The sequence below is a fragment of the Delphinus delphis genome, chromosome 7 (assembly GCF_949987515.2).
Source record: "Delphinus delphis chromosome 7, mDelDel1.2, whole genome shotgun sequence".
Taxonomy (NCBI): domain Eukaryota; kingdom Metazoa; phylum Chordata; class Mammalia; order Artiodactyla; family Delphinidae; genus Delphinus; species Delphinus delphis.
The window spans coordinates 11,199,658-11,271,746 of record NC_082689.1 but is presented as its reverse complement, the minus strand read 5'-3'; the positions used below and the strand labels follow the sequence as shown (position 1 = coordinate 11,271,746).

General features: G+C 41.6%; 1 protein-coding gene and 1 long non-coding RNA gene across 3 annotated transcripts; one reads left to right on the top strand and one right to left on the bottom strand.

Annotated features, from left to right (window-relative positions):
* Positions 1 to 22,775: 22,775 nt before the first annotated feature.
* On the bottom strand, positions 22,776 to 43,532 carry SLC19A3 (solute carrier family 19 member 3). 2 transcript variants are annotated; one of them, XM_060015497.1, is made up of 6 exons: positions 43,411 to 43,532; positions 31,367 to 31,518; positions 28,071 to 28,884; positions 26,322 to 26,514; positions 24,882 to 25,023; positions 22,776 to 23,859 (listed from the first exon to the last, which is right to left on the bottom strand). In XM_060015497.1, the coding sequence occupies exons 2-6, from the start codon at positions 31,514 to 31,516 to the stop codon at positions 23,701 to 23,703; spliced, it is 1,458 nt and encodes a 485-aa protein (XP_059871480.1). In that variant the 5' UTR covers positions 31,517 to 31,518; positions 43,411 to 43,532; the 3' UTR covers positions 22,776 to 23,700. The 2 variants fall into 2 exon arrangements, with proteins under 2 accessions (XP_059871480.1, XP_059871482.1); XM_060015499.1 differs by lacking the exon at positions 43,411 to 43,532 and adding an exon at positions 31,643 to 31,752.
* LOC132427965 (uncharacterized) lies at positions 39,430 to 42,783 on the top strand. Its single transcript, XR_009520043.1, has 3 exons — positions 39,430 to 39,597; positions 39,923 to 40,039; positions 41,982 to 42,783. It is a non-coding gene; the product is annotated as an uncharacterized lncRNA (long non-coding RNA).
* Positions 43,533 to 72,089: the final 28,557 nt, after the last annotated feature.

Here is a 72,089-nt window from a genome sequence, read left to right as displayed (position 1 = left end):
CAAGTAAGTTCGGAAACATTGGGTTAAATAAAGTTATACAGATTCCTTTACTGGAATGTTCCTCAGAGCCTTTATTTGTCAGCTGGAAACCACTGCGAGGGGGTTGTAGAATGCAGGGTGACTGTGGGTATTTTGGACAGGAATCAATGATCTGGTCCTAATCCTTCATCTTTTCCAGAAGGAACAGAGACCAGTAGATAAAATGACTGCTGGGCAGGGACTTTCCACAGGATCAAACACCTACAGGACTGCGTGCAGTGACAGTGCCCAGCCCAGTCACATGCAACTCCCTGTGGGCCCTTGGGTCTTCATTTCCACTTGTTGGAATATCTTTCCTCCAAGTACCTGCAGGCCATGCCCCATCCCTTGGTACAGACTGTGTTCAAATGCCCCTTATCAGAGACAACTTCTCAGACCACCCTGTTCAATATGGCCGTTCTGATGTCATCCTCTGTTTTCTTGCCTTGCTTTGTCACCACCTGTTATATATTAATATGCTTAATCGTTTTTATCTGTTTATTCCTTCTAAAATAGAAGTGCTATAACGGAAGGGATTTTTTAAATTGAAGTATAGTTGATTTATAATGTGTTATAATGTGTTAATTTCAGGTGTACAGCTAATGACTCAGTTTATATACATATATGTATATTCTTTTTCAGATTCTTTCCCATTATAGGTTATTATAAGATGTCGAATATAGTTCCCTGTGCTTTACAGTAAATCCTTGTTGTTTAACAGAAGGGACTTTATCCATCTTGGTGTCTGCTATATTCCTAAGTAGATGCTTATTAACCTTTTTTGGATAAATTAACTAATGCTATCCAAGTATATAAGATTGATTATTGTATCAGTCAGGGTTCTCCAGAGAAACAGAACCGATAGGAGTTCAATATTATGTGTTAAAATGGTAAAAACTGGAGTGCTTTATGAAATAGTTCTAACAGGATCCAGATAATCTGAACACTCTTTAAATTTATAAGAAAATTTCCACTTGCATTTCTGGGGTTAAAAGTCCAATAATATCTAACACTTTTTAGTTTAATGGTATTTTATTTTTATACCCTCTGGTTATGTTAGAGAATATTCTTACAGGCTTCAGGAAGTTTGAATTTAAATATTTTTAAGATAATGGGTATTTACATTTATGCAACGGCATTTTTGAGAAGGAAGTCTACACCGGGTTTGACTGGGATTAAAAATAATGTTATAACCAGTGTTACGTCAATGAAAATAAAATAAAAATAAAAATAGCAGGATGGGGCTTCCCTGGTGGCGCAGTGGTTGGGAGTCCGCCTGCCGATGCAGGGGACATGGGTTCGTGCCCCGGTCCGAGAAGATCCCACATGCCGCGGAGCAGCTGGGCCCGTGAGCCATGGCCGCTGAGCCTGCGCGTCCGGAGCCTGTGCTCCGCAACGGGAGAGGCCACAACAGTGAGAGGCCCGCGTACAGCAAAAAAAAAAAAAAAAAAAAAAAAAAAAAAAAAAAATATATATATATATATATATATATATATATATATATGGCAGGATGAACATAAGGAAAGTATACAGTTGGAAATAATTAAAAGCAGAAGTTAACAAACAGAAAATAAAAAGATGACAAAGGATTAAGAACTCATTGTGACTTAATGGGTGGCCTTAAAAGACAATGTGTTCAAGAAAATCTGCACCATATTTTTCAATAAGCGTACAACTTTCTTAAAAGAAAAGATAACTGCCTTGGAGAACACTGGTCATTTAAAAACCTTCCCCTCTCGGAATGTCACAGGAGTGCCTCGAATGGGCAGACTGACCTGCAGCCCTACAGGGAAGTGAACCCAGGCAAATGTCTTTCCAGGCTTCTCCGATGCAGGAGGGAGGGGCCCCCGGAAGGTGGCGGTGGTAGTGATGATGCCGAGTTGCCAACAAACAAGGAAGCACAGGATCTTTCCAAGTTGTTTTTGAGGTGAACTGCCTTACAGGGATAAGGTCTACCTTGCCCGCCATGCTGAGTCTCAGAGGGCTTTATCTTTTCTCCTTGAATCACAAGACCCCTCCCACACTTCTCCTGCTGCCCATGAGGTAATAGAGTAATAGAATTGAGGAGTGGAGGGGTGCGTGTGTGTGTGTGTGTGTGTGTGTGGTCTCCGAAATAAAAGAAAAATTGAAAATAGATGTGGTGTGTCAAAGAACTCACCTGTTAAATACCTGGCTTCTGGTATTAGCTGGAGCAATCCTGTCTACATGAGAGGTGAAATTACCTTTATAAATGCATTTACACTAACTTGCTAGTGACAGTCGATTAGTCCTCTGGTAATTTTGCTTTGAAAGGAGGTTAGCGATAATGTTCACTGTGAAAAATGATACTCACCTGAAAAAAGAATGAGAGTGGTTCCAGCTCTCAGCAGAAGAGCTTTGGGAGGGATGGGCCTTCCAGGTCAGCCTGTATTGTTCACCACCCACTCTACCCTTTTACAAGCTGGGTCCACATGAAGATGCCTTATTTGGGGACCTATTAGATGAACTGACCTCTTCTCTGAGGTAAAATAAATACTGATCCAATTTATATCAACAAAGCTCTTACTTAGAGTAGGTGGCAATGACAGTCAGAAACAGGATTATGTCACTAGAGAACAATAATGACTTGCCAATGATTAAGTGGAGGTGACTGCTTTCCATCTACCTCTACTTCACAGAAAGTAGGGAGTTGCTCTTCTATGCAGGATGCTTCTGGGGTTTTCCAGGTCTTTCTTGTGTAAGTAACTGATGAGTCATTGATGAGCCTTACTGGGATCATCTCTTTTCTGTGCTTCTGGAAGCCCAGTCTCTTCTTTTGTCCATTATATTTCTATCTATTCTGATCATGAGTTGTTTGCCCAAGTCCAAGGTTGAACTTTGAGCTGAACTTCTTGTCTTTTCTTCTCCATGTCTCTCATGGACCTATGACTATTTCTGCTGTCCTGGAGATGCTGAAAGTCTGTCTTTTCTCATCTTTTTGTCGATTCTAGCATTCTTGCCCTCCGAATTTGGCTTGAGAAAATCAGAAAGAAACCTAATAGAAAAAATGTAATCTCCCACTTTGATGGGGATGGGAGAAGAGAGCCTCCTTGAAGAGAGGAGAGGATGAATAGGAAAAGGTGCCAGGATCAGGCAGAAATAGAGGAAGATGATCTTAAGGAAGAAGGGAGATGGAAGTTATTTTGCCCAATTGATAAGGAGACCAATAATGTTGCCAGGGTTGTTCAGGTTCTTGAATTCAGATACCAGCTTCACCTTTTTCTAGCTGTGCTTTTGGGCTTTTAACGTGTGGTAACTAATGTTCTCCTTGCTACTCATTGCTGCTGCAGTTATTCCCAACCTCCTTAAGAAAATATCAACAAGCTCATTTTCTGGTAAGTCATTTAACTTGACCACTTTCTCCTAGTTGCTGGTATCCGTGGACCTCCTGACCACTTTTCCTTAGTCATCAACCTCTTTGGCATCAACTCTTCATCCCAAGTCCTGCTATTATCTTGCAGTTCTTCAACAGCCACATGAAAATGTATCTTGTCTTTCCAGTTCCTTGATCTTCTTATTTCCAAAGACCTCTTTCTTCATTCTACTTTAGCTGTCCATTCTTATGGCCACACCCTATTCCCCATGAATTAGAGAATTCGGTCATCTGGCTCTGACTACACTCATCTCTTCTGGCTTATTACTCGATCAACTAGTTCCATTGCACCATTCTTCATCCAGATACCTCTATTCTCCTTCCAATCTCCCAGGCTTCTCCTTTCTTTCTTTTCCTTATTATTTCTATAATAATCATACCAATGCCCTAAATTCCCTTGCCTGTAAATGTTTGGATCACACCTGTGTGGAACAACCCCAATTCTGGGGTTTTTACAGAGCCCATTTCTTAGTTGGTGATTTTACATTCGTTATTGTGTCTATTGGATTAATAGCTGAGTTCTCCCTTAGGCTGTAAGCTCCATGACATCAGGGATTAAGTGTGTTATTTTATTTGCAAGTTTATTCGCAGTGCCTAGGAAATGGTCTGGTAGAGTATGGGCTTAATAAATATTTTTTAAATGAATGGAAAATCTACTGAGCCCCAATTGCCTCATTTTTTAAAGTAGGGATCATAATATAGGCTTCAGAGTAAGGCTGGTGAAGATTAACTGAGATCTGTGCATGTAAGGAACCCAACACAGTATCTGGCATAAATTTACTGCTCAATATAGTTTTCGTTCAATCTTTTTCCTTCTTCCCCCTTTTTCTTCCTCCCATTTTATAACTAGCAACTGTTTACCTGCCTGCATGAGTGTGTGGGTGTTCTGTGGTCCAGACCCTGGTCTTGGCGGATGAAAACAATGAGTAGTGGCCTAGGGAGGGGTGGAGGGCTCATTGTTGACCTCTGGGGAGGTTCAGAGGCTCCCTTAGCCTATATTTCTCCAGACCCTTGACCACGTCCACTGTGCCTAGAGCAGGTGTTTCTGCCAGAGGGAAGTGACAGGAAGACCGTTTGCTCAGAACAGCCAACAGACCTTTGATCTTGGGAGGATGGGCAGAGAGGCCAGAGTCCAGGACTGCAGAGAAGAGCTGAGGTTTTCGGCAGTCATCAGAGGATTCCTTGGTAAGAAGCAATTTTATTGGCTTTGACCTTCAACCCCAGCTCTGAGTTCGGCTGGGAGGCTTCTGAGCCTGAATCCTGCCTCTCAAACGCTCAGATGTGGGCACTCCTCCAATTCTACCTTTATTCCAATGTTTGGGTGACTGTCCCAGTTGATTCATTTATGTGCCGGCCTTATCCTTTGATTCTCTCACACACGGGCCATTTACCAGGACTGTAATGAATAGCTTTTAGCATTGTATTCACTTGGGGAACTTGGTAAAAATATAAAGGTCCTGGTCTTATCTCTATAGCTTCTGATTGAATAGATAAAGTTTGAAGTCCAAGAATCTGCACGTTTACAAAGCAGTAGTTTTACTGATGGAGTGGTCACAGTTTGTAGCAGCAGACCAAGGGACATTGCATTTCATCCTCTCCATTGGCCCAGGTCTCCCAAAGACAACCTCCTGAGGTATGTACGAGGATGGCCATTCACAAAGGTAGGAGGTGAGTTTATTATAACGATTGTACTTTGCATTTTCCCCATATCTCATGGAGATCCTGGAGTGCCCTTCCAAGAAGAGGCACTAGAATCTCCTATGTGCAATTTTCAGCTTCTACTCTGTGATTCTTCTGTTTCTGATGTGCTCCACCCCTAAGCTGTGGACCACTCTGGCGCCCCTGCCCAGATCGCTTTCCCAGAAAGGGATCACCTGAGTGTCAGGTCTGCATGCTGTCCTGGTTTAGTGCTGCACAAAGTGGTATGGCAGGGCTACACTGGCTAAAGGAGACATGCACATAAATATCTGACACTCTTCAGCCCACAAAAGACTTCTACCACCTACACACCTCCTGGAAGTCCCTCAAGTAAATTACGACTTGTCTTCTTCTAAAACCTCTTTAATTTTAATAACCGCCTATACATATGGCTTCTAGCAACCTAATTCAGTCTGCTTGTCCCTGTCCGTCCACATTTCTTGAGATTCTGAGCGTTCAGCTTGTCTTCCAAGTACGCAATTGTCCATCAAAACCAAATCAATTCTGGGAATTCCCTGGCGGTCCAGTGGTTAGGACTTGGTGCTTTCGCTGCTGTGGGCCCGGGTTCAATCGCTAGTTGAGGAACTAAGATCCTGCAAGCCGTGAGGTGTGGCAAAAAAAACAAAACCCAAAACCCCAAAAAAACCCAAATCAATTCTTCCTAACGAATACTATCAACAAGCTCATAAAAGTAACACTGCTGGTAATTGCCGTTTTTTATTTTTTACTTAATTCCTACTTGGACAGCTATTTATACCACTTGCTTTCCATGCCTTGTCTCTAATCCTTTGAAAAATTTGCAAAGTAGCTATTATCTCCATTCGGTGGATGAGAAAACAGAAATTCAGAGACAGATAATGTGGCTTGCCCAGGGTCATAGAATTTTAGAATCCAGTTCTGTAAGTATGTAAAGCCTGAACTCTTTTTTTTTCCTACTGGGTTAGGACATGATGATCTCAGTTTCTTTCTTATTCCTTTCAGGCTGATACACAAGCTTGTTTACTTCCTCTGTCCTGGCTGTCTACTCCTAGAGATTGAACCTGGGATGAGTTCCCAATTTAAGATTGTCATCTAAAATGATGAGTATCATAAATGTTCATGGATCACCCCAACTGATAAGAAGTGGAGCATGTGTTCTTGAGATTATTTCAGTGGACATTTATAGAAGAGCTTTGACTAGTTTAAGCACCCCATCCCCCAAAGCTGTTCTTTATACCAAAGTGATACTTGACTATACTGCTGGTGACATCTACCAGTTGTCAGGCTTTTAGTGATAAGACACTTAATTACCATCTGGAAAGGTTCCTAAATTGAAAGTTCAGATGAAAGGGAAGGAGCATTTACACTGAGAGCCGCCTGTGTCTGTGAGGCCTGGGGATGCAGGCCTCTTCCCTTCCCCCAGGACCCCTGTTCCAGTCTGCTGCTGGTGCTACTAACAGAGTTTTGGAGGTTGCTTCGAAAATGTTTTGCCTTTATTATTGCACCTAATGGTATATAATTTTGAGTATATGTTGCAGACCCTCTCCAACCTATGGCAAATTACAAGATCAATGACATTTAAATCATTATTTGACTCATGTAAAGACCTTCTCCCTAACAAACCCAATGAGGAGTAGAAATAAGAATTCATACAAATTGCTATTTTGCTATTGCCCTCTCTGTTCTGATGTAACAGTTTTTCTTCCCTCTGGAATGAATAATTTTTCCGTACTATATTTTATCGTATTAAGATCAAGCAAGAGTGGTTTGATATTTGGTGAAACCAATGTCTGAAGCAAAAACTAGAAAGATGTTTTTCATCAGCTGCCTCTTCCAGCAGATTAAGTCAAGCTTGTCTGGGCTTACCTTTGTGGTCTTGGAAAAGAAGGCTTTCCACAAAGGGAGAGTGTTAGCCAAAACAAAACCAAAAAACAGAATTAACAAGGTGAATGTGGAGTTCTGTACTCTGCTCCATTGGAACACAAAGGCCAGCCGCAATCAGTCACGATCTCAAAGTTCCCATCTATAGGGCAGATGGGATAACACTTGCCACAAATCTTTATTGAGCAATACGTCAGAGTTCCATTACTACAGGTTAATGAAATGTCTGCAGTTGCATTGGAGAGAATTGATTTTTCCTTGTATTAAAAATAAATTACTACTATTATATCAACAACTTCTTGAAGAAGTTAAGTTTTCGGATTTTCTCAGCACCTAATTTTGTTAGTGACCAGAAGAACAGTCCCATTCTTACTATTTCACTAGCTTCATACGTTAATCTTATGCCATAGGGCTTTTCTAAAGTCACAGTTTTCTTCCTGGAACATTTAATTGGGTTGAACTTCTAGAAGTCTGCACACTTGTCTTTTTCCTCTATGACATTTTATTAATTCCTATCTCCAAAGTTGGTTGTGTTTTTTCCTCTACCATTTTCTTTGATAAAGTCTTCCTTCCAGGATCGCAAAAGCATTTTGGTCTTTTAGGATTAAAATTTAGACATCTACCTCCTTTTACTGCAATTATTGGTGTGCTGCCTCATTTTTCCTGTTACAACACTTACAACCTGTTCTTTTTGCCGGCCTCCCCCTGCTGTGGGCTCTCCCGTTGCGGAGCAACAGGCTCGGGACACGCAGGCTCAGCGGCCATGGCTCACGGGCCTAGCCGTTCCGCGGCATGTGGGATCTTCTCAAACCGGGGCACGAACCTGTGTCCCCTGCATCGGCAGGCGGACTCCCAACCACTGTGCCACCAGGGAAGCCCACAACCTGTTTTTGAATCACCTCCTTTAAGATATTTGCATTGGCTCCAGGCCAGCATTCCTCTGTCTGAACATGGGTATAGCTCATGGCTATACAGGGCTAGATGTTTGCCTGTCAGCACTATGGATTTTATATAATGGCCCTGAAGCCCACAAACATTCTTAGGTTTGGTCAGCTGTCTTTATACAGCCATCCCTCGGTATCTGTAGGGAATTGATTCCAGGACTCCCTTGGATGCCAAAATCCACAGATGCTAAAGTCTGTGGATATATATATATATATATATATATATATATATATATATATATATATCTCCACATATATATATATAAAATGGCATAACTTTTGCATAGAACCTACAAACATCCTCCTGTATGCTTTAAATCATCTCTAGAGTACTTATATATCTAATAACAATGTAAATGCTATATAAATAGTGACCAAGGAGTGGCAAATTCAGGTTTTGCTTTTTGGAACTTTTTGGAATTTTCTTTTTTGGCCTCACCACATGGCATGTGGGATCTTTTTTTTTTCTTTTTGGAATTTTTTTCGAATATTTTTGCTCTGAGGTTGGTTGAATCTGCAGATGTGAAACCCTCAGATATGAAGGATCGACTGTAATCATTTTGAAAGATCTGAAAGAGAAATGACATTCATGAAGAAAACAAAAAGGAACAACAGTGTTGCCAAGATTCCAATTTGTGCAAAGTAGAAGGGAACAGGATGTGGGATGTACATTCCGCCAAATACACTTAAGAATTTGCTTTGGGGAATTTTAGCCTCCCCTTGCCCTTCAAGATTCATCCCTTATCTTTCTGGGTCATCCTGGGAGAGAGACTCAAACGCAGTACCTCTAATAATAGTGTCTGTGGAGTGGACACAGCCAAATGCCCCAATATTTTTTCATTCCTCCCCTCCTTTTTAATTCCAAAGGTCTAGAGGAGGTAAGCTGGGGATAAGAAATTTGTAAATGATTGATTTTCATTGCCCCAAATGCCCACCTTATTTTGGCAACAATGTTTTATACCCTTCTTCATAACCCACTATTTCCTTATACTGTCCCCAGAATAAACTCTGACAATAAAGTTATAGATTGGGGGCTGGGGTAGAGACTACAAAAATTGAATACCTAAAAATGGAAATTTAAGGATTTAGTTGAATTTCATATACATTCAAATAAAATAAATTTCTAATTTACTCCTAGTGTTAAAGCAAGGAAAATCCCCCATCCATTTAGATAAGGCCATCATATGATGTCCTAATCTGGGCCAAGATCTAATCTGGTCCAGTTGAAGCAGAAGAGAATGCTAAGGGAAGAGAAGAGACCTGTTTGATTTCTATTTCTCTGCTGAAAATAGGAAAATGGAAGGTGGTTCTGATTAAGGCAGGACCTAGAACAATGACTGGTTCATATCAAGCACTCCATTTATTACTGGTACATAAAAGGTCTTACTTTCGATGGGTTCTTCTCCAGAGCAATTCAGTATTTTCAACCTCAAGCAGACCGTCTCCTTTCAAGACCTCTAATTTTCCCATTAGTGCAGTGACAATAGTTTCCAAAACCCAAACTACTGCTCTGCTACGTAATTACTCAGCACAGTGAGATATCTGAAACTTTGACTGTCCTAGAAAAATGCTAACAATGCGGTCTCTGAGTCAAAACTTGGGTAGCTCGAGAAAACGTGTATGCCTGAACATCTCATATTTAGAGAAATAATCATTAACAGTAATATTAGCCAAGACTTACCCAGGGCTTACTGTGTCCTGGGCCCTCTTGGGTACATGACATGTATGTCTTAACCCATTTAATCCTCACAGCAATCTTATGATGTAAGATCATTCTTGTCCCCATTTTGTAGGTGAGAAAACTGAGTTACAAAAATGTTGAGTATCTTTCCCCAAGTCATTCAGTGCACAGGGATGGGAAGCTGGGCAGGTTGACTGCACAAATAAAACAAATCCCCTTGAAGCTCCATCAGAATACCATATCAAATCACCCGATTCTCTCTTCTGTCGTCAAGGAAGACAGGAGGTTGGCAAACGGATGGAGTTACTTTTTCTCAATTCTGCCTGTTTTGATTCCTTTCTGGATGAGTTCTTATTTCTGCTTCCCCTGCTCCCAGTATCTGTGATCGCCCAGCTTCTGAGACCCCGTAGCCACCCCCCCTTCACTGCTAAACTGTAAGGGCATAGTCTGGGCACCGATGCACACACCCAGCTGAAGTCAACTTCTTTTGTAAAGTCACACAAAAACTTGATTCTTGGGTCCAGTTCTTTCTGGAAATATGGGTAGCTGGGGAAAAAAGCATAAACCAAGATTTCCCCCAGACTGATATGATCAAAGAAACCTAATTCAGAATTTCTTTGGAATTTTGTGTTCAGCGGCCTAAAGTCTCCTAGAACCTCAGATTTAGAAAAGATTTCCAGGGTAGCTTCCCGCCCAGAGTCACTGCCACCAGAATACTCCCCCCACCTCCCTGTCCCCCCGTGGTGTTTTTCCAGCCTCTGCAAAGCAAAGGGACACGGAATGGTGGGGTTAGAATGTTGTTGCTTTTATCTGGCTTTTTTACTTTTCAGTTGAATATGAGGTATTTTGACATATAGGGAAGAATTTGTGCATCGTGGAGAACTAGACATTATCTAGACTCTAGGGCAGGAGTCCCCAACCCCCGGGCCGTAGACTGGTACCGGTCCATGGCCTGTTTGGAACCCGGCTGCACAGCAGGAGGTGAGCGGCGGACGAGCGAGAGAGGGAAGTTTCATCTGCCGCTCCCCATCGCTCCCCATCGCTCCCCATCGCTCACGTTACTGCCCGAACCATCCCCCCACCTCCATGCTCCGTGGAAAAATTGTCTTCCACAAAACCGGTCCCTGGTGCCAGAAAGGTTGGGGACCGCTGCTCTAGAGCACATGCCTTCCAGTTACCTGATTCTAGCCTTTCACTGCCACGTGGGCTATTTCACAGAGCTGTATATTGTAGATAACTAAAAGCAACAGGAAATAATTCTCATCTGTGAACGTGCAAATGAATTCTGTCCAGTACAGGGACCATCCTTCTTCCTTGTGGTAAAAACACTTGAAAGGGAGTTTCTTTTGGATACAATTCTTGGTTGACTTTTATCTTCTACTGTCTCCTTTCATTGTGTTGAGATATCTGCCTTTGATTTAGTAATCATTTCTTTGTAGGTAATTTTCCCTTTTTTCTTTTTTTAACTGGCTATGTTTAGATTTTATTTTTGTGTGTTCTTCAGTTTCACTATGTGAAAGTGTGGATTTCTTTGATTTTCTCCAACTTGGTATTTGTTGAGATACTTGAATTTGAGGATTGGTATCTTACATCACTTTGGAAAATGACCAGCCACTACCTTTGAATATTAAGTCTTCTCCAACTTCAGTTAGATATTTATTAAACTAATGTTTCTCAACAAAAGTACTATTGTAAATTTGGATAGGAGATTCTTTATTGTGTGAGACTGTTCCTTGCATTATAGGACATTTTACATTCTTGGTTCCCAGACACTAAATGTTATTATTGTGATGCAAGTGCCTCAGACATACCCAAATACCCCTAAAACAAAGTATCTCTGCTTGGGGACCACTGTGATAAATCTTCACTCTTTCATCTAAGTCTTTTCACCTTCATAGTTTTAATCTTTATGCCTCTCTGTGCTGAATTGTAAGTAATTTATTAAGCTGTGTTTTCTGTCTCTGGTTTTCTCTTCAGCTGTGTCTAATGATCTGTTTAACCTTTCTGTTGGGTTTTAAAAGTCAGTTATTTTTCATTTCTAGACATTCTAGAAATTTGCTTTTTTTGTAAATGTATTTTGTAATCGTTGATAACCTTGTGTTCCTTTGTCATATTTATATTAGCTTCTTTTATTTCTTTATACATATATTAACCTTTTTATATTTCTATATGTCATTGAACCCAAGACATCATTGATTATAAGAAATACCACTCATTCATTTATCACTAAGAAAGATAAAAGACTCTGTATGACAGACAAGTAACCTTACAGTACCTCTCTGTAAATAAATATATTTTCTTTTTCATTCAATATCTTGAGGGCATGGACAGACTCTTACCCATTTTTGGAAACTGATCAAACATCTAGCACTTTTTCTTCAGATTCCCCTGTAATCTGAATTAAGGCTTACATTTTTTTAAGGCTTACATTTTAAGACTGTAGTGGGAGAAACCAGAGAGATTATGACTCTCATAGAATTCAAAATTCAAAGGGAAACTTGGTTCAGATACAAAATAAGATTTCAATTGCACAAGTTATTTTTATAATTTCTTTAATTCTATTTTGTCCATCCATGATCATCTTTGTGTTTGCAAGTCAACACATCAGATATGGATGACAGGATGAATGACATTGCCATATTATTGTCAGAAGGATATGTACTTTCAATTGTGTGTCTAGAGGTGGTACTTTCAATTGTGTGTCTAGAGGTGGTACTTTCAATTTTGTGTCTAGAGGTGGTAATGATTTGCTCTGAGTAATACACATTTCCTCGCCTAAGTCAACCTACCAACCCATGGTGTACATTTATAGGACGATAGGGAGATTTAGATACAGTCTGTGGTTATGATGATGGAATAAAGATAAGTGGCCTACATATGAGTAAAACCTGTTCTCTGGCCTCAGTCAAGACCCAGTGGTCCTTTCTTGATGACACAGCCCCAAGTGGGCTCTCTCTGGTGCCGCTGAAAGCCTGGAAGATGGGCTGTATCTCCCATTTGACCATAATCCTGGATGTCTGCCCTCAAGTCCTTACTTCCAGGATCATTTTACTCCTGCCCAACCTCAGAACCCCTGGCAACCTCAGCAGCTGGCACAACCAGCTCTCCTCCTCGTACTTCCTCAGTGCCAGGGGACACTTAGCATTACTCTCTCAAGGTGAACAGAGTACTCCAGGGAGAAGGTAAGATACATGTCCACTCATTCCTTCTACCGCCATTTTTCTTTCTTTTCTTCTCCCTGCAGTGTCCCTGTGGTCTGCTGCCACCATCGCCACACCTGTAGCTGCAACTCGTATGGCTGCGGGTTTGGGAAGGGCTGTTGCCGGCAGAAGAGCTGCTGCCGGAAGCAATGCTGCTTCTAAGTGGCCTGGCCCGGCCTTGCTTCTGGGGTAAGAGATGCTGGAAGCTGTTCTCTGCAGTTAAGGAGACTTCCCTTCCTCTTCCCCCTTGCTGTCACCTGGATCTCCTGGGACTTACTCTTTTGGACAATATCTCTGGTTTTTGAACTCTGTGCTCCTCTCTTTCAAAATGATGGTCTTAAACCTTTTTATTTGAAAAACATTCCAAACAAACAAGAAATGGTTTGAAAAAAATTCCAAACAAACAAGAAATGACCATTAGAGAGCTGTAAACCCAGCCAAAGGGATCACAGTTCTGAGTGTTCTATCTGATGGGTGTTTTGCAGCCTTCCAACTTGGTACTTCTACCTCTCTGTGTGCACACTATGTCTATTACTCTTACCTGCTCTAGTCCTATTACTATTGTTTCCAGTCATCACATAGCTCCTGCCTAAATTTCCTAATAAAACATGAAAACCGACCCTCAGGAATTCTGCTTTTATTCTGCTATGGCAGCAACAGATTTCCATCTTCTTGAAAAATTTGAATGACCCACATGCAGAGACAGCAATGCATGCACAGGGCTTCTGGGGTCCAGGCCTCGCAGCCACACGCCGTTTTCCCATCTCATGAGATGGATGGTTCCGTAAGATAATTCAACTCCTGCTACCTTGTGTACCTCTTCCCTAAAGGCCCTGTGACCCTGCTTATCTGTCAAAAGTGCATCACATTCCTCCAGTGACAACTTTCTCAACCAGATCTACAGATTTCACCTATGTCAAGGCCTAAATATAGGCAAAGGGCAAGTCCAAACAAGCTAGAACTATCACCTTATTTATTTCTTCTCAGAAATGGCTATTGTCTTGCCATTTCTATCCCCTTATTTCTGTTATTTGTCTATGAGTTCTGTTTCTGTTGTTGTTTCTGAGTCATTCTATGTACAAAACAAAACATTTAAAATATTTCTCCATAAGGTGTTCTTACCAGTCACAAAACCCTACACCTTACAAAGCAAACCTATGTTTTAGTTCAAAGGAGTAATAATCTTTCTCTTTAATGAGATACCAAATAAAAATTTTTATTTAAAAAATATTTGATGTTTTTCTTCTGTGTTTGTTCCTTTTAATTATAAATGCACATTTATTTTTCCATGCATATTGCCAAAAATGTAAAAACATCAGAATGGTTACATATAAAAAACTAAAAAATTCTAGCTCCTTATTCTCCAACGTTAATTTATTCCCCAAGACTTTAAACGCGTTTTTGAAAATTAATATTTTAATTTGGGGGTGGGTAATTTATATGGTGTGAACATCAAAAACCATGATGAGATGACATCTCCCTCTGTTTCCCATTACCCCACAGCAGGGAATTATTATTATTAGGTGTTTGGTTTTTTCTTTTGGTACTTCCAGAAAACTTGTATATGTATATAAGCCAATATAGATATTTTCTCCTTACTTTTACACAAATGATGAGCTATTGCATTCATTATTATTTTGGCATTTGACTTTTCTCCACTTAATAATAATAATAAATTTTTATTATTTACTTAATAATAATAATATATTTTAGAGCCCTTTATCACTATGAAAAGATATTCCTCATTTTTTTATCTAGTTAATATTATTACAAGTGAATATACTGGTGTCCCATAATACATCTTCCCTGTCCCCATTTAATGAAATTTGAATAGTTTCCAATCCTTTGTGTTTAGAAACTTTACTGTAATGAAAAACCTTTTAAACAAATCAGTTCTCAGGCATGCAAGTATATGAGAAGTATATATTTCTATCAGAGAAATCTGTAGGTGGAAAGGCATACACATTTCTAATCTTAAGAATGCTGAATTTTCCCTTGTAGCAATGAAATGAATGTACACTCCCACCAAGAATCTTCGAGACTGACTGTTGACTCATTCCGAGAGAACAAATTCTGTCATCACACATTTAGATTACTTTCTACTCTGACAGGTGAAAAACAGTGTTTCGTTGTTTTTTTTTTTTTTTATACTTTACAGTTGGGTGTTTTTTTTTTTTTTTTGGCCATACACGGGCCTCTCACTTTTGTGGCCTCTCCCATTGTGGAGCACAGGCTCCGGACGCGCAGGCTCAGTGGCCATGGCTCACGGGCCTAGGCGCTCCGCGGCATGTGGGATCTTCCCAGACCGGGGGACGAACCCATGTCCCCTGCATCAGCAGGCAGACTCTCAACCACTGTGCCACCAGGGAAGCCCTACAGTTTTTTTTTTAAATAGATCTTTATTGGAGTATAATTGCTTCACAATACCATGTTAGTTCCTTTTGCACAACAAAGCAAATCAGCCATATGCATACACATGACCTCATATCCCCTCTCTCTTGAGCCTCCCTCCCAGCCTCCTATCCCACCCCTCTAGGTCATCGCAAAGCACTGAGCTGATCTCCCTGTGCTACGCTGCTGCTTCCCACCAGCCAACTATTTTACATTCCGTAGTGTATATATGTCAATGCTACTCTCACGTCGCCCCAGCTTTGCCCACCCACCCCATGTCATCAAGTCCATTCTCTATGTTTCCCACTTTATTCCTGCCCTGCAACTAGGTTCATTAGTACCATTATTTTTTTTTTTTTTTTTAGATTCCATATATATGCATTAGCATAAGGTATTTGTTTTTCTCTTTCTGACTTCACTCTATGACAGACTTTAGGTCCATCCACCTCACTACAAATAACTCAGTTTTGTTTCTTTTTATGGCTGAGTAATATTCCATTGTATATATGTATCACATCTTCTTTATCCATTCATCTGTCGATGGACATTTAGGTTGCTTCCATGTCCTGGCTATTGTAAATAGTGCTGCAATGAACATTGTGGTACATGTCTCTTTATGATTTATGGTTTTCTCAGGGTAGTGGGATTGCTGTGTCATATGGTAGTTCTATTTTTAGTTTTTTAAGGAACCTCCATACTGTTCTCCATAGTGGCTGTGTCAATTTACATTCCCACCAACAGTGCAGGAGGGTTCCCTTTTCACCACACCCTTTCCAGCATTTATTGTTTCTAGCTTTTTTGATAATGGCCATTCTGACCGGCATGAGGTGATACCTCATTGTAGTTTTGATTTGCATTTCTCTAATAATTAGTGATGTTGAGCATCTTTTCATGATCCTCTTGGTCATCTCTATGTCTTCCTTGGTGAAATGTCTATTTAGGTCTTCTGCCCATTTATTAACTGGATTGTTTGTTTTTTTGATATTGAGCTCCATGAGCTGTTTGTATATTTTGGAGATTGATCCTTTGTCTGTTTTTTCATTTGCAAATATTTTCTCCCATTCTGAGGGTTGTCTTTTGGTCTTGTTTATGGTTTCCTTTGCTGTGCAAAAGCTTTTAAGTTTAATTAAGTCCCATTTGTTTATTTTTGTTTTTATTTCTGTTACTCTAGAAGGTGGGTCAAAAAAGATCTTGCTGTGGTTTATGTCAAATAGTGTTTCTCCTATTTTTTCCTCTAAAAGTTTTGTAGTGTCTGGTCTTACATTTAAGTCTTAATCCACTTGGAGTTTATTTTTGTGTATGGTGTTAGGGAGTGTTCTAAATTCATACTTCTACAAGTAGCTGTCCAGTTTTCCCAGCACCACTTATTGAAGAAGCTGTCTTTTCTCCATTGTATGTTCTTGCCTCCTTTGTTATAAATTAGGTGCCAATATGTGCGTGGGTTTATCTCTGGGCTTTCTATCCTGTACCATTGGTCTATATTTCTGTTTTTGTGCCAGTACCATACTGTCTTGATTATGGTAACTTTGTGGTATAGTTCAAAGTCAGGGAGCATGATTCCTCCAACTCCGTTTTTCTTTCTCAAGATTGCTTTGGCTATTCGGGATCTTTTGTGTTTCCATACGAATTGTAAGATTTTTTATTTCTAATTCTGTGAAGAATGCCATTGGTAGTTTGATAGGGATTGCATTGAATCTGTAGATTGCTTTGGATACTATAGTCATTTTCACAATGTTGATTCTTCCAATCCAGGAGCATGGTATATTTCTCCATCTGTTTATGTCATCTTTGATTTCTTTCATCAGTGTTTTATAGTTTTCTGAGTACAAGTCTTTCACATCCTTAGGCAGCTTTATTCCTAGGTATCTATTCTTTTTGTTGCAGTGGTAAATGGGAGTGTTTCCTTAATTTCTCTTTCTGATTTTTTGTTGTTGGTGTATAGGAATGCCAGAGGTTTCTGTGCATTAATTTTGTATTCTGCAACCTTACCAAATTCATTGATTAGTTCTAGTAGCTTTCTGGTAGTATCTTTAGGATTTCCTATGTATAGTATCATGTCATCACCAAACAGTGACAGTTTTACTTCTCTTCCAATTTGTATTCCTTTATTTCTTTTTCTTCTCTGATTGCTGTGGGCTAGGACTTCCAAAACTATGTTGAATAAGAGTGGCGAGAGTGGACACCTTTGTCTTGTTTCTGATCTTAGTGGAAATGCTTTCAGTTTTTCACCATTGAGCATGATGCTTGCTGTAGGTTTGTCATATATGGCCTTTATTATGTTGAGGTAGATTCCCTCTATGCCCATTTTCTGGAGAGTTTTTGTCATAAATAGGTGTTGTATTTTGTCAAGAGCTTTTTCTGCATCTACTGACATGATCATATGGTTTTTATTCCTTAATTTGTTAATGTGCTGTATCACTTTGATTGATTTGCATATACTGAAGAATCCTTGCATCCCTGGGATAAATCCCACTTGATCATAGTGTATGATCCTTTCAAAGTGCTGTTGGATTCTGTTTGCTAGTATTTTGTTCAGGATTTTTGCAACTATTTTCATCAGTGATATTGGTCTATAATTTTCTTTTTTTTGTGATACCTTTTTCTGGTTTTGGTATCAGGATGATGGGGGCTTCATAGAATGAATTTGGGAGTGTTTCTCCCTCTGCAATTTTTTGGAAGAGTTTGATAAGGATCGGTGTTAGCTCTTCTCTAAATGTTTGATAGAATTTGCCTGTGAAGCCATCTGGTCATGGACTTTTGTTTGTTGGAAGAGTTTTAATTATGGTTTCAATTTCATTACTTGTGATAGGTTTGTTTATATTTTCTAATTCTTCCTGGTTCAGTCTTGGAAAATTGTTCCTTTCCAAGAATTTGTCCATTTCTTTGTGCTTGTCCATTTTCCTGGCATATAGTTTGCAGTAGTCTCTTATAATCCTTTGTATTTCTGCAGTGTCAGCTGTGATTTCTCCTTTTTCATTTCTAATTTTATTTTATTATTTTTTTGTGGTACGCGGGCCTCTCACTGCTGTGGTCTCTCCCGTTGCAGAGCACAGGCTCCGGACGCGCAGGCTCAGTGGCCATGGCTCACGGGCCCAGCCGCTCCGCGGCAGGTGGGATCCTCCTGGACCGGGGCACGAACCCGTGTCCCCTGCATTGGCAGGTGGACTCTCAACCACTGCGCCACCAGCAAAGCCCCTCTAATTTTATTGATTTTTGTCCTCTCCTTTTTTTCTTGATGAGTCTGGCTAAGGGTTTATCAATTTTGTTTATCTTCTCCAAGAACCAGCTTTTAGTTTTATTGATCTTTGTTAGTGTTTTCTTCATTTCTATTTCATTTATTTCTGATCTGATCTTTATGATTTCTTTCCTTCTACTGACTTCGGGTTTTCTTTGTTCTTCTTTCTCTAGTGGCTTTAAGTGCAGGGTTAGAGTGTTTATTTAAGATTTTTCTTGTTTCTTGAGGTGAGATTGACTTGCTATAAACTTCCCTCTTAGAACTGCTTTTGCTGCATCCCATAGGCTTTGGTTCATCATGTTTTCATTGTCATTTGTTTCTATGTATTTTTCAGTTTCTTCTTCATTTTCCTCAGTGATCTCTTGGTTATTTAGTAGTGCACTGTTTAGCCTCCATGTCTTTGTGTTTTTTACAATTTTTTTTCCTGTAATTGATTTCCAATCTCATAGTGTTGTGGTCAGAAAAGATGTTTGATACAATTTCAATTTTCTTAAATTTCTGAGGCTTGATTTGTGACCCAAGATGTGATCTATCCTGAAGAATGTTCCATGTGCACTTGAGAAGAAAGTGTATTCTGCCACTTTGGGGTAGAATGTTCTATAAATATCAATTAGATCTATCTCATCTATTGTGTCATTTAAAGATTGTGTTTCCTTATTTATCTTCTGTTTGGATGATCTGTCCATTGGTGTATGTGGGGTGTTAAAGTCCCCTTCTATTATTGTGTTACTGTTGATTTCTCCTTTCATGGTTGTTAGCATTTGCCTTATGTATTGAGGTGCTCCTATGTTGGGTGCATAAACATTTATAATTGTTATATCTTCTTCTTGGATTTATCCTTTGATCATTATGTAGTGTCCCTCCTTGGATTTTTCAGAATTTCCACTGAAAAATCAGCTGATAACCTTATGGGGATTCCTTTGTATGTTATTTTTTGTTTTCCCTTGCTGCTTTTAATATTTTTTCTTTGAATTTAATTTTTGTTAGTTTGATTAATATGTGTCTTGGTGTGTTTTTCTTAGGGTTTATCCTGTATGGGACTCTCTCTGCTTCCTGGACTTGGGTGACTATTTCCATTCCCATGTTAGGGAAGTTTTCAACTATAATCTCTTCAGGTATTTTCTCAGACCCTTTCTTTTTCTCTTCCTCTTCTGGGACCCCTATAATTCGAATGTTCGTGTGTTTAGTGTTGTCCCAGAGGTTTCTGAGATTGTCTTCAATTCTTTTCATTCTTTTATCTTTATTCTGTTCCTGGGCAGCTATTTACACCATTTTGTCTTCCAGCTCACTTATTCATTCTTCTGCCTCAGTTATTCTGTTACTGATTCCTTCTAGTGTATTTTTCATTTCAGTTATTGTGTTGTTCATCTCTGTTTGTTCTTTAGTTCTTCTAGATATTTGTTAAACATTTCTTGTATTTTCTCAATTTGTGCTTCCATTCTATTTCTGAGATTCTGGATCATATTTATTATCATTACTCTGAATTCTTTTTTAGGTAGATTGCCTATTTCCTCTTCATTTATTTGGTCTTGTAGGTTTTTACCTTGCTCCTTCAACTGTTACATATTTTTTTGCTGTCTCTTTTTTTTTTTTTTACGAGTAAGATTATATTCCTGTTTTACTGGTTGTTTGGCCTGAGGTTTCCAATACTGGAGTTTGTAGGCTATTGGGTAGAGCTGGGTCTTGGTGCTGAGATGAGGACCTCTGTGAGACCTCACTCCGATGAATATTCCCTGGGGTCTGAGGTTCTCTATTAGTCCAGTGGTTTGGACTTGAGCTCCCACTGCAGGAGCTTCTGCCTGACCCTGGGCTTGTGAACCAAGATCTCGCAAGCCATGTGGGGTGGCAAAAAAAAAAAAAAAAAAAAAAAGAAAGAAAAAGAAAAAAGAAAGAATAACAAAATAAAAAATAAAATTAGACTATGAAACTAACAGATATGTTAGAAAGAATGTAAAAATTAAAATATATATGAATCAACAACCGGAAGGTACATCAGTACCACAATAGTCAAAAAGAGAAGGAGGGAAGAGAAAAGAAAAATGGTGGGGGGAAGGCCTTGGCTGTGGAGGGCAGGGACTAAGCAAGGGTGAGGTTTGGGTGGTGGGCAGGGCCAATGCTCAGGACCCACAGGGCTGGAAAAGGCCCTGGGGGCTGTGGGGGTTGGGGCTTAGGCTCAAAGAACAGAAGGGATCCAGGTGTGCCCCCTCCAGGGGACCTCACCTGGGAGCCCAGCCGCCTTCCTGGGCTTGAGAGGGCAGGGCAAATACCCTCCTCTCCTCTCCTGCTCCTCCAATTTGGGGTCTTGAAGGGTCCCTCCTGCCTGCCTCTCCTGATCTCCCCGGCCTCCCTCCTATGACCCCAAGACCCATATGACCTGGAAGGGGCTTTGGATTGCAGGGGACTGGCCTGGGAGCTCAGCAGACTCCCCAGGCCTGAGTGGGTGGGGCAATTGTCCTCTGCTCCTCTCCTGCTTGTCCTGGAGGGCCCTTCCCACCTGCCTCTCCTGTTCTCCCCTTGGCCTCCCTCCTATGCCCCCAGGACCCAGGTGGCCTGAATGGGGCTTTGGAGTGGGGGGGAACCAGCTTGGGAGCTCAGCAGGCTCCCCAGCCCGAGTGGGCCAGGTGATCACCCTCTGCTCCTCTCCCACTCTTCCTGGAGAGTCCCTGCCACCTGCCTCTCCTGATCTCCCCCACCTCAGGGGCACCAATCCTGTCTGGCCTCCACTTCTCCTCCCCCCTCAGTCCCACTATGTCCTACCAGTTCAGTCTGGGATTCCTCCCATCTCTTTGGATGTCAGAGTCCCCCACCAGCAGCTGGCAGGCACCCTAGCTGTGGGGAGATGCTAATTCCACATCTTCCCACATTGGCATCTTGAATCCATCTTCTTCATTGTAGTTTTTGTACACATTTCTCTTATGAGCATTTTTTCACATGTCTGAGCCCTTTCTCTGAATTCCCCGTTCACATCTTTGCCCATCTTTTCATCAGGGTTTTGACCTTTTTTCTTATCAATTTGTATTTGTTCTATATAAATTAGGGAAAGTAGCTTTGATGAGTTGCAGTATTTCTTCCAGATTATCACTTGTCTTTTGGTTTTGCTTATATTACTTTTTCTTCCATGCGTAAGTTTAGTTTTATGCTGTCAATTCACTTTTTTATGACTTCTAGGCTTTCTGTTACTTTAGACAGGTTTGAAGTTATAATTTTTGCATGTTTCCTCCTGGTACTTTTGTAGTTTCATTTTTCACATCTGTGTATTGATACACACCACACACTGATGGTTATTCTAGCACTCTTGGGTCCAACTTAATTTTTCCTTTGAAAAAAATTGTTCCAATCTTATTAAATATTCCATCTTTTCCTTCTTGTATGAAGTGCTGTCTTTATCATAGTCTAAAATCCCATATGAATTAGGGACTATGTCAGAACTTCCTACTCTGTTGCATTGGACTGTCTCTTCATACTGATTATGTTACTGTAATTAAGCATTTAGAGTAGGATTTTATTCCTTGCAAATAATTTAATCTCATTTTTCCACTTAAAAAACATTCTCCTCATTCTTCTTTGTTAATTTCCAAATAAAGTTAGAATCACCTTTACTAGTTAAAAAAATATATTTTTTCTCTGGGATAGGATTTAACTTATAAAATTATTTAAGAAGCCTGATGTCTTTATATATTTTTTTCTTCCTAAACAAGAACAAGGTAGGTTTTTCCATATGTTTAGGTGTTATTTCATAATCTCCAAAAGTGTTTTCAGGCACATTTATATATGTCTTACACATTTATTAAATGAGTAAATAGATTAAATGTAATCTTAGGTATTTTATTTTTATTCTATTATAAATGTGGTCTTTTACTCCCATATATCTTCTAAATGGTTGTTGTATCATGAAAACTTTTGATTTCTATTTACTTACTTTCTATATTACTCAGTTTTTAGTTGAGACCCTTAGGTGCATACTTGTAGCCTCTGGAATTGTGATGGTTTTGCCTCTTCCTTTCCAACTTTTGATTTTTCATTTTTTTTTCTTGTCTAACTGTGTTGGCTAATATCTTCAGGACAATAACCAAGAAGGATAACAGTAGTCATTCTTTTCTTGATTTTGATGTAATTAGTTATTAGTTTTCTCCACTGTATTGGCTTTTGGACTGAATTTAATTTTTTGTCCAGAGATTGAATTTTGAGATTTGGAGAAAAGTCTATTTGAAACACAAATCTTGAATCAGCATTCATTATTCCTATGGCAGAATGTTCAATGAAATTTTTGTTGAAGTTTCAAATGACAGATAAACTCAGCCAATTTTCAGCACAATACACCAAAAAATCAGAAAAGCTCTTTAATATTTTTGCACCAATTAATTTTATTTAGCAAAATCTGTGTCATCTAAAAATTAGGTGTTTCCCCCCCATCAGTGTTTCCTTATTTATGAATACTTCTAGAAATCCCTGAAAATTTCTACTTAAGTTTTTCTGTTTTAGGCAGACATCACACTGACACGACATTAAAACATTTGTCTGGGGTCATGATAGAGGAAAGCTCATTGTCTCTCCTGGGGCCACTGGGAATTGGCATGAATGTCATTCTGTGGCCACACAGGAGTGTCTGGAGTTATTCCTGAGGTAGAGTTTCAACGACAAAGCTCAGAAGAGCACAAAGTGAGGAGTAATGATTAAAAAATTAAGTGGTGATATTATCAAATAATAGCTTGTGAATAATACTGTGTTATCAGGAGAGAAAAGGATTCCTTAGAAATGGGACCAAGCCCTATAATTCTCTCAAGGAACTGTAAGTTTTAAAGAAATATACTTAATGGAAGAAGAAGGACAATGGCTCATGTGACAAAAAATATCCATTGTGTTGCCTGTTTTGGGTAAAATAAAACAAATATCTAAGCCAAGCAAGAGGGTCACTTCAGTTAGTATTTCTGCTCACAAATGAGGAATATCAAACTCTAGGATGGTTGGAGTTTTCTCATGGTTTGTTTCCATGCCACTTGCACATCCTTGCAAGCAATCAAAACCAGAATTTTCCAGTCATTGTTATTCACTGGGGTTCCCCAACATAGGCTGTTTAATTGAGATGGTATACCTGAACAGCTGCAACCAGTTCAGCTGGGTACATAGATATCTGGTCCAAAGCTGAACTTTCCTGGCTTTGAAAATGTACACTGGAATCCAGACTTGTGAAGTGTGTCAATTTATGGCACTCCGTGACTTTGTGACCAGCAGAGTCCTTGCTCAGAGGCTGTAGTGGTTGACAGAGGTTAGAGCCTTGTTCATTAGTTGTTCTTTGGTTCTTCTGGGTGTGGCCCATATGGATTCTGACTTGTAGCAGAGCTCTGCACTCTCTTTTGGCATTTGGTTGAGTAGATAATGAATATGCTTCGCATTAGGAAGATGCCAGCAATGACTGCAAAATAACTCCCATAAACTAAAAACTAGAGAAAAACAGAGTTAATTAGACACTCATGAAATATGACTATCTATGTTATTGATAATACGTAGTGATGCTGTTGATTTACTTGGATGATGGGGTAACCGAGAATCAGGATCTTAATATGGATCTTTTAGATGTGCACAGTACTCTCTTTTCCCCTCTTAGAAGAACCAGGCATGAAAGGGTAAGCAATGCAGTAACTAAGAGTGTGGGCTCTGGAGTCAGGGTTGCTTGGATTCAAATTCTCGCACATGCCACCAATAGTGAAAGAAACACTAAATCCCACTGACTTACATGTCTATGTTTGGAGGATAGTGCAATGCTATATGTAATGTCTCCAGGAATGAGTTTTCAACACTGAGGTTACTTTTTACCTGCCTTATCCCCTTTTTTTCAGATCCACATGTAAAATGTGAAATTGGACTAATTTTAAGTCTCTCAGTACCCTGAGAGACTTAAAAGGGAAGTGAACTCTGCAGCCACGTACCCCTTCCCAGTTGCATCTTAGTATATTGTGGTACTGGACCACGGGGGAAGGAAGAGACATAAGGGGGACATGAAGGCAAGAGTGTTACCTGATAGGGTTTTAGGGACCAAAGGCAAATGCTAACCTATAGTGATTACTGCTCAAAACCTACTTGGTTTTACAGTTGATAGTTAAAGGCGTGGCTAATTTTACTTTATTTTATTTAAGTATTTTTTTTTGATGTGGACCATATTTAAAGTTTTTTTTGAATTTGTTACAATATTGCTTCTGTTTTTATCTTTCGGGTTTTTGGCCATGAGGCATGTGGGTTCTTATCTCCCTGACCGGGGATCAAACCTGCACCCCCTGCATTGGAAGGTGAAGTCTTAACCACTGGACTGCCAGGGAAGTCCTAAGGCATAGTTTATTTTAAAATTTGCCTAGCCAAGAAATTCAATACTGCCAGTGGTAAGGTTGAAAAAGCCCTCTGAGATGACCAGGTTATTCTACATCCCCCACAACTGCGTGAATAGGAAAATGGAAGTACTGCAGCTTACCTGAATGCGGACTGGCAGCCTCAATCCTCCCTGATCTACTACGATCACGGTTATAACAGTCTGAATCACCAGGGCGATGAAGGTGTTGATTCCAAACACTAGGGCGTAGCGTTCCACACTCAGATTAACTGCGATCTGAAACCTGTCATTCAACATAGAATAAGATTTTTAACGAGAACGTACATGGGATTCTTATCTTTAAAAGAAAATGAAGAGAAAGCAGTGTCTTGTTAACAGCACTTTTTGTCTAAATCTACTCCAGTATAGACAAATGGGCAGAACAAGGAAAAAATATATACTTAAAGGCTGAATTAAAATATACTTAAAGGAAATATGGCAAAATTCTTCCTATCCAATTTAATCGTTCCAGAAATTAAACCTAAATGTTCTTCCTTTGAGATGACCCATATTAAACTGAGGCCAGAATTGGAATTGGAATTGGAATCATCTTCCACTTCTGGTTTAAATCTCATAAGAAACCTATTTTTTATAATTATATAGATATTGAAATCTTATTACAAAGCACTTTTGAAAGACTGGCAGATATATGTTATTTATAGTTCTTCCTTGGAATGCAGGTAAAAGGCTTTGGGTTCTGAATATTCTTAAAATGAAAAGAAACAATGTCATCTTACCTTAGCAAAATACTCGCCTTAAAAAAAAACTCAAGACACATGAGTTTGATACATTAAACACATACCCTTTGGTGAAAAAAATGAACTTGCCTCAAGTTTCATCTGTTTCCTTTGTTTCATGATCTTTTCTCAGGGTCCACGTTTCCGTGTTTTGTCAATTACTTATCAAGCATTTTTCACAGACTAAAACTCAAAACTTTATAAAGCTTTTGGCTCTACTTTCATGTGATTTGAAATTCAAATGTTTCTTATCTCTTTTGGTTAATACCAAAGCATATATCCTATAGTCAGCTTTCTCTGCACTTATATATAGAACCAAATGTTTTTAATCATTAAAAAAATGATCTCTGGGATTCATAGTTTCTTGTAATCTTTGCATCTACTTTTTTCAGTATCCACCTTGCTGAAAATATTTTGTTTCATACAAAAGTATATGCCTGGAATTACTCAAGCAACTAAGTGAAATCAGAGGTGTAATCTAAACTTAATCATTCAAAATCAAATTGCATTACACCGTGCAAATTGGCAAACTGTTTGAAATAAAAATCACAACCTGACCATGTATCATTGCCTTTGGTTTATGAACTTACAGAACTTGTTTCCCTTGCTGATTAATATTAGCAATATTCGGTGAGCAATTAAATGAAAAGATGGCTCAATTGTGCCTAATTTAATATGAAGTAGTCAACATTTAATATTGCAATTGATTAAAATCCTTCCAAAGTTCTCAAAAGAATTATAGGAATACAGAAAAGAGAATATGGTTTAGTTTTAGGACTGGGAAGAAATGCTTAGTAATACTTACACTGCTATGGTGATAAGAAGCATATAGCCGGTCTTGAATAACAAAAAGCCTGCATAGCATGCCCATATGCTGGTCGTGTAATGCATGAGAAATAGAGAGCCTGCATTGACAACCGAGAAGATGGCCAGAGCCAACTCTCCCAGAAGATCCCAGTTGACTTTCACATAACCCACTGCAAAGGCAGCCAGGGCCCCTAAAGAAGAAACATTAAGGAAGATCCAACATATTGACTTTGCCCATGGGAAACATCAACATGTTCTCTTAAGAACTCAGGTCTCAGGTAATTCTGAAAGATAAACATATTGCTTTCCCAATTCGTGAAAATAGTGTGATCCACCTAAATGGGGATTTATCCATGTCTCAAGCATGTTTTCCTTTGGCTACTCTCTTTAATTTCTATTCTTTCAGTCATTTAGTTGTCACACTTTTAATTAGCATCAACTACATGCCAAGCACTGTTCTATGCAGAGGGACTAGAAAGGTTCCTAACCACCCACAGAGTGGGGAGAAATGATACATAAACTCAGTCACTTAATACAACATGCTCAGGGCAGGGATAGATAAAGGTGAAACAACTGCTCTGGCAGTACACCTAGCCTGATCATATTTGCCTTCTTTATTGTTTTTCTCAGTGATAGGTAACAGATACGTTGCATCAGGTAGTAAGTTTTAGTCTTTATTACTAATCTTTCTTAATTTTACTTCTAATCTCCATCTTAATGTCTTCAAGATCTGGCTTAATTTACTTGAGGTTTTGGGTGAACAATTTACAGAGTTTAAGAGATTGAATAATTGACAGTAATTAGAGTTAGTAAATATAGTTCTCTTTAACAAAGTGAGAGATATTTATGTTTCAAATTATTGAGATTTGATTAACTTTTCCACATGTGATCTAGGCAAGAACCACACTACAAAAGACATAAAGTTACTTTTCTTCCCAGAAATTGGAATGTAGGAGAGATAATTTCAGTGAACTAACTCTAGTACAGTCTTGGTTTCCAGGAGTTAAACTGAAATCTCCTAAAAGGGAGACAATAATAAAACAGACACCACATGAGGTTTCTGAAAATTTATATAAAACAAGGTGTGGAAATCTCCTACTTCCTAGAAAAATACCTTCAAAGTCTTAGTTGAATTTCAGTTTCCATTAACCAGGATATAAATATTTATTGTAGAGGGAACTTCAAAGGCAGATTTTCCTCTGATATTAGAATCCTGACTCACATAACATCTTGCACTTCTGATTTAAATCTCATAAGAAAGCTAATTTTGAAAATTTGTGGTGTAGAGCCTGGAATTTCTTAAAGATGGGCACTAGCTAAATCAAATTCTTTATTAACAAAAACCCTTCCAGTGATAATTTGGAAGTCTTAAAAGTTCAGTTCATTTTCTAAAATAATAAAAACACCTTTTTTATACACAAGATGCCTATTTTCTTTTTGATATTAAGAACAATCCTGAAAGAACAGGGGGCATTATTAACACTTTTCTTGATGATGAAATGGAATCTTGGGAATCTGACTAGAATGTGATCACTTGGTGCTGACTTCCGAGCTCTTGAGTTACCAGTAACTGCAACACATTAAATAGAAATGTCCTGTCTCTCTTTTTGCCCCACTGCCTTCTATTCCTGGAAAAGATTAATATGCCTTCTGAACAGACCTAATTTACCACCATGGAGAATTTAGCAACTGGAGAAATGAACTTAGTGGGGGGTAGCCCATCAAAGGAAGATCAAAGTTTACTTACCGCCAAAGGTTGCAATAGCTTCTACTGCTCCATTATATATTATGGAACTCTGGCCTGATGCCTTGTAATCCCACAGGACTTGAACATAGTTCAAAACCTGGTTAAAACCTGCTGTGGAAAAAGACCACCATAGGGACCAGTAAAAAAGATGTTTTGAGGAATAACACTCCTTCAAATCTTGTAACCACTGCACAAAAACTCTCAAAACTACACTTTCTGGCTTTGGGCTGCTCCAATGGCCATCATATGGGTTCCCTGAAACAGTGACTACTTCTTGTCCACCTGGTTCATGATCCTTTTGAGGTTCCTCTAAGACAGCATCCTTTCCTGGTGGCTTTGGAGGACCTTCTTTGCTGGGTTTTGCATGAAAAAACATGCTCTTCTTAGGCATTGGTAGGAAAAGTGAGAAAAGGAAGGCCATGGAGACAGAGGCCAAGGATATGACGTTGAGGTAAAAGTACGATAGGTTGGCCAGGGATACCAAGAGTTGGGCCAGCACTGAGGCCGCCGTGTAGGCCACCAGTGTGGCACTCCTGCAGTAGCCACTCACTTTCTGATAATGCTCTGGGCTGACCACGCTGTAAATGTAGGCATAGTAGGCCACCTCGGTGGCAGTGACCATCCCATAGAAGAACTCTACGACCTGCATGGTCTTCACTCCTTGGCCAAACAAGAGCAGCAGCCAGGTAATGATGAAGCTGATCCCTTGTAGGTTGATGACTGGCTTGTAGCGGACGTAATCGGTGAGGATAAACACTGGGAACAGCAGCACCAGATATGAGTATGTCCACACGGGGAAGATCTCATTTGTGATCTGCAGAGTTGAAAAATGGATCCTGTGACCATGAAGCACCAGGAAGTGAGGAGGGTTACCTTTCTCAGATTCGTGCATTACTAAGGTACATGTCGCTTGCCCGATACAAAAGTCTGCATCCAATCAAATAGGGTATTCTTCGTATTATGAGAAAGCACAATAGAAAACTGATTTTCAAGGAACCCAGTAGGAAAGGAGAGCTCCCCCCACCCCACCAAAAAACCCACTTCATATACTTACATGCATCTCGGTAGAAGAATATATTGGCTTAATGTGCAATCTGAGCTATATTAAATTTATAATAGTATGTACACTAGAGCCCAGGCATACCTCATTTTATTGTGTTTTGCTTTATTGTGCTTTGCAGATATCGTGTTTTGTTTTGTTTTGTTTTTCACAGATTAAAGGTCTGTGGAAACCTGCATTGAGCAAGTCTATTGACACCATTTTTCCAATAGCATTTGCTCACTTCATGTCTTTGTCACATTTTGGTAATTCTTATAATATTTCAAGCTTTTTCATTATTATTATATTTGTTATGGTGATCTATGATCAATAATCTTTGATGTTACTATTGTAATTGTTTTGGCGTTTTTTTAGCAATAAAATATTTTTCAATTAAGGTACTTTTTTTAGACATAATGCTATTGCACACTTAATAGACTATAGTATAGTGAAAACATAACTGTTTTTTTTTTTTGCGGTACACGGGCCTCTCACCGCTGTGGCCTCTCCCGTTGCGGAGCACAGGCTCTGGACGCACAGGCTCAGCGGCCAATGCTCACAGGCCCAGCCGCTCCGCGGCATGTGGGATCTTCCCCGACCGGGGCACGAACCCGTGTGCCCTGCATCGGCAGGCGGACTCTCAACCACTGCGCCACCAGGGAAGCCCCATAACTGTTTTATGCACTGGGAAATTAAAAAAAAATTTGTGAGATTGCTTTATTGCAATGTTCACTTTATTGCAGTGGTCTGGAACCAAACCTGCAATGTCTCTGAGGTGTGCCTGTAAACTAGTTAAAAATTGTTCAACAGACACTTGTGGGTTTTTCAGGCTATTAAAAAATACTATTCTCTTCTTGTTCAGAGATAACAACACTAGATAAAGCAGCTACAGTGTTAGAATAATCCAGCAACCTTTACCTTTATGTGATTCATCATTACGGCAAAAATCTCAGCCTTGCAAGTCTGGATGAACACCCAGATGAAGACAGCACAGGGTAAATCATCTTGCAGAATTATGGTGTGGGAACAAGCAATGCATTTCATCTCCTTCCTGGCCAAATTTGCTGGGCTCCCAACCCCGTTTGCCTCCAATTCTACTGATTTGTCTCTGCTCACTCAATTCTGGCCTCACTTTAATATGAGTCATCTCATGGATTTAGTCAGAAATGCACGGCACCTCAAGGTTCATTCACAGAAAGGACTGAAGAAGTTGTTGATCTTTGGGGCGTGATGGGTACAGGTGCAGGTCAGCTGCATTAGACTTTGTTCTGTGCCCCCTGCTTTCTCCAGCAACCTCAGTGGTTCCTGTTTCGATGACAGAGGAATGTTCAGTGATTTGAAAGGCTAATGTAACTGGGCTGCGCCTTTGAGGTCCAGCTGGTCCATAGTGGTCAAGGAAGCAGACCCCTGGGGCTCACTGGTTGATTCTGGATGTCTATCTGTTGTTTGCTTTGTCTGAATAGTGACATGCTTCCATCCGGGAAACTTTGAAACAGAGTTGCCCCTAAGTGATTTTACAATACAATAGAATAAGCTTGCCCTTCCGTCCATACTACCTTATCACCAAATAAAGCAGCATCAGTGAGCCTTTCAGGTGAAGCCACACACTCTACAGTGTTTTCTTAGCTATGGCTGGAGACTATAAAACCAGCCCAGGGTAATTCTCTGACTGGGTCAGTGCACTTTCTTGTTGCACTTGTCATAAAAAAAAAAAAAAAAAAAAAAAAAAAGAGGTGGATCCTTTGAGTAAGAGAATTGGGACTTCTGGGGAAGATAAAGCTGTTAATGTCTCACCTGCTGATAAATAGTTTTTCAAAATGGAGTTAGTGTCCTAAAGAAATCCTACAATTTTTAAACACATTCTGCTTATACCCCAGCAGGCTAAAAGTTTATTAGGACTAGATCCTGTGCCTGGCATCATTGATTTTATTTTAGGATTAGTATAATAGAATTAGGATTAGTATAATAGAATCAATGAAGACTTGACATGTTCCCATGCATTAAGCCTAATGTTAGAAGTCTACAAAAGTGAAAATATTTGTTACACATGCAATGTGTTTTGGTTTCCCATTTTTGCAAGTGTGAGGAGGAAAGAGTAGTTTGAACAGTTCTATAAAATAACACATACTATGAAGATGGGATTCATTGAGGTCAGTGTGTTAATCTTATTTCCAGTTGAATGAAAACGTCACTCTAGGTCCTTGTTTGAGTCCTGTAAGATTAAACCACATCAAGATATGTATGTATATTAACTCACCTCTTCACTGGTCAGGTTTTTATCTGGCCCAGATAAATACAGCATAAGGAAGGGTTCTGAGGGTCTCATCGTGGAGAAGAATCCAAACAGGCAGAGGATCACAGTGGGATAAATCCAGGAATGGCTCGCTGAAGTTTGGAAACAACTCATGGCTGATCAAATGGAAACAAAACAAAAATTAACTGATGTTTATTTTTTCTGGCATCCTGGATGTCATGAAAAGCTCATTTCTAAATGTTTAATGAAAGGACAAAGTTTCATCCATCTGAAGCTGACCTGAAAAGGGGAGTGATGAATAACTGCTTTCAAATATTCCTTAGGAGAATCGGTCAACCCTCCTTTGCCAACAAACTTCTTACTCATTATTGCTGCGGGAAGAGTCCCACTTCTTTAGTGCTCTCCGTCATAAACATGGTAATAAGTAGCTACTAATAATTGGTAAACAATGGACCAGTGGATGTTTAAAAGTAAGTAAAACATTGGCTAGTGAATTACTGGTGTGCAGGCATACCTCAGAGTTACTGCCGGTTTGGTTCCAGACCACTGCAACAAAGCAAATATTACAATAAAGCAAACAGCACACATTTTGTGGTTTCCCACTGCATATGGAAATTATGTTTACACTGTACTGTAGTCTATTAAGTGTGAAACAGCATCATGTCTAACAAAGCTATGTGCGTACCTTCATTAAAAAATACTTTATTGCTGAAAAATGCTAACCGTCATTTGAGCCTTCAGCGACTCGTCATCTTTTTGCAATGTTAACATCCAAGGTCACTAGTCACGGGGTCACCATGACAAACATAATAAAAATGAAAAAGTTTGAAACATTGTGAGAATTACTGAAATGTGACACAGAGTCACGAAGTGAGCAAATGCTGTTGAAAAAGTGGTGTTGATAGATTTGCTCCAGGCAGTGTTGCCAAAAACCTTGAATTTGTAAAAACTGCAGTATCTGTGAAGGGCAATAACGTCAAGTGCAATAAAACGAGGTCTGTCTGGACATGACCTTCTAGGAGGTCAAAACCAAGAGAACAGAGACTGAGTTGCTCAAGGCTTCTTCTGTCTGCACACTTTATTTTGCATGGAAACTTCTGACTCAGAAATCTTAATACACTGTATTTACACCTTTTCCCTCCATCAGGCTCTCCCTTGCTTAGTATTGTGCTTGACACATAATAGACCTCCAAGTTATTTTTGTTAGGTGTCTATGATCTGAGAATTTATAATTCTTCAGTTAAAAACTTAAACTGGATAAAGCTCTGACTTGCCATCTTTTCCATATTTCCCCCCTTTTCCATCCTGGTGCTAACTCTGGGCTGGGAATAGAAGGTGTCACGTCTTAGACTGTTCTTCCGTTTTTCTTTTTGACTGGGCCCATCTCATCTCTAAGTCTGAAGTTTCACACCACTCAGTGGGGCAGGTAGCTCATTAACAGTTCATACTCAGTTCATAGGTTTTTCCTAACCCAGAAATAAAATTGCTTGAACTTCACATTTCAGACAAAAACTCCAGTAGAGGATTTCATTTATCACTGCACAGAAAAACAAGAACAGCAAAGCCCTTATTTTACGGTGGCCACGTTTGAAAACATCTTGCTTTTTCATGGGGATTACAATGTGCAACGGGAAAGCTCACCCTCATGCCTTCATATTTTGGATCAAGCGTTACTTTGTAAAGGGGACACATTTTTTGGTGGTCTTGCGCGTGGTTAAGTTCTCTAAGTCCTAGGAAAGAAACTAACCTGCTGTATGATGCTTTTCTGTATCTAATCTAACTAAATCCTCATAATAACTATAACACACAATAATTTCCCAGATTCCCAGGTGAGGATATGGGAGATCCAGGATGTCCAACAACTGGCTTCAAACCACATGGTCAAGATTTGAACCCAGTCTTCCTGGCTCCCAGCTCCAGGGTCCTGTCACCTGCTCCACTTGGCCTCATTCTGGTGGCCTTCTTCCTTGGCTGCTGTTATTAACCTAATGACATCCTCTCCCCACAGTGAGGGAAGTGTTTTTATGAACACATTCATGCTGAAGAGTATGGCTTAATACCCAGAGCTTCCAGGGGCAATTACAGGTTGAAAGTGGGCCAGAGAGAGGGGAGACGGTGCTCACTCCACAAGAGCAAGGTGGGGTGGGAACTCTGCTAGGGGCTGAGGAGGTGGGAGACCTGCTGAATCACACCACTGGCCTGCCACCCACCCGACCCATTCACAAGGTGGTCCCAGACAGCTGCGTCGTTCCTCTCTTAAGTTAAATGAGTTTGTTTCTGTCAACAAAACCCTTGATGAGGCTGCACAGAGATCAGGGGAAGGATATGGACATGGAAGTGGATTAATGTGAACAATGTGACAATGTGAACTTCTTGCCAAGAGCGTATTGGATTTGACAGTCCTCTACCTCCTGCCTCAGCCTAGAATGCACGGGATTTAGCTTCTTCCTGAGTTGCTACCAGGGTTTGTGAGTAATGTTTTTATAGAAAGGGCTATCCTGGGTAGGCAATTACTAAGGCTTGGCCATCTTTCAAAGGGTAGTCTTAATGGGGTGACATCGTCTGACTCTACATCTAGAACATTCTTTCCATCTGCTGACCATGGATTGTGCACTAACTCCACAAGTCATTGTTCTCTCTGTGCATCTCAGAGACCTAGGACTATGCCCGTGGTCCCTGGGCTGAGAAGAGACCCCTGGCTCATCTATCGTTCCATCTGATAACTGTCCTCCCATCCAAGTATTGATATCAACCAGGCCCAACCCTGCTTAGCTTCCGACATCAGGTGGGATGGGGTGCGTTCAGCGTGCCAGGGCCATAGACACAGCTGTTCTAATAGTGCTGCACCATTGGGTTTAGTTGGGAAGGTCAAGCAGAGAAAGACAGTATATGTAAGCAGGAGGGCAGAGCCTTTTGTCTGTTTGGGTCGTTGCTCTATTCCTGTGCCTAGAAGAGCTCTCCACACAGTAAGTCTCGTAGAAGGAAGGGGATGAACCTCTGAGAAGCAGGAAAGCTCTGTCTGGATTTCCTGAGGGCCCTTCCTAGTAGCACCAGGTAAAGGCCAAGGAGGTTTTCAACTGTACAAGCACCTTGCATTCAGTTGCTCGTCTGTAAAGTGGGATAACAATGCTACCTGCATGTGTGGGCTTTTTGTGGGTACCAAGGGCTTTGATACCTGGAAGGGACTTGGCGCCTTGCTGGGCACAGAGCTGCCGCTCCAACATGTCATTTTCCCTCCCTTGGCTCTCTCCATGTGGCAGGCCCCACAGTGATTCGGGCTTAACGAGGAGAAAATGAGGGAGGGTGTCTGGGTTTAGCTGAAAACAACTGAGAAACACCTGGGTGGGGGGGGGTCACACGTGGGCCCGAGGATGCTGGGCTTCCTTCTCTCCTCCTTTTCCAGCCCCTTCCCACAGAAACAGACGCATGCTTCAAAGCTAGTTTTTCTGCCGGAGGAAATGAGAGAAGGCGTCTAAGCGAACACGCGCAGGAGTCCTTTAACCGAGGAGGGCTGAGTAGAGCAGCTGGTTTAGCTGCAGCAGGAGCTCCTACACCCTTTCTGAGACCCTGTCTCACCTGCTGGCGATTCTTCAGCCTCCAGGGCCACGGCCCCTGTCCCCGCCCGCTGCCTGCTGCCCCCTGGGAGACTCTGAGACTCTGGGCTGCTGGCATCTGGCTGTTCTTCTCCCTCCCCCCACCCACTGCCCAGGGTCTCCTCGTCAAGCACTTGCCTCACTGCATAGCCCTTCTCAACCCTGGCCAGTCACTACGACTGTGAACTTGACTCGCATCATCATCACCGGGGGTTTGGTGAAAATACGGCTTCCGGGACTCCAGCCCTAAAGTGTGATTCAGTAGGCACGGTGAGGCCTAGGCATCTGCATTTATAGGCGTTGAGTGAGTCTGATGCCTGAGGCCCAAGAACCCCTTCTCCCTTATCCATGCACTGGGCTGAGCAGCTCCACGCCGCAGTGTGGTGGGGGAGGTGGCGGAAACCATCCAGGGAGCTTTCCCACACCTACACATACACCTATTACCCCCAAATTCTCTGCTGGACTCTAGGCCCTGGAGAGTCCAGGACGGGTGGAAGAATCCTCAGGGGCTTCCGACGTTTCAGATAGGACTCTCCAATCCTGCCCCACCCACTATTCCCTTGATGTGCACACAGCACTCCGTCTGTGACCTGCTCTGTCCCATCCAACCTAAACTGCTTATCCAACAGTGTCTGTGTTCAGCCCTGAACAAAGCACCACGGCTCTGGCTCCTTCAGTCACCACAGCGATTAATATATATTTAAATATGTATACATATTTTTATTATACATTTTATATATTTATATATATTATGTTAAATTATAATATAATGTCAATATATTTTATTATATATTTATGTTATATCAAATTATATTATATATTTATAATATATTTATATTATATATAAATATAATTTATATATTATAAAATTTATAAATTTATATATTTATGTTATATATAATATATAGTTTATATATTACATAAAATATATTTATATATTTACATATTACATATAAAATACAATATATTTATATATAATATGATATATAATTAATTATAATTATATATTATATAATACAGTAATGCCCAACTTATCAATGGTTCAACTTAGGATATTTTGACTCTATGATGGTGCGAAAGTGACATGCCTTCAGTAGACAGTGTACTTTGCACTCTGAATTTTGATCCTTTCCCAGGCTAGTGACATGTGGTCTCACCCATCCCTTCTCGTCATGCTGGGCAGCGGCAGCCTCCGCTCAGCCAGGCGATCAGGGTGAACAACCGACACACTTACCACCTTTCTGGACCCTGACAACCATTCTGCCTTTCACTTTCAGTACAGTATTCCATGCATTACATGAGACATTCAATACTTTAGTATAAAACAGGCTTTGTAGTAGATGATTTTGCCCAACTGTAGACTAATGTAAATGTTCTGAGCACGTTTAAGGTAGGTGAGGCTAAGCTGTGATGCTTGGTAGGTCAGGTGCATTAAAGGTATTGTTGACTTAGGATATTTTCACCTTCTGATGGGTTTATTGAGGCCTAACCCTAACCCTTGGAAGTCAAGGAAGATCTGTATACAATATATTATATATATAAAATTTACATAAAATTAGGATTGTTCTAAGGATTAGAGACAAATAATTATATAAAGCAACTATATTATAGATTATATATGGATATATATATAGATATAGATTATATATATATATGGCCCCCAATTTCTCAGACGTGGGAACTGAACCTCCCCAGAGCTCATGGCCACTCAGCTAAAAAAGGTTAAATCTGAGTTCAGGGTTGGGTCTGTTGGCTCCAAGTTTATCTTACTTTTCCCTGAGGGGTAGATGCCTCCTACTTCCGTGGCACCATGCCCACCATCTCGACATTTTCTTCTTCTCATTTCCTTGCCAGCTACCCCAAAAAGCGCTGTCAATATGGGCTCTAGGATTCCAACCGAACAACCTGGGTCCTGCCCAAATCCTCTCTCTCTTAGTGGAGAAGCCTGAGGCTACTGACCTCACAATGCTTGGAAGTACTAGTTATCTTCTTTTGTTTTTATCTTATTGAGGAGATGCTGCTCTTTCTGTCATCATGACTATGACTATGATAATCAAATCACTTATGCAATTTCTTTCTACAATTTTTACATTTGGAAAATTATTTTAAAATTTTAAATTGAAGTACTGTTGATTTACAATATTGTGTTAGCTTCAGGTGTACAACAAAGTGATTAAGTTTATATATATATATATATATATATATATATATATGTATATATTTTTCAGATTCTTTTCCATCATAGGTTATTACAAGATATTGAAAACAGTTCCCTGTGCTATACGGTAGGTCCTTGATGCTTATCTGTTTTACCTATAGTAGTTTGTATCTGTTAATCCCATACTCCTAATTTGTCCCTTTTGCCTTCCCTCTCTCTTTGGATAAAAACAAGCTTGTTTTCTATGTCCGAGTGTGCTTCTGTTTTGTATATACATTCATTTGTATTATTTTTTAGATTCCACATATAAGTGATATTATATAGTATTTGTCTTTCTCTGTCTGATTTATTTCAGATATTTCTGATATATTCTCTAGGTCCATCCATGTGGCTGCAAATGGTAGTATTTCATTCTGAGTAATATTCCATTGTGTATATACATACCACATCTTCTTTTTTTTTTTTTTTAACACGTTAACTTATCCTTCCTTCCTTCCTTTCTTCCTTCCTTCCTTCCTTCCTTCCTTCCTTTCTGGCTGCATTGGGTCTTCGTTGCTGCACACGGGCTTTCTCTAGTTGTAGCAAGCGGGGGCTACTCTTCGTTGTGGTGCACAGGCTTCTCATTGCAGTGGCTTCTCTTGTTGTGGAGCACGGGCTCTAGGCATGCGGGCTTCAGTAGTTGTGGCGCGTGGGCTCATTAGATGTGGCTCGCGGGCTCTAGAGAGCAGGCTTAGTAGTTGTGGCGCACAGGCTTAGTTGCTCCGTGGCATGTTAGATCTTCCGGGACCAGGGCTTGAACGAGTATCCCCTGCATTGGCAGGTGGATTCTTAACCACTGTGCCACCAGGGAAGTCGCATACCACATCTTCTTAATCCAATTGTCTGTTGCTGGATACTTTGGTTGCTTCCATGTCTTGGCTGTTATAAATAGTGCTGCTATGAATACTGGGATGCAGGTGTCATTTCGAATTAGTGTTTTCATTTTTTCCGGATATATACCCAGGAGTGAAATTGCTGGATCATGTGGTAACTCTATTTTTAGTTTTTAAGGAATCTCTATACTGTCTTCCACAATGGCTGCAAATTATTTTAATTTTTCTTTGACAATTTTGTGAAGTAGATAGAGGAGGTGGTATTGTCCTTGTTTTATATATAAGGAAACTGAGGGCCAGAGGCAATAAGATTTGTGCCGGTTTTCACATTTAACCAACATTAAAACCTGAACTTGGACTCAGTTTTTCTAATTACAAGTTCAGTAATCTTTCCTCTTACACTGTGTTGAGAGTGCCTGGCTATATCCCCAAAATTCCATTTCAAATTTATTTTAAATAGTGTTTTTCAGATTGTCAGTATCAAAAAATTTGAGTGGGCTGCCAACAGGATTAAAAAAAAAATGTTTCAGAAAAACATTAAATATCAAAGCGCACTGCAGAGTACGCCTGTGTTTTCCAAAACTTCTGTTTGGAATATATCAATACAGTTGACCCTTGAACCACGGGGGGTTAGGGGTGCCTACTTTCCTTGCCGTTGAAAGTCCAACTATAACTTATAGTCAGCCTTCTGTGTTCGCAGTTTCACCCTATCCATGATTCTGGATCCGCGGATTCAACCAACCAGCTTGGGTACTACTGGAGTATTTACTATTGAAAAAAGTCTGTAAATAAGCAGACCTGTGCAACTCAAAACCATGTTGTTCAAGGGTCAACTGTATATATATATGAACACACTGTACATTATTGCTGTGGATACAGCCAGTGGGTTAGAAGTTTCAGAGGAAAGAATAAGACTAAATATTGAATGACATCCCTCATAAGCACACCTGTTTACATCATCATAGAACACCTATTCTATCTGGAAGGACCACAGCCTTCAGGGCAACGTACCATTCTGGAACAGGCTGGGTTTTTTGCTACTTGACCACTTATCATTCCACTTGAACCCCATAAAATTATCCTCCTTCTAAAGAGAGCTCTAAGCTTCCCTTTGCTTCATTGAATCTAACCTGAGGACATGAATCAGGTTGATTTTCTGAGTTGGCACTTTTGAAAGATGTTTTTCTTTCCCCTTTCTGCATTTTCCAAATAAGATAATCCTTTCCAAAGCTGCTCCTGTGGCAGTAATTCTCACATATTACTCACATGCTCCGTCACTGTTTTAAAAAAGGTACAAGGACACTGTGCAGGCAATAGATTAAAGGAGAAAAAAAAAAGGGCAGTCTCCAAACAAGTCAGCCTATCTGGCTACCGTGATAGGTTAAAGGAGAAAAAAAAAAAAAAAAAGGACAGTCTCCAAACAAAAGTCAGCCTATCTGGCTACCGTGACTCAAAATCTACAGTGAAGACGGCGCAAGTAACATGAGAGGCTGTATGAATCAGCAGAGACTCGGAGCAGCTACATCGACCATAGAGACTTCCTTGGTGGCCTGGGATGCCCTGGCGCACTCTTCAGAGGGCGAACTCCAGCTGACACAGCAGATGGAGCAGGTGAGCCCTGAGCTTTAGCCTCTGCGTCACTCCTGAGCCACGGTGGCCCCAGGCAGGTTGCAGTCTCCCTGTGCCTCCTACCCCGCAGGCCAGACCCAGCCGTGCTATCTGCACACATGGGGGGCACATCACACGGGCCCTGGGCGTACACTGCCATGTGCACCACTGGGGTGACCAGCCAGCCCATGTGACCTGGAACGAACCCCAAAGACCACCAACACCTTTGTGATGGGAAGCGACCCACCTAAATGACTTTGGGATCTATGCGTTCCTTTCTCTTTTTGCTGGCAGGGGGATAATGATTTTTTTTCTTTAAAATCCACAGCCATCCCACCAGGGATCCTTCATGTTCTACCGTTAAATCTTCAGCATCTCTCAATCTCTAATTTGGATCTAGTCCTAGAAGGTCCCACATTTTTACTGCTGCTTCCCTTTCTTCAAGGTATGTGGAGACAGTAACTTTCTTCACATAACAATCCCCTTCTAATCTGACTTCATTTTGAGGTGCTCAGAGGCTTTTCTTCATCTCCTAAAAAAATTAAGATTTACTTTCGACTATGATCAAGTTGGGCTGGTTGTTTCCATCTGCCTTGGAAAAATTTCTTTCTATGCAACCTCTTAACTGTTTTTAGTGTCTTGGTATCAGAGTTCAATTTTTCCTCTCCTCTTTTATTCCAATAATTACTATGTTGTTGACTTTTTCCATTTCTTTTGTTCTTTAATCACATCCTTAAGTCTTTCCAAATGGTTTCAGGCCAACACCCTTTTCTATATGAATGTGCATAGCTTTAGGAATAATCCTAAGTGTTTCCCTAATTTGTAATATCATTCCTGAAACTCCCATTTTTCTTATATTGACTGCAAAAGAAGTTCATTTGTCATTATAATTCTATGGTATGGGGAAAATAAAACTTTTTTTTAATGGAAAGCAAACAAAAATATTGACTTTGTTGCCAGGATCCCATTTTGAGTGAGTTTCAAGGTTAACCTAGAATGCACATTTCCTGGTTCTTCTACCAGGGAGTCCAGAGCCCTCCACTTTGCTGTATGTCCTTCAGTTAGTCTTAACTTGTAGACTCATTGTGTGAAATAAACATTTTCCATGTTTGTGCACATAAAAATTTTCATGTATTATTCCTGTATACCACAGGGACCCACATTGGGCCTATGACAACTTGGACTTCATCTAAATTTCAGGCATGGACAGTGTCCTATTTCCTAATCCATAGGCTGTGAATATATACATAAAAATTCTTATGGCCGCAAATTTCTAAATACATATTTCCAGTGGCATAGGACAGGCAGCTATTAAAAAGCAAGAACTGTAGAAATTGACGCACACCAGTAGGCTTCCTGGCTCTGAGATCTGGGTGGATTTCCTAGCTAAAAAGGACCTTAGTTGATCACATCCCCCCACCCACTCCCAGAAGATGGAATTCTGCTCCCAGAGCCAAAGTTTTCAGAGCTGCGGGGCTCCCTGAGGCAGGGGTCCAGACCTTCCCCCAAACCGGTTTTGCAATGGTTCCCACAACAGAGGGCCTGGAGTATAAGGGACTGGGTCAGCAGAAAGGATTCATTTTATTATATCCTCTTCCATGCTTGTGTAGAAGATGCTGCCAGAACTCAATGAGATGCTAATAATTTTGAAGGAAACTATCTAGAAGCCTCCGTCTCCACCCAGTTCCTATCCACCCCTCCTCACTAATCATGCCATTCATCTCGGAGAGGGTGCTTGACAAGACGACCAGCACCCGACAAGTGGGCATAATTTTCAGAACCTTCACTGTAGTCAGAACACCTATCTCAAATAACAGAGCAAGAGATTGATAATTTAAAATAATTATGAATCTCACAGCCTCTAAATTCCAAAGGGCTTGGGCAGCGGGGCAAGTAGATGACGTTTGCAAAAGGTTTCACTCCCCAAGGCCCAAAGCTTTTGTAAAAACAGAGGTAGAACCAATATTTGTTACATTTTCCAAAAAGCTCACGCTCCCCTTTTGGGTTTTCAACACTGCCAGGCCAAGCTTCTCACCAGCTAGAAGCAAATCAAAAATGTAACCACCGAAAACTGAAACATTTGCTTTTTGCTGATTGAGAATAACAACTAATTATGCTTTTTAATCTACTTCCTACTAAAACAGAAGAAAATATGACTTTGAGTAAAACATCCATCTCAAAGAGCTGCAGTCTGCTTAAGTCAAGACAAGGCAGTGCTGGAGGAAGGGCTGGGGAAGTGACTCCAGGGAACCGCTTAGTTACTGTTCTCTGCTGCAAAATCAGGGCTGGAGGGTGATTGCAGCAGTTTCTAGTGAGCTACTGCATTTTAGCTGTGACTTCATTGTATTTCAAATGCATTTTACTTATCTCTGTCTCACTCTCTGCAGAAAAACGAATTTGACCTCGTAAACTCTAGTATCATAGAGGACCATCTAGAAGAAAACGTATCTTTGTGACCTAAGGGCTGGCAAATATTTCATTGCAGTGATAGCAAGGACACAACTTGAAAAAGAGCGATACATTGAATTTCATCAAAAAAAACGTATTTACTCTTCAAGAGATACCATTAAGAAACTGGAAAGAAAAACGACAGAGAACACTTCCCAACCACTAGAAGGTCTAAGTACAAAAACACTAGCATACCAAATGTTCACAAAGATTTAGAGCAACTGGGTTTGTACACGTAGCTTGTGAGAATGTGAAATGGTACCAACTCTTTGGAAAACCTTTTGGCAATCTATACAAGAAAGTTCAAGCATTCATAATAGCAAAAGAAAAAAAAGGGAAGCAACTGAAATGTCCATTAAAAGGTGAATGAATAAACAATGCTGTATATTTAAGTAACCAATACTGATTTAATCAGCAATAGAAAGGAATGAACTATTGCAAAAATTTGGTTGAATGTGGAAAACATTATGCTGTCCCAAAGAATCAAGACTTAAAACTGTACGATTCCTTTAGTACATATAAAGTCCTAAAACAAGCAAAACTAATCTGTAGTGGTAGAAATTGGATCAGCGGTTGCCTGGGGTAGGAGATGACAAGGGAGGGACTGACTGCAGTGGAATACAAGGGAACTTTCTGGAGTGATGAAAATGCTTTACATCTTGATTGTAGCGCAGTTACAAACTTACATTTGTCAAAATTCATTTGCATTGTATGTACATTTTATTATACGCAAGTAAACGATACCTCAATAAAGATAATTTGAAAAAAAAGAACGAATCATTGATACTTGGAATAAGGCAAAATAAATCTCAAATATTATGCTGCCTAAAAAGAATCCAGACACAAAAGGGACACCCTTATATGATTCTCCTACTGAGAGAAATCAGAACAGTGGTCACCTCTGGGGGCAGGTGGGGTGGGAACTGTCTGTAAAGGGGCATGAGGGAATTTTCTGGGGGTGATGAAATATCTTGATAAATATCTTATATCTTGATAAGCTATAGTTTCATGGGTGTATACAATTATAAACACTCAAACTTAAAATCTATACTTTATATTGTGTATACATTATACCTCAGTTAAAAGAAATACACCTGCTTCCCCCCCATCAGAGCATTTTGCCATGTAGGACTCTCCAAAAGTTGCACTTTTCTTATTGGTGCAACAACTAAGGTTTTTCCAAATTCTACATCGGGGCAAGGCCTCTATTTAATCCAAAAAAAGAACATCATCTTTGAAACTGGGTCTGTCCTAGAATATTGGAATGGAAACAGTGACCACAAATCAAATCTAGGACAGGCCAACAAACTTTGTAAGTCTGGGCACATACAACATCCTTCAAAATAATACAGATAGAATCAGAGTTACCTGCTCCTTCTGTGCCCTGAACCTAGTCCAGTTTCCTGCCTTGAGATCCAGCTTCGGCTCCTTCCTGCTGCCAGCCGCTGCGAGTCCCTGTCACAACGCCCCTTCCTTTCATTGGCGTTGCAAGCCCTCCTCCTTCAGAATGGAGCTGTCAGAAGCAATGGCTTTATATGCATCAAACCTCACCTGCCTTCTGATGGCTTCGTACTCTGGAACCCACCCTGTTCCGTAGCCACCCTCTTTAGAATGCCATTGAATAAAACAGACAAAGAGATTCAGATCTCTCTAAAACACAGACAATTAGGGAGGTAAAAATAACAAAACACTTCCCTCTGAGTGCTATTACTAAAGTAATCTAATTTAGTCTCTCTAGAATTTTGTATGAAGTGACTTAGAATCTAAGGAAACTATGAAGTAGTCCTATATCACCCACCACCCACTCATAATCCTTCAGGTAGCCCCCTTCCCCCAAACCAAACCAAAGTGAAACCAAAACCGTGGAATCAGCGCTGAAATGCAGCACACACACGCCTTCAAAACTCCACACAACTTTAAAAGGTAATCAGGTCCAGATATTCAATATGCAGGCTCGAATAGTTCTGCTTTTGGTCAAAACTACAGCAAGAGTAGATACAGGTGACCTTTAAACTATACCCTTTGAATTCCATTTTATCATATGTGGCACTCTTTTTTTACTTGCACGAAACATATGCTGAGGAATTAATCATCCCCTCCCAGATTGTTTATTCTCTGTATGTCTATGCTTAGATCAATCTGGTCTTAGGTGCAGCTGGAGGAATATGCTTATCAAACCATCACCCTGGCGAAGTCACCCCGTCACATCTAACCACTGAAATGCAGTGTGGTAATTAGTCAAAGGCACGGGGTGGGGTGGAGGTGGAGGGAAAAAGTGCTTCAAGGAAAAACTAGGCATCGTCTGAGCTATTTCGCAACTCTGCACAGTTATTGTAGTAACTCAGAGGCAATGTGAAATAACTCTTGTCTGTAGACATGAAAATGAGTGCTGTCCAAGGAAGGTATAGCCTTCTTCCCCTCACCTCCATGGAAAACCAGTTTTACCTCCATTTCAACATTCCTGATCTATAAATGTTACCAATTCTTTGGATTCTCCTTTGATCTGGTTCTAACAGCCTTACCAGTTTCCTCATTAATGAGTTAATAAAACCTTTAACATGTGTTTATTTTTCAATCTGTATGAGAGTCATGACTATCTCTTTCTGAAAAGTACCTTTTAATACTTAAGTATTCACTGTGCCTCCAGCCCGTGCAAATAACCTCCAATTTATTCTTCTGAATCTAAATGATTTGCAACTAGTTGTTAAATTACCGAATGAGCTTTGATCTTTTGACATCTCACTGCAGACTACCCAGCATTACGCTTGTTTATTTAATTTTTTTTTATTGGGATATAGTTGTTTTACAATGTTGTCATAGTTTCTACTGTACAGCAAAGTGAAGCAGAGTTCCCTGTGCTATACAGCACGTTCTCATTAGTTATCTATTTTGTGCATATTTTGTTTATTTAATTCTTTTCCCTAGGTTTGTGTTTGCGGTAGCCAGTGTGGTCCCGTGGAAAGAGCATAGGTTTAGAGTCTGAAGCCCATGTTCCTCCTGGCCCCGCCCGCTGATGGCAGGCATTTAACTTTTTCCAACCTCCTCTTAAAAATGGGGATAATCGGGCTTGCCTGGTGGTGCAGTGGTTGGCAATCTGCCTGCCAATGCAAGGGACACGGGTTCGAGCCCTGGTCCGGGAAGATCCCACATGCCGCGGAGCAACTAGGCCCGTGAGCCACAACTACTGAGCCTGCGCGTCTGGAGCCTGTGCTCCGCAACAAGAGAGGCCGCGATAGTGAGAGACCCGCGCACTGCGATGAAGAGTGACCCCCGCTCGCCGCAACTAGAGAAAGTCCTCGCACAGAAACGAAGACCCAACGCAGCAAAAATAAATTAACTAATTTAAAAAAAATGGGGATAATCACACCCACCCCATAAGGTTATTTCAGGAACTGCTCCATCTGGTTCTTGGCCCATATGAGGTGCTCAACACAGCTTCCTTCCCGTCTCCCTCATGCAAGCACGCCTTGCATATCCAACCAGAATGAACACAGCTGGGCCCTCATAGTTCAGAGACAGTAATTTCAGAAAGGTACAGAGTAGCTAATTTCACCTGAACTGCTAAGGGGCAGTGAGCCAAATCAATTCATCTTTAAATACTTAGGCTTGAATTGCATTTACCATTACCTAACCTTGAGAAACCACTGTTGGCCCATAACCAATAATGACCGGAAGAAATTAGTATTTTTGTCCATTTCAGCTACCACTAAGACAGCTTGAAAAAAAAAACATGTAAGCGTACTTCCCAGCTACCGTAAGTGGGTTCAATAAAGCTAGTATTGCAATAAAGCAAGTCACAGGAGTTTTTTGGTTTCCCAGGGCATATAAAAATTATGTGTACACTATATCGTATCCTATTAAGTGTGCAATAGCATTGTCTTAAAAACCCATGTACATACCTTGATTTAAAAATACTTTAATGCTGGGCTTCCCTGGTGGCGCAGTGGTTGGGAGTCCGCCTGCCAATGCAGGGGATACGGGTTCATGCCCTGGTCCGGGAAGATCCCACCTGCCGCGGAGCAGCTGGGCCCGTGAGCCTGCGCGTCCGGGGTCTGTGTTCCGCAACGGGAAAGGCCACAGCAGCTCAAATACTTTAGTGTTAAATAAATGCTAACCATCATCTGAGCCTTCAGCAAGTGGTGGTAGTAACATCAAAAGTCACAGATCACCATAACAAATACAATAATAATAAAAAAGTTGAAAGTCTGTGAAAATTACCAAAATGTGACACAGAGACACAGAAGTGAGCAAAAGTATTTAAAAAACTCCATAAAGGGAAGTATGTCTGTATTTGGAAGTTATGTTTTGGTCTACTTAAAACACGTACCTTAACGAAGACATACATTTTGCCTTACGAGACACCAATATGTTCTGTTGTCTGCAGAAGCAAAACACTTCTGTGTATTTTTAGAAAACATTATTTCCTTCACCCTTTTCATATTTTAAGCGCTCCATGAGCTCAAACTTTTTGCATATTTACGGCAGCAACATGGACTTGATAAGTAATTGTTACACGTTTTTAATGAATTAGGTATCCTTTCCAGAAATATTGTCGTAAGATACGACTGTATTATTTTAAAATTTCAGTTAAAGTAGTCTCAATAGGGTCCCGGGTCTCTTACCTTTAAAGTCCCCTTTCTTTTCCTCACTAGGACCTTTTCGACATTCTTGGATGGGCATTTGGAATTGTGTGCTAAGATTTCTTTTTAGTTAAAAGCTGTGACCATGGATGTAACTATGGGGAATGCTGGCCCTTTACCAGAATTCAGGTTTTATTTAATCTGCTTTTCCAGATGGTTGAAAGTAGCAATTCTAGCCAAACCTACTTGGGCAAATCTCAGCACTGTGGATGGCAGAGCTATGGATCCGAGGGGGAGTAGCAGCAGGAAGCAGCTGGCTGTCCGCCAAAGGCCCAGGGATGTAACCCAGGCCAGTCCGAACCCTCCTGCTACAGCGCAGGTACCCGCCCCGCTCAAGCTCCCGAAACGGGGGGAAGGAGTGGCGAGGCGGCCGAGGGATGAAGGTATTTCTTCAATTAATTTACCTCCTGGAGACATTCTTACCTACAGGAGGGGATTTCTGCTCGCCGACTTGCTCACAGCCCGGGATATCAAGCCCCCGGGACCAGCACCCTCAGCAGTCGGGTATGATGAAGCCAGGCTCTAAAGGTAGCAGCGGGGGCGGGCCCGGAGGCGGGGCAAGGGCGTGGCCGGCCCTTCTTGGAGCCGGTGGCCCCGCCCCAACGTTTTGTGTGGGCTCTTTACAAGCTTCCAGAACCTTTGAACTAGAGGCGGGAATCCGCGGTCTGCGGGCAAACAACTCTGTACCTGAAAAGACCAACTGAAAGTAGTATGTTGATACCCAATGAAATAAAGCAAGATGAGCATAATGCAGTGTCGATCATCTGCTTACAAATATGTCATTTCGTATAAATCCATCTTTTCCAAAAATTTATGAGAGAGGCTCAGTCGTGATTCCCATGTTGTAAATAAAGTGAGGCTGAAGGAAATAAGACTGGTAAATAGAGAAGCCTGGATTTTTGTCAGAATATCCTAGTTCCAGAGCCAACGTTTATAGCCATTGTTTTTGTTTTTGTTTTGAACGGTGGTGAGGTGGTGGTTTTCTGGAGCTTTGAGAATTTTCTAATACAAATAGTCCATTTATTAAATACTTTTTATTAAGCAGAGATTTTTAAAAAAGCATTATGAAGTTCTCATTGGTTAAAATAGATTTTTGTTTTTAAACTTTTTCTCTTTATTTGTTGCTGGGAATAGAAAACTCTCTCCAAAGATGAACACTGCTTGGTTTCTAAAGGCTCCTAGTGAGAATGGAATTGATTCAAAGTCTCCCCTGGTGTCTTGGGTCACTAAGTCCTATTGGCTTAGATTTTCTATTCTCATCCTCCCGTGAATTTTAAGAAGTCTGCCTATAAATTACTAGGGTGCACCACAGGAGTGGCAATGAGTAAACTGTAGGGCCCTCCCAGGGAAAACTAAAGTTTTCTTAAAGGTGAGGGTGTCATGCATTTCCTCTACACATCTCCCCAAGAGACCTCATCACCTTGGACCTTGAGAAGTTTCCTGCTGTGTTTCTCTGATCTCTCTTAGCCATAGTCTAAGCCAGAGAGAGATGATGAGGAATTCTTTCATTCATAGAAACCTAAATATATTTGCTGAGGAGATGATGTGAGGACTCCATTCTGTATGATCCAGTGGTGGGAGGGGGGTGGGTGAGGGCATAGATGACAAGGGATGAGCCATGTGTTAACAGCTGTTGTCTTGGGTGATGGTTCTTAGGAATTTCTTGTACTGTTCTCCACTTTTGTGTGTGTTTGACATTTTCTATGATTAAAAAAGTTTAAAAAAAATCATCTGTTCATTATGAAGCTATTTCTTGAGTACATACTATGTGCCAGTCACTGTTCTAGGTGCTAGAGAAATGTCAGTGAGCAAGAGTGAGAATCTTTGTACATTCTAGTTGGGTGTGGGGTGAGGCAGAGAGAATGACAAAGGGTAAGCGTGGTAAAGTCATGAATGTTATGGTATGTTAGAAAGTGGTGAGTACTATGGGAAAGAAAAAAGAGTAGAGATCAGATGAGGGTGTAGAATGATGGAGAAGAGGGCAAAGTCCTGAGCCTTGGGTACCAATGCTGGGAAAGGACCCGCAGAAAAGGCTGAATAGGAAGGAGAGAAAAAAGGGTACGGTGGTGTTACCAGGGAGGAGGGAGTGGTCAACTGTGTCATTTGTTGCTGGGAGGCTGGATGAAAAGCCCTGTGGAAGGTGTCAACTATTCCCTTGGTTGGCTTATACAGGAAGTGAATTGAGTGTCTCTTACATTGGTACTCATCAAAGTGGCAGCAATAATGTACCCAAAAGTCTATTTGAATTGCTGATATAGAATCAATCACTGAGAAAAGGTGACCAGACAAAGAAAACTGAAATAGAAAGCTGTGCTGTAATTGACTCTCCATTTCCCTCTCTGATGTTGACTCCTTGAAGGCAAGCGATGGTTTAGCCTCAGACCTCTAGTGCTTGGCTGAATATCTGGCCTAATACAGTACGTATTTGCTGGCTGAATGAGTGAGTAAAAAACACAGAGAGAGAGAGTGAAGCTCTGACCAGCCGCAATGGGACTGTCAACTCATAAAACCAGAACTCAGATGCAGACACAGACGTCACAACAGCATCTGTAGGAGAGCACAGGAATTTCCCTCAATGGTATTGACAACTAAAGGTTGGGGATTTCCCCCCAAATTTCTATCTTTATTGTAAAACCAGATATAGGACAGTAGAGGACCAATCAATCATCCATTAACTGAAACCTATCCCGACCTTTGAGTATCACTCTTCGTCTTTTGTGCCATTGGCCTCACCCATGGGCTGGTACACAACTCATAGAACAGAGAGACACATTAGAATAAGGAAAGATCATTTTTTAATTAAGAACGAGTTCCTTTTTTTTTTTAACAAAACATAGAAACGGGGAAAAAGTTAGTAAATGTACAGCAGGAAAGAATAAAAAATCCATCGTATATAATGTTTTCAAAAAAACGAAATATTACCTATCATGATTTTACTTCGTTATGTTTATAACATAAATAGATTTTTGACACGAGTGGCTGTGTTCCCACGCACTAATGTTGGTAATGTATGCTGGTCTTTCATCTTTTTTTTTCCAAGAGGAGACAAGATTACAAAGATGACAGAGAATAAATACCTCCTTATGCTAAGTTCTGAAGATACAGGGAGAAGAAATTGTCATCATGACACCACACTGAAGGGAAAGAACAAGCCCTGAAACTTAAGCCTATACGGGGCAGAAGAGCAGTTCCAAGGCATCAAGGTACCTGGGACAGGAGGAAGAGGGCTGGAGGGATGGAGGAGAGTCTTACCAAATGTTGTGAGCTGAGCTCCCAGCATCTCTTACTCTAGAGGCAGAGCCCATTGGCTACCTAGTAGCAGCATTGCTTCCAGCAGCAGCTCTCGTGCTGGCAGCAGCCCTTCCACAGCCGCAGCCACACGGGCTGCAGCTCCAGGTGCGGCGATGGCGGCAGACCGCGGGGACGCTGCGGCAGCCCCCAGGGCCGCCGTAGCATCAGGGACAGCAGCTGGGGCAGCAGCCGACCCGGGAGCATCTGCACGGGGTGCAGCTGCCGCCACCCCAGCCAAGGCAGCCACCACAGCTTCCACAGCCACAGCTGCCCACGGTGTCGGGAGAGGTGAGGAGGGAGACCCAGGAAGGGAGGGAGGTCTGGTGCCGCCTTCTGCTGGGGGAGGCCCTTATATACTGACAGCCCCCCCTTTTTTAGCCCAATTTCCACAGAAGAATCTCCCAAGACCTTTTATTTACTTCCTTCTTGAGTACCTGTGCCATGATAACTTGCTATTTTTAGCAAGCAGCCTCATAACCTTGAGTTTTCTGTTAGGGATGAAATAGTTGTGTGTTACATCTTTAGTTCAGACGTAGAAAAGTGATGACCGACGTGTAGGGAAAAAGCAGCCCCAGGGGCCTCAGAACGTTGCCTGCATCTCAGACATGACCATCGTAGATGGTTCGAGTTCCCACAAGTGCAGAAGAGTTTCTCCTGGATGCCGGGCACCCGAATTGGAGGGCTGGGAGAGTCCTGACAGCCTGCCGGTGGGTGAGGAGTAGATCAAAGGAGGGCATTTTCAGTCTTCTTCCTCTTGCTTTCAAAAGGTCAACTTGGGCTTCCCTGGTGGCGCAGTGGTTGAGAATGTGCCTGCCAATGCAGGGGACACAGGTTCGAGCCCTGGTCCGGGAAGATCCCACATGCCGCGGAGCAACTAGGCCCGTGCGCCACAACTACTGAGCCTGCGCGTCTGGAGCCTGTGCTCCGCAACAAGAGAGGCCGCGATAGTGAGAGGCCCGCGCACTGCGATGAAGTGTGGCCCCCGCTCGCCGCAACTAGAGAAAGCCCTCGCACAGAAACCAAGACCCAACAAAGCCATAAATAAATATATATATATATTTTTTTAAAAGGTAAACTTATCAAAGCGGTGCCAGTTGTCAATCCAGGGACACCAACATCCTGGGAGAAGCACGGACCCGCCAAAGCCCGGGCATCTCGGATCCAGAAGCTGCAGTGTAAGTCTCGAGGGAGACTGTGCAGTGCGTCCCTCCCCTGTGAGCTGCCTGGAGCCCTGGGACCAGCCGGGCAGGCCTCAGTTTTCAAGACAGGCAAGCAAGAGCGTATCTCTATGGACGACCGTTCACACCTGCAGGCTACCTGGGGAGAAAGAAGAATGCTGAACAGGTAGAGCCAGCCAGATGGAGACAGTCATTTCAAATAAACACTCCCCTGGGCCATGATCGGGCTGAAACGCTGGGCTGGCCACAGGTCTTAAACCTGGAGAGGCATGAGAGAAGGCCCGCCACCGGATGAAATCTTTTTAATTTTTGTTTTCCCAGTTAATTAACAGACAGACAACAAGTAGGAACTTCCCTCTCAGCAGATGACTTAGGAGTAGGCTACACAAAATTATACTTTATCTGACATCACACACGTTTTTTTTTTTTTTTGTAATTTTTAATGATCAAGCAATTCTTCTGGTGAACAAAGAATCTCAGGGAGCCAGAAATAAACATAGCTGTGTTCTAAGGTGAGGAATAATATGAGATATAATACATTTAGGGATGCTGACTCTTTCCCTTTTGGGTCTGGCTTTTCACTTATTTTTCCAAGAGGTTTTTGTAATTTAGGGGTTAGTAATGAATCCCAGTAGAGAGAAAAACAATCTTTTCTTTTTCTAACCCGCGATGACTAAGAAGTATATGTAGAAACATGGGACTTTTACCTGGCCCTAGATTCAGACTCTCATGGTCATACAAAAGGAAGATTGTTTTGAAATCTTCAATGCAGGCATTTATCTAATTCAACAGCTGACTGTTGAACACTTAGGACGGGCCAGGCGCTACTCTAGACGCTGGGGCAAAACATATAGTACATGCACATTAAAGTTCTTACGGGCACACCACTGTTAGAAGTGTGTTCTAATTCAAATATAGACTTAAGAGACAGGTAAAGGTTAAAATAGCAATATTCACCGGACAAGACCTCAACAAGGAAGGACGTAAGAGGCCTCGTGAGGTCTTTTATAGGAAGTGGGATCTACAACAAGGCACAAGCTGTGTATTCTGGGCTCAGCCCCTGAAGATGGTATATAAGAGCCTCGCCAGCAGAAGGTGGCATCAGACCTCCCTCCCCTCCTGGGTCTCCCTCCTCACCTCTCCCGACACCGTGGGCAGCTGTGGCTGTGGAAGCTGTGGTGGCTGCTTTGGCTGGGGTGGCGGCAGCTGCGACCCGTGCAGATGCTCCCGGGTCGGCTGCTGCCCCAGCTGCTGCCCCTGCTGCTACGGCTGCCCTGGGGGCTGCTGCAGCGTCCCCGCGGTCTGCCGCCATCGCCGCACCTGGAGCTGCAGCCCGTGTGGCTGCGGCTGTGGAAGGGCTGCTGCCAGCACGAGAGCTGCTGCCGGAAGCAATGCTGCTGCTAAGCGGGCTGGTCTGCAGGTGCTGCTGGGGCGTCTGATTGCTCCCACTGCTAAGGCTTCCCTCCATCCATCCGTCTGCTCTGTGCTGTCTCTCTGCTACCTGGGCTTTATCACACTTTCCTCTTTGGTTCTTATTCTCTGACTTTAAGGAACTTTTTCTATTTTTAAGATGGTCATGTGGATATTTTATTCAATGTCATCCAAGAAAAAAGATGGAGAACATCTTGGTTATTGAGCTCAGAAAAATGAGGTGATGATTTACACCTTTGTTGTTAAATTCTTTTCTGTCTGTGTATTGTCTTCTTGTTTTAACCATAAATGTTCTGTCCTTCCTGTGGCCATAGAGTTTCTTCTAGATGGTGCCCTAAAAATCTCTTAATAAAATACAAAAATAAATTCTGAACAGTTTCCCTTGTTTTATGATTAGAGTTATTTATATTAAACTAGCTTTAATTATGGTCTTCCATGGGCGGGGGCTCTCAAGGATACACAAATAATTATGCCCTGGTGTGATTTACAATCCAGCCATACACAAATAACCATGAACACAAGACAGAATAGTAATAAACATACCAAAAGTCCATGATGTTGTGTATCATGGCAGGAGGGACTCCTCATGGTTGGATGGGAAATGGGTGCAAAGGGTAGAGTAGCTTCAAGAAAGAGATGAGATTTTGAGATGTGTTTTGAAGAATTAGTAAGGTTTTGACAGGTGAAGATGTTTGGAGGCAGATATTCTAGAAGAAGGGCAAACAAATGAGGGATGGGAAGGTTTAAGATGCATATGGGAACTAGCAAGCCATGAGTTTGACCTAAGTACAGAGTATATCAATATAAATAGTTAGAAATGAGCACTGAAAAGGCTAGGTCTGTCATTTACAATAACAGCACTGACCAGCACACATGTTGCCCTTAAAAGCCAGGCATTCTTCTAAGAATGTACTACATGTTTTGATAGAAGCACTATTATTATGCCCATGGCACAGAGAGCTTAAATAACTTGCTTAAAGCACACAGCAGCTGCCGGTGGTGGAGCTCTGACATGCAGCAATGCTGTAGGCCAGTCAAGGTTTTCGAGGAGGGACTTTTGTGCAGCAACCTGCAGAGTTAATTGGTTCATGGGGAGAACGGCAGCTATGTCAGTAATCCTGGGACAAACAATAAGGACTTGAAACAATGGCAGAGTAGGGACAGCCAGGGTATTTGTGGGCAAGTACAAACCCCAATAAATGTCGACAATGTCTACCGTTACACATAGGCGAGATAACATTGGTGATTGCTGTGGACTGAATTGTATCCCCCAAACTCATGTGCTGAAGTCCTAACGCTCAACGTGACAGTATTTGGAGATGGGGTCTTTGGGAGTTAATTATGTTTAGATGAGGTCCTGAAGGTGTGGGCCTCATGGTAGGATCAGTACAAGAAGAGGAAGAGATACCAGAGCTCTCTCTCTGCCATGTGAAAACACAGCGAGAAGGTGGCTGTCTACAGACCAGGAAGAAAGCCCTCACCAGAACCCGGACCATACTGGTACACTGATCTCAGACTTCCAGCCTCCAGAACTGTGAGAAAATATACCTCTGCTGTGTAAGCCACCCAGGCTATGGTATTTTGTTATGGCAGCCTAAGCTGACTGACAGAGTGATAGTATATGGTGGCCTTTATTCTTTTTTTCTGAGAGATATGGGATACTGTACAAGGTAGCCCATTTAAAAATTTGTATTAAATAGGGACAACAATTAGGTGAGGGACTGACCATTTCCTTTAAGGTTGTTTGTTTCACTCTGTAAGGCATAAAGGTAAAGGGAGTTGATAACAACCTAAAAGAGCCGTCCAAGGAATTACAGGTGAAATTCTCTCATAAATCATTCTGTTCCCATTCATGGTGTATTTATTCTATTCCAGTGGCATGAGTGTTCCAAGAAGAAGCAGGTCTGCTTAATTTGCTATGTTGGCTAAACCAAAAAAGACCTCGGCTTGAAAAAATCGCTGTTTTGGTCTACTTATCTAATCAAGATCTTTTGCCTTCATTTCTAAGAGGAATATTAGATTCAGATTGTAGACCCCAAACATACTTTGTACGGATCATAGGGCTTGGCACATACTCTAGTTTCCTAATAAATACTGTTTGAGTAGACACTGTGTATACTCTGTGTGTGTGTATATGTGTGTGTGTGTGTATATATATATATATATATATACACACACACACACCTTACACTTTGGAAAGGTGAGATTTGGTCTGTTTAGATTTCTCTTTGGACTTGACTCATGGTTCTCTTTGCTGTCAAAGGAAAAAAGACCAATTTTCATACAGATGCCTGAAGTTAAAACAGAGCCTTACTGACTTTCTGTATTCATCAGTGACTCAGGTTTCGTCAACGTGAGAGTATCTTTAGAACTTGGCAAGAACCTGAACTAACAGCATGGTGCCCTCAATCTACCCTACATTGTCAACTGATTTAAGTAATAACTGTTTTTTAATATTTGTTAGACTAATTAACCTAAAATAATGTGATACTGAATTAAGCCTCCAGTGATAAAGAAAAAAGTATTGTAATATTTAGTTTTTAATTATATAAATATCAAGGATCAATTACTGAGAAATATGGTGTAACATACTAAACAATTTAAGTAACTTCTAAGTCCATCATCTGTCAAGAGTACACACTGCATTCGTTTCCTAAGGATGTCATAACAAAATACCACAGAATGAATGGCTTGAACAACAGAAATTTATTTATTTTATTTAAATTTATACCTCCAGTTCTGGGGGCTCGAAGTCCAAGATAAAGGTCTTGGGAGGTTTGGTTTCTCCTGAGGCCTCTCTATACTAAGGCCTCTTGGTTTGCAGACAGGCATCTTCTTGCCTTTTAACTGTGTGCTAACATCCTTGGTCTCTTTCTCTTCTTATAAGGACCTCTGTAATATTGGATCAGAGCCTCAGCCTTAATGACCTCCTTTATCTTTAATTACCTCCTAACAGGTCCTATCTCCAAATACAGTCACACTGGAGATTAAACCTTCAACATATGAATTTTGAGGGGACACAATTCAGTTCATAACACATACTCTTATTGTAAACCCACCAAGGTGGAGTAGTTTAAACAGAACACATAGTATTAAGGGAGCCTCAAACTAGAATCAAAATTAACTTCTAAGAATAAAATTAGGAAGATTTCTGATATAATCTATGCATCCTGCAGGGGCAAAATGATGTGTGTACCAGGATACTTGTTGCGTTATTCGTAGAAGGAAAAAAATGGAAACCTTTAAAGACACATCCAAGGGAGACTTAGTTAAGTTACAGTACATAGATGAAAAATAATAAAATGTAGCCATGAACAAAAATGAAGCAGCTGTCTCTGTATTACTTTCAAAGTGAGGAACACAATGGTAACCTATGCTTTAGAACAGGTGTCCACAACCCCAGGGCCACAGACGGCTACCTGTTAGGAACCGGGCCACACAGCAGGAGGTGAGCGAGCGAAGCTTCATCTGCTGCCCTCCATGGCTCCCATTATGGCCTGAGCAACCCCCTCTGCCCGCCCTGCCCGTGGAAAAATTGTCTTCCAGGAAACCTTGAAACCGGGTGCCACAAAGGTTGGGGACTGCTGCTTTAGAAAGATACTCAAGATAATGACGAGGGAGGGGAATTAGGTGGCTGAAGGACAGGAGAGAGAGGGAAATTTATTTTTCACTGTTTGTCTTTTTTTGTACATTAAAATTTTTGCACCATTTTTTAAAAGTGTTTCCCTTTTAATGTTTAGGAATTTTCATGACATGTGAATGGTATTCTAAGCTGTTACATGGTAGAATGGGAGCTGCCTTGTCTTGTGACTATTTCTTTCTTTTTTCTTTTTTTTAATAAATTTATTTATTGATTGATTTATTTTTGCTGTGTTGGGTCTTGGTTTCTGTGCGAGGGCTTTCTCTAGTTGCGGCGAGCGGGGGCCACTCTTCATCGCGGTGCGCGGGCCTCTCACTATCGCGGCCTCTCTTGTTGCGGAGCACAGGCTCCAGACGTGCAGGCTCAGTAGTTGTGGCACACGGGCCCAGTTGCTCCGCGGCATGTGGGATCTTCCCGGACCAGGGCTCGAACCCGTGTCCCCTGCATTGGCAGGCACATTCTCAACCACTGCGCCACCAGGGAAGTCCCACCATTTTTTTCAGAGGAAAAAAAAGTCATGATGATGTCGGTTCATGAAGAAGTAATCGAAGCCAAGAAACTGCCTGGGGATGTATGATTAAGGGGATTCAGGAACACCTGAAATCTGATTAGATAGTTACGGGTGTAACCTCAGGGAGGTATGTCTGGGACGGGTTTACAGATAAGACGCTTAAAATTGATGCTGTCTTTGAAGAACTAGTTAAAATGAGCTGTTGCCATCTTAGCCACACTTTTAAAAAATGGCACAGGTAGTATATGAATACAAGACTGGAAAAACTCAAACAATATAGAAGTTTATGAAGTATGAAACAAGATGTCTGTCCCATTCCTGTCCCAGCAGACGACTGTCTTTTTTCATTTAAGTATAGATATTTTCACATTCAGAAGCATATCTTATTGATTTTTATTTTTTGGAATAGTGGTGAAATCAAGAAAGAGACTCCAACGAGAGTCAGGTCTCTTCTGAGCACCCCACCGATCAGCTTTGCTGACATTATTTGGTGATATTATTGTATTTTTCCACACCCCTCAAACCTTGACATGAACAACAGGAATTGAAACATTTGACATGAACAACAGGAATTTAAACATTTCTGTTTAAAACTCATTGCCATCTGAAGGCTTCTCCTGACCAAGTCTCTATGTGATCTGGTCCTTGGCTACTGGCTTCTAGTGTTCTCCCACACTCTGTGCTCCAGGCAGTCTGTTAATCTTCCCTGCCTCAGGGCCTTTGCACCTACTGTTCCATCTTCCTAGAACACACTTTCCCTAGATTTTTGCACTTCTGGCCCCTTGCCATCCTTCAGTCAAAAGCTACTTCCTCAGAGATGCCTTCTGCCCTTGCTCTGTTTGACTGTCATCATAGCATTTCTTACATACTGAAATGCTAGGAATTTGCCTTGTATGGTCTGATCTCTCCCATATTTAGTGCAAGTGTCATGAGAGTCTGGTTTAGTGCTATGTCTCCAGAACCAGGAATAGCTTGTGCTGGTCACTCAACACAAATCAGTAGAGTGAAGAAAAGAAGAAGAACGAGTAACTGAATGTCTGTAGAGATTGGACTAGTGTTACCGAACTCAGGTCTGGCTGAATGCTGCTTGAAAATCAATACCCAAGAGAGGCAAATATTGGTAGAAAGGAAAGTTGCTTTTAATCAGAATTCCGGCAATCTGGGGAGATGGTGGACTCAGTGTCCCCCAGAAACCACCTCCAAAGAGTCTGCTCAGCCATGACAGTTTTTAAAAGGAAAAAGAGAAGTGATCTCAGTTAGTCATTGAGATAAGGGGTCAGAGTTGTCGTTCCCCACTGTGTGCAGGCTAGTGTGCCGGCTTGTCGACTTCTTGCAATCTTTCATTTGATGCTATTTTGTTCACACAGTTTTTTCACGAGATGACTGAAGCGGGAGGTAAGGAAGAGATCTGGTCATCTGTTAATTACTTATTCTTCATTTCTACTTCTCTGTTCTATGGAAAGAACTAACAGTTAGTCAAGGTATTGTGTGATCAAGAGATCTGAAAGGTGTGCTAGGGCCAGAGACGAGTGGAGCATGGAGGCGCCTGGTTTAAGGTTCATGACGAGACAAGAGGGGCCTCCTGCAGAGAGCTCTTCTGCAAAAGGCTCTTTCCTGCCAAAATGAGGAAGAGTCCGATTTCCTAATTGCTCAAGTACCAATGCCTTCAAGACCCTCCTCAGCATTTTTTCTGAATTTAATTTTTTCAATTTCTCTTCATTCAATCTATATTTGCATTAACTCACACACTTTCTTCCACTATTTCTGATGTCAAAAATTCGATGATTTTTCTCCACCTGGAATATGCTTTCTGCTATCACCAAATTTACAAGTCAATTTGTTTTTAACATTTATTTATTTTATTTTTGGCCGCGTTGGGTCTTAGTTGCTGTGCGGGCTTTCTCTAGTTGCAGCGAGCGGGGGCTACTCTTTGTTGCGGTGCACGGGCTTCTCATTGCAGTGGCTTCTCTTGTTGTGGAGCATGGGTTCTAGGCACGTGGGCTTCAGTAGTTACAGCACGTGGGCTCAGTAGTTGTGGCTCGCGGGCTCTAGATCGCAGGCTCAATAGTTGTGACGCGGGCTTTAGCTGCTCCGTGGCATGTGGGATCTTTCCAGACCAGGGCTTGAACCCGTGTCCCCTGCATTGGCAGGTGGATTCTTAACCACTGCGCTACCAGGGAAGTGCTTACGAAGTCAATTTGAAGTGCTCTCTCCGCCTTTCATAAGGTGCTGGGGTACAAGGCATCACTCTCGTCTCTTACCTTTCGCCTGGCCCACTCTTAGGGCACTTGCTGTATTCTGCTGCAGATGAGCATGGTAATGGGCTGAATGGTATCTTCCCCCCTCAAAAATCCATATGTTGAAGTCCCAACCCCCCAGGACCTCAGAATGTGACCTTATTTAGAAATAGGGTTATTGTAGATGCAATTAGCTGAGATGAGGTCATACTGGAGTAGGGTGAGCCCCTAATTCAATAGGACTGGTGTCCTTATAAGAAGATGGCCATATGAAGACAGACACACAGAAGAACGCCAGGTGATAACGAAGGCAGAGATTGGCGTTATGCAGCTTCAAGCCGAGGAATGCCAAAGATAGCCAGAAAGCCACCAGAAGCTAGGGAGAGGCGAGGAAGGAGCCTCTCGTACAGGTTTCAGAGGGAGCATGGACCTGCAGACACCTTGATTTCAGACTCCTGGCCTCCAGGACTGTGAGACAATAAATTTCTGTGGTTTTCACTCACCCAGTTTGTGGCACTTTGTTACAGCAATCCCAGGAAATTATAGGGGTTGAATATCCTGCATTAAGAGGGGTATATAAAGAACTGCTATTGATTTCTTCTGTTTGGTCCTACATCTGGTCACCCTTCTAAGCTCTCTTAGTAGATCGAATGATTTATCAGTTGGTTCTATTAATATTTCTAGGCATCCCGGTATCGTTTCTGACAGTAACTAGAATACAGCTAAAGTCTCTCTGTTAAACATAATGTTTGTTGTAAGTTAACTAGACATTTCTAGGTGGATAAGAGATATTCTTTTCATAAACCATAAACAGCTTTCAAATTTTATGAAATTTCTTTTCTGTATAAAACAATTGAGATAGTCTTTTAAATTTTCTCCTTCAAGCTAGTGAAGTAGTGAATTTTATAAGTGGGATGTCCCTACACATTTCTCCTCTGGCGTGACCCTTAGTTTGGAATCAATATTACATTCTTCTCACAAAATGATATAAGACCTTCCTCAACATTACTATACATTGGTATGGGTACATATACACACTATAAAATTATTTTAAAAATTATTTTTAAAATCAGAAAGACACAGCAACTTTATGATTGTCTTTCTGGTCCATGAAAGAATCAGTTAGGCTGGTTTATTGAGAAGGGGTTACAGTCTAGTGCCCCTTCTCGCAAAAGTCATCTACCAAAAAAACTTCTAAAAACTTTTTTTAAAGTATGTACTTTAAACACTAAGGATACAATGTTAAATAGGTTTCATAATTCTCTCTGCCTGACTTTGATTGGAAGGAAGTCTAAAATCTTTTTATTGACTCTAGTGGTGGGTAGCACTGAATAATGTATATTTCTCTGTATTAACCTCTCCTCTTAGCTTTGATTTACACACCTATATTTTCCCTTTGCCATTACTTTTTCAACTTTATCTTTCTGCGTGTTTTCTGAAAGCTATCTCAAGTCCTTTGTGAAATAAAGTGGAACATAAATAAGCAAGAAAGAAAATAAGCGATCAACAAAAGCCATCTGCACTTGAGCCAAGAAAAATGTTGGTGGTTTACTTTTCTTTGCTGTTGCTTCCCAAGAATTCAGCTTCTCTAATTGGTTCCTACTGATCCACCCTGAGATCTTTCTTCCTGCAGGAAAAAGGCATACTTTATGAAAAACCTTTCTCTATGTTCACTTCCCCCAAACTTCCACCTATTTTATTTTGATGCATGGTAAAGAAAAGGATCCAATAATTCTTCAAAACAGTAAATTGTGTATAATGCCAAAGAGAGGCAGGTTAGGTGAGATTGGAAGAGATGAACTTCACATGCACCATTAATGATTAATGACCAGCTTTCCTCTCATTTCCAGGATAGACCGTATCTTAGATCACAAATCAAGCCTTGGTAAATTTAAGAAAATTGAAATCGTATCAAGTATCTTTTCCAACAACAACGCTATGAGACTATGTATCAATTACAGGAAAAAATCTGTAAAAAATAGAAACAGATGGAGGCTAAACAATACACTACTTAATAACCTAGAGATCACTGAAGAAATTAAAGAGGAAATCAAAAGATACCTAGAAACAAATGACAATGAAAACACAATGACCCAAAACCTCTGGGATGCAGCAAAAGCAGTTCTAAGATGGAAGTTTATAGCAATACAATCTTACCTCAAGAAACAAGAAAAATCTCAAATAAACAACCTAGGCTTACACCTAAAACAATTAGAGAAAGAAGAACAAAATTCTCCAAAGTTAGCAGAGGGAAAGAAATCATAAAGATCAGATCAGAAATAAATGAAAAAGAAATGAAGGAAACAAGAGCAAAGATCAATAAACTGAAAGCTGGTTCCTTGAGAAGATAAACAAAATTAATAAACCATTAGCCAGACTCATCAAGAAAAAAAGGAAGAAGACTCAAATCAATAGAATTAGCAGTGAAAAAGGAGATGTAATAACGGACGCTGCAGAAATACAAAGGATCACGAGAGATTACTACAAGCAACTCTATGCCAATAAAATGGACAACCTGGAAGAAATGGACAAATTCTAAGAAAAGCACAACCTTCCAAGACTGAACCAGGAAGAAATAGAAAATATAAACAGACCAATCACAAGCACTGAAATTGAAACTGGGATTAAAAATCCTCCAAAAAACAAAAGCTCAGGACCAAATGGCTTCATAGGCAAATTCTCTCAAACATTTAGAGAGGAGCTATCACCTATCCTTCTCAAACTCGTCAAAAATATAGCAGAGGGAGGAGCACTCCCAAACTCATTCTACGAGGCCACCATCACCCAGATACCAAAAACAGACAAAGATGTCATTAAAAAAGAAAACTACAGGCCAATATGTCTGATGAACATAGATGCAAAAGTCCTCAACAAAGTATTAGCAAACAGAATCCAACAGCACATGAAAAGGATCATACACCATGATCAAGTGGGGTTTATCCCAGGAATGCAAGGATTCTTCAATATACACAAATCAATCAATGTGATACACCATATTAACAAATTGAAGGAGAAAACCATATGATCATCTCAATAGATGCAGAAAAAGCTTCTGACAAAATTCATCACCCATATATGATAGAAAACTCTCCAGAAAATAGGCATAGAGGGAACTACCTCAACATAATAAAGGCCATATATGACAAATCCACAGCCAACATTGTTCTCAAAGGTGAAAAGCTGAAACCATTTCCACTAGGATCAGGAAGAAGACGAGACATTGTCTTGTGATTAGGACCTCATCAACTAATCAGACCAAAGTTAGAAAAAATTACCTAATGGCTAAAGTTGTGAATAGACACACATAGATATATATAGATATGTAGACATATATATATTGAAATTGAGAGGCTAATAAGTGTAAAGCTGAAAAAATGTTTACATTGATAATTAAAACAAAATACTAAAGCTTGTTTTAGTTTTTTTATTGAGGTATAATTGATTTATAATGTTTCAGGTATACAGCAAAGTGATTCAGTTATATGTTTTTCTTTCAGATTTTTTTCCATTATAGATTATTACAAAATATTGAATGTAGTTCCCTGTGCTATATAGTAGGTCCTTTTTGTTTATTTTATATATAGTAATGTGTCTATGTTAATCCCAAACTTCTAATTTATCCCCACCTCCTTTCCCTTTTGGTAACCGTAAGTTTGTTTTCTATGTCTGTGAGTCTATTTCTGTTTTGTAGATAAGTTCATTTGTATCATTTTTTTAGATTCCACATATAAGTGGTATCATACCATATTTGTTAAAGTTTGTTTCAGTTTTGCGTTTATTAAAAGTAAGGACACAATTCCGTGAAAAATACTTTTCATGCCAAAGTAAAAAAAAAAAAAAGTCATGTACCACAATGTTCATTGCAGCACTATTTACAATAGCCAGGATATGGAAGCATCCTAAGTGTCCATCGACAGATGAATGGATAAAGAAGATGTGGCACATATATACAATGGGATATTACTCAGCCATAAAAAGAAACGAAATTGAGTTATTTGTAGTGAGGTGGATGGACTTAGAGACTGTCATGCAAAGTGAAGTAAGTCAGAAAGAGAAAAACAAATACCGTAAGCTAACACATATATATGGAATCTAAAAAAAGAAAATGGTTCTGATGAACCTAGGGGCAGGACAAGAATAAAAACAGAGATGTAGAGAATGGACTTGAGGACACGGGGAGGGGAAAGGGTAAGCTGGGACGAAGTGAGAGAGTGGCATGGACATATATACACTACCAAATGTAAAATAGATAGCTAGTGGGAATCAGCTGCATAGCACAGGGAGATCATCTCCGTGCTTTGTGACCACCTGGAGGAGTGGGATAGGGAGGGTGGGAGAGAGACGCAAGAGGGAGGAGATATGGGGATATACATATGCATATAGCTGATTCACTTTGTTATACAGCAGAAATTAACACAATATTGTAAAGCAATTATACTGCAATAAAGGTGTTAAAAATAAAACCAAAGAAACACAAAGCTTTATTAGTTTCGAAAAAAATAGCTTATTACTTATATATGTTCACAACCACAGTGTCAATGTGTATTCTCCATTCAGTAGACAACTTTCTTTTCTTGGCCATTATTTGGCTAAGACTCTAATCACAACAATATTTCTTGATGTGTTTGGGATTCAGTGAGCACTATTCCCATTTCCAGAACTTAAATTTACAGGTGAAGATACTTAGTGTAATTGAACTCAGGTTGGGTTGCTGGCCACTCAACAACCAATAAATCGAGGGGCAAGCTTTGGTAGAGAAGAAAGATGCTTTATTCAGAAAAGCTGGCAATCTGGGGAGAAGGTGGACTTGCATCCAGAGACCAACTCCCAAGATTTTGCTCAGCCAGGACAATTTTTAAAGAGAAAAAGGGGAAACAATCTCAGTTAACCATTAAGGCAGGAGGTCATTTTTCCATTGCGTGCAGGACTGCTGACTTCTACCCATCTTCCCTGGGATGCTGTCTTGCTCACGTGGTCCATCTTTAGTTGGATGTTCTCTTGGCCCTGTGGTTTGCCTGCACCCACAGGGTCTGCCTGCACATTTTCCTAGGGGAAGCTAGGGGTAGAGAGTCAGTCATTCTTTACTTAATTCTTCATTTTTATTCCTGCTTATCCAGGAAAGGAGTCAACACGTTAGGCGAGGTATTACGTATACTTAGAAGAGCAGAAATCAGGAGCTAAGTTGAATGTTACCTAATGATCTCATCTTTATGATTAAGGTCTAAGGAACACAAGGATGGACAAACAGAAAAGGCACAAAGGAGCTGCTTAGCAAATCATATAGACAGTCAGCTTCCTGGAGCACAGGATGTGGACGCCTCCACGTGCATAGGTGTGTGCAGGGTTGCTGGACTATATCCCAATGATGTTGATTAATGAGAGGCAGTTGGCTGGCATTCAGGGTGGTAGTTTGGAGGGTTGGCCTGAGGAATTGGTGAAGAAGATCGTGGTTGGTCTTGGTGTCCTCACCCCATCCCCACTCCGTGCTTTAGGTTGATGGGGTGAAAAAGGAGGAGAGTTCACGCTTTCACCTGTATTCAGTGACTCATATGTTCCCTTTCTTTTCCAGAACCTACAGCCAGGAACCATTTGATAGCAGAAGTCATCAACTCAAATCTGTGTGAATACATGAAAGGTGGCAGGTCCCAGGTATATTTTCATTGAACATTTTACTTTAAATGGGGTATGGTTTGCCTTTGAAGGAACATCAGCTATGGTTACTAGGGGCTGGAGCACTTTTGTGGTGTTCTGCACACATGTTCTGGTCTACAGGAGAAAGCTGGCTGCCTAGATAGCACAAAGAATGCTCACTTGCTTGAATTACAATTATGCAAAATAAGGGTGCCGACCCTTTGCACACAGCACAAGAGAGTAAAGTGCACCAGACGAGGAAAGGGTCAAGTTTCATAATTGGCTGTAAAGCATCTTTACAGACATTTCCCCAGGCTCTGTTTTCACAGTGGAGAAAATTGCTTCTTAAATGACTAACACAGTCACAGCTATGTTCTTTGTCTTCAAAAGAGCATGAGGTATTTTGTTGAGTATGTGTGGAAGCATGTTTCTGTGTGCATTTGAAACCAAACATTCACAAAATCATAGACGGTGCTTTGACTTCTCGCACTTAGCCCCTTGCATGCCACCCATTCCTAGGTAAAATGACAGAAGTGGGATCATCACGGTACATATATATGGGTGTGCACAGTATCTTAGATAAGGTGTCGCATATGTTACACAGATAAAAGCGAGTTATGGGTAAAAATGGCATCTTCCCCTCCACCCCATAGTTTTTGAGTTTGCCTGCTAGTTCTGAGACCAGAGAATGAAAGAAGTTCAAAAAGACAAAATCAATTTATATCTGGAGAACAGGGAAGGATTAGACAAGGAAAGAAAATAGGTGGTTCATGAGAGACGAAAGCCCAGACTGAGTTCTTTGGAAATTTGGGGGTAGTTTTGAGAGACGGGGGAGACGTGAGAAGTTTGGCCACACTCTGGTGTGGAGGGCACTGGAGAGTCAGGAGATGAAGATGTTTAGGATGTTTTTATCTGGCTTCTGTGATCCATTTCCCACTTTGAACTTTGCTAAGAGGTTGCAGGGAAGATTTATTTATTTATTTTTCAATATGAATTGATAATTCATATTGTCATTTTTTTCCTGGGTAACTGTAATTCTGTAGTGAGATGGACCACAAGGCAATGCAGCTTTTCTAAAAGGCACCCATCTTCTCCCAGAGCCTCGGAAGACAACTTGACCTTCTTTAGTGAGACCCATTCAGACTTTGGAGCTCTGGGACTGTAAGATAATACATTTGTATTTTAAGCCACAGAGTTTGTGGTAATTTGTTACAGCAGCAATAAAAAACGAATACAGTGGATGTTCACTATCTCTCTGGAGAATGATTTGCTGTTGGTTGAATGTGTAACCATGGCTAGTAAGGTCGTATGCCCAGAGCTATACCGGGCTTGGCATGTAGAAACTGACCAGCAGGATCGACAAGGCTTTATTGAGTGAGTGAATGAATAAATGATGATGACGTTTATATGCTTTTGACTTTATTGCTTCTTTGATGTAGGCAATGGCTGGAATCAAAATACTGGAGTTCTCAGCCATGTAGGTAATGCTTGGGGTGTCCCCGGTCAGGTCTACACATGTATTTTGACCATCACCATCCAGCCTCTGGACACCAGGAAGTGGCAATCTACTGTGTTCCCTTTCTTTCCTAAGATTTAACAATCATACCTTGTTACCTGGTCAGGGTCATATACTTAGATTTCACCTCTGCCTAAAGTCTCAAGTTTAGATTTTAAGCACGCAGGGGTCTGTGGGGCATAAAAATAAGTAAAATGAGTAAAAATAAAAATTTTGGGCTTCCCTGGTGGCGCGCTGGCTGAGAGTCCACCTGCCAATGCAGGGGACACGGATTCCTGCCCCGGTCCGGGAGGGTCCCACATGCCACGGAGCGGCTGGGCCCGTGAGCCATGGCCTCTGAGCCTGCGCGTCTGGAGCCTGTGCTCCGCGGCGGGAGAGGCCACAGCAGTGAGAGGCCCGCGTACGGCAAAAAATAAAAAATGATAAAAATTTCATAAAATTGTTAGTGTGCTTAATCAAATAAATGCTATTTTTTTCTTTAGCCAATCAATTTCTAATGGAAATGTAATACATGTTTTTAAATGTAAAGAATTATCCTTAGGCTACCAATTTTTATTTCCATAGAAAATAGAAATAGTGAACTTAGAGCCAAATTGCAGGGAGTTATGTTCAATTCAGCTCAATTTATTACATATTTAATGGGCGCCGATTGTTTTCAGGGCTTGAGCTCAGAGAAGGATGAAGGGCACCTGTCCACGCCCAGGAGCACGTCGGGCTAGTGCCAGATCTAGACACCCTGGGTCTTCTAAAAAGTCTGCTTTCCGTGGACATTGACCACACGTCAGCCTAGGGCAGCCCTGCTCGGTCAAAATTCAGAATAGTCAGCAAGAGGCAAAGGTGGGAGTCTTCAGAAAACCCACTAGTAATTAAGAATGTTTCTATTATCTACTGTTGCCTCACTGAAGCACCCCAAGACTTAGTGGTTTAAAACAACAGCTGCTTTATGACCCCCTGCAGTTCTGTGGGCTGGCAGGGTTCAGCCTGGTGGTTCCTATGTCTGTGTCCTTTGGTTGCACTCAGATGGCCAGTGGGTCCTCCAGGTTCCACGTGGCAGGAAGGGCCAGCCTCTCTCCCTCTCCTAGTCTCAGGCCTCTTGTCTTCACTTGACCTCTTCCCTTCTTGAAAGGGAAGTGAAAAGGACCTCATGGCTCTCTAGAGTTAATCCAGAACCCCGGTGGACCTTTGTAAACTGAGCTGAGGTGGTCAGACTTTACCCTCCAGGCAACGGCGAAGCAGACAGGACTTTGAAGCAGGGGAGTGGCGTGATTAGAGCTGCTCTCAAAAGGTCCCTCCGATGAGGAAATAAAAAAACAAAGTGGGGGCTTCCCTGGTGGCGCAGTGGTTGAGAGTCCGCCTGCCGATGCAGGGGACGCGGGTTCGTGCCCTGGTCCGGGAGGATCCCACATGCCGCGGAGCGGCTGGGCCCGTGAGCCATGGCCGCTGAGCCTGCGCGTCCCGAGCCTGTGCTCTGCAACGGGAGAGGCCCCAACGGTGAGAGGCCCGCGTACCGCGAAAACAAACAAAACAGAAAACAAAGTGTTTGACCAAGCAGTTCACGGAGGGTGGAAGGAAGCAGGGGGGAGGGGAAGGCGAGGGGGTAATTATAACCGGCCAGGAAAATTCGCAAGTAATTTGAAAATGTGAAACCCCAAGGATAGAATTAAGCAGCTCCTATGAAATAGATTCTCTCCTATTCATGTTTAAGCATGGAATACTAATCACAGTCGGCTGGGAGGGGCAGACACCTCAATAGAAAATTGAAATTTAACAGTTCGTACTGAGCATTTACCGTATGATCCACACAATGATTTTATGAAGCAGATTCTGTTTTGCGTCCATCTTTCAGACCAAAAAAAAAAAAAAAAAAAGGCACAGAGAGGCATTAGTTGATTTTCCCAGGGTCATTTAACTAGTAGTTGACCAAACTGGTGGTTGAACTTAGGCAGTTTGCGCTCTCAAACACAGCCCTGTGCTGCCACCTTGTGGTTGCAGTTGGGAAGTGCAACAATAGAGGTGTGCCCTCGCCAGTCTGCCTGGGGACTTCAGAGCAGGCTCCCTGGAGGATGTGACCTTGAAGCAGAAATTAGGAAGGTTGGGCTGGAAGGCATTCCAGGCAGGGGCAGCAGCACGCTGCAAGGCACAAAGGCTACAGTCAAGGCGCCGTGCGTGGGTAACATGACAAATCTGCCCATCTTTTCCTTTTCTTTTGGGAGAAGATCCTTGTATGTTTCTAGGACTGAAAGCGAAACCGGCCCTCCCACAGGGTCTCAGAACTTCCTGACGAGGTTGGAATACTGGGGTTACCAGGGCACAGAAGGCCGTTTTGGAAAATGTGCACGTGAATGTGGAGAGAAAGAGCCCATTCTTAGTGCCATATAGCTTTGTCAAGTGGAAAACCAGGGATGTGAATGGAAGAGAATCCACCCTCCTCCCCAGGACCCCCAGCCTTTGTCCTTTGTCACAGACACACTGCAGCCTCGGTGACAACGGCTCTATTTCTCCTGCTTCCTCGGAGGAGTGTGCAGTGTGGTGGGCTAACGCGGGGCTGCCGGGGGAGCCTTACATTGGGAGTCCACGTGCTGCCAGCCTGAAAGTTCCACGAGGTTATTTTAGGCCGACAAGTTTGGACACGTGGATCAGTAGCCTTGACAAGAGTTTTTGGCCAAGACAGAAAACTGGGCGCTCTGGGTGGAATTAGCTCAGGGAGGTCTTATTTGGAGCCAAAGGGTCAATCCCAGCTGACCTGTGAGAACGACCAGTCTTGTCATTTCCTGTGCGTATCATCCCCAGGTGTTTTGGCTCTTGGGTCTTGACAAAAGGATGACTGTAAAGCATTGTTATGGGCTGAATTGTGTCCTTCCCACAAAATTCATATATTTGTGTCCCGACCCTAATCCCTGAGAAAGAACTGTACTTGGATATAGGATCTCGAAAGAGATAATTAAGGTTAAATGAAGTCATCAGGGTGGGCCTTAATCCAATATGACTGGTGTCCTAAGAAGAGGAGATTAGGACACAATACCCCAAGAGGAAAGACCATGTAAAGACACTGTAGGGAGGTGGCCATCTGCCAGCCCCGGGGAGAAGTCTCGGCAGACATCAACCACGCTGGAACCTTGATCTTAGACTTCCAGCCTCCGGAACGGTGAGACAATACATTTTTGTTGTTTAAGTTACCCAGTGTGTGGTACTCTGTTATGGCAGCCCAAGCAAATTAATACAGGCATATTTGTGAAACGATAACTCCCAGGGATAATGAGTGAATAATGTGAATAGTTTCTCTGATAGACTCTAGGTCATCGAATGCCTAAGATTTTATCCTGTTGATGGGGTAGCTTAGGGAGCTTTCCTGTCATTAACCCTTTTTCGGTCAGTGTCAAGGCCTCATCCAGAGTTTGCAAGGGCAGGTCATTTAGAGCAAGGGTTGGACACCATGGCTCACGGGCCAAATCTGACCTGTCATCTGCTTTTATTTGGCCCATGAGCTAAGATCAGTTTTTACATCTTAATTGGGTGGAAGAAAATCAAGGGAAAATAGTACTTTGTGATGTGAAAATTATATGAAATTCAAATTTCAGGGTCATCAAGTTTCACTGGAACCCAGTCCTTCCCATTCAGGTAGCTGTCATCTGTGGACTCTTGTGCTACAACGGCAGAGCTGAGTAGTTGTGACCTAGACCCTATGACCTGCAACGCCTAAAAAATTTACTATCTGGCCCTTTGCAGAAAAAGTTTGCCACCCCCTGATCTGAGTACAGCATCAGCCAGTGACTAAAAGATGGCTTTCCCTGGGATAGCTGTTTTCTTCCACAGACCACATGGCTTCAGGACGGAGGCGGGAGGGGGGCTTGAGCAAACTGAGGCTGAAGAGTCGGCAGGGGTCGGGCCACCCAGGGCTTGGGGACTTGTTCAGAATTTTGTCTTTATCCAAACACCAGTGGGAAGCCATAACTGTGCAGTAATTATTACTCCTCCAGGACAACTAGGCCAGTTGCTTAAAAAATCACTTATTGAACTGATCTAGGAGGAGAAAAATCCTTTCTTACACCTGACTTTTGGATGGATTCTTGACAAGAGTTGAATTCTTCTCCACCATGTGTGCAGTGAACTGCCAGTAAACAGACTGCAGTTCTAAGAATAGTGCTGCAAGTCCACTGTGGGGTGTGGGTGGGTGAGTGGAGGGGGAAGGACCACTTCTCCAGGATGCCTGCAGACCCCTCACTCTGTCCAGCACCTTTTGACCACAGTCTCAGCCCAGGTGGAGATACATTCCCTCCTGACCCCTAAAATCCCACCGTGCTGTCTGGGTGAAAGTGAGCTGTTTCCCCTAACTGATAACCCCTGGCTGACTGTTGAGAACCATTTTCTTAAGAACCATTATATATGTATATATACATATGCATATGTAATGATTCTTAAGAAAAAAACTGCGTGCGCGCACACACACACACACACGAGGATCTGAAGGACAGAGAGAAAACTGCCTTATAGGAATTCACAGACTCTTCAGGCATTGAAAGCTTGCATGGACTCTAATACATTGCTTTCTTTCCTTGGGGCAAAGCCACTGTTAAAGAAGAGTTTGCAACTTTGGGATACCAGTTTTAGGTAGAAAAACCGCAGGTTAACGTCTAGAAGGCTGATTAAATTAAAGATGAAGATTCTTTAAAGAGAAAGACACTCCTGTGTGCCTGAGGTAATGAACCACCGAGCAACGCAGCGTGGGTAAGGCACAGCTAGCTCACATTTGCTAGAAATAAGCTTTGTGGTTTTCGAACGCTGCTTGGTTCAGTTTCGCCACTGGTTTGGAAAAATAACAATGTTTGCTTATACCAGGGGTGGCGTGGGAACCTTTGTTTAAATTTTATAATAATAAGATAAAGGGTAAGTGGGCGGAACAAACTGCAGATTGTTGGGCCAGTGATGAGACATATTGGTCTCAAATGTCAAGAAATATCAACATTTTTCCTCTTCTCACGTTACTCCCCCCAGTTATAAGACATTAATGTTTATTGCCTTCAGGTACAATAGAGGAAGCCTCAAAAGAGCTTTCATATGAAATGGGCGTCTCACTGGTTGATTATTCTCTAACAAATGCCTTTAACCGTTGTCAGCTTTCTTCACAGTCTTACTACTCAGCTATTTCTATTTAGTAAGTAGCAGAGTAGGGGGAGACCTTCAAGATGGCGGAAGAGTAAGACGCGGAGATCATCTTCCTCCCCACAAATACATCAGAAATACATCGACACGTGGAACAACTCCTACAGAACACCTACTGAACGCTGGCAGAGGACCTCAGACCTCCCAAAAGGTAAGAAACGCCCCACGTACCTGGGTAGGGCAAAAGGAAAAAGAATAAACAGAGACAAAAGGATAGGGATGGGACCTGCACCAGTGGGAGGGAGCCGTGAAGGAGGAAAGGTTTCAACACACTAGGAGCCCCTTCGCGGGCGGAGACTGCGGCTGGCGGAGGGGCAAAGCTTCGGAGCCGCGGAGGAGAGCACAGCCACAGGGGTGCGGAGTGCAAAGCGGGGAGATTCCCGCACAGAGGATCAGGGCCGACCGGCACTCACCAGCCCGAGAGGCTTGTCTGCTCACCCGCCGGGGCGGGCGGGGCTGGGAGCTGAGGCTCGGGCGTCGGGCGGAGCGCCGGGAGAGGACTGGGGTTGGCGGCGTGAACACAGCCTGCAGGGGTTAGGGCGCCACGGCTAGCCGGGAGGGAGTCCGGGGAAAAGTCTGCACCTGCCGAAGAGGCAAGAGACTGTTTCTTCCCTCTTTGTTTCCTGGTGCGCGAGGAGAGGGGATTAAGAGCGCTGCTTAAAGGAGCTCCAGAGACGGGCGTGAGCCGCGGCTAAAAGCGCGGAGCCCAGAGACGGGCAAGAGATGCTAAGGCTGCTGCTGCCGCCACCAAGAAGCCTGTGTGCGAGCACAGGTCACTCTCCACACCCCCCTTCCGGGGAGCCTGTGCGTCC

What these genes read in the sequence shown, in the direction of transcription:
- SLC19A3 (XM_060015497.1), bottom strand. Translation starts at nt 31,516, where the DNA reads ATGAGTTGTTTCCAAACTTCAGCGAGCCATTCCTGGATTTATCCCACT. An exon ending in AAAACCTGACCAGTGAAGAG is followed by an intron (nt 28,885 to 31,366) that starts GTGAGTTAATAT and finishes TCAACTCTGCAG; the next exon opens with ATCACAAATGAGATCTTCCC. An exon ending in AGCTATTGCAACCTTTGGCG is followed by an intron (nt 26,515 to 28,070) that starts GTAAGTAAACTT and finishes TTTCTTCTTTAG; the next exon opens with GGGCCCTGGCTGCCTTTGCA.